Source organism: Carassius auratus, chromosome 10, assembly GCF_003368295.1.
Source record: "Carassius auratus strain Wakin chromosome 10, ASM336829v1, whole genome shotgun sequence".
Lineage (NCBI taxonomy): Eukaryota > Metazoa > Chordata > Actinopteri > Cypriniformes > Cyprinidae > Carassius > Carassius auratus.
This window is the reverse complement of record NC_039252.1, coordinates 6,300,295-6,361,242: the sequence shown is the minus strand read 5'-3', so window position 1 is coordinate 6,361,242 and position 60,948 is coordinate 6,300,295. Positions and strand designations below refer to the sequence as shown.

The 60,948-nt window shown below is 36.9% G+C and overlaps 6 protein-coding genes across 10 annotated transcripts in view; 3 read left to right on the top strand and 3 right to left on the bottom strand.

Annotated features, from left to right (window-relative positions):
• Positions 1 to 946: 946 nt before the first annotated feature.
• On the top strand, positions 947 to 9,550 carry LOC113109685 (ras-GEF domain-containing family member 1B-B-like). Of its 2 annotated transcripts, none has more exons than XM_026273412.1 (14): positions 947 to 1,224; positions 3,691 to 3,880; positions 3,972 to 4,094; positions 4,948 to 5,085; positions 5,454 to 5,678; positions 6,331 to 6,405; positions 6,526 to 6,618; positions 6,885 to 6,987; positions 7,106 to 7,185; positions 8,063 to 8,158; positions 8,250 to 8,345; positions 8,427 to 8,550; positions 8,930 to 9,002; positions 9,116 to 9,550. In XM_026273412.1, the coding sequence occupies exons 2-14, from the start codon at positions 3,698 to 3,700 to the stop codon at positions 9,135 to 9,137; spliced, it is 1,431 nt and encodes a 476-aa protein (XP_026129197.1). In that variant the 5' UTR covers positions 947 to 1,224; positions 3,691 to 3,697; the 3' UTR covers positions 9,138 to 9,550. The 2 variants fall into 2 exon arrangements, with proteins under 2 accessions (XP_026129197.1, XP_026129196.1); XM_026273411.1 differs by having other exon boundaries at positions 948 to 1,205.
• A 2,246-nt stretch (positions 9,551 to 11,796) lies between these two features.
• Positions 11,797 to 13,157, bottom strand: prdm8a (PR/SET domain 8a). The gene is made up of 3 exons (XM_026273013.1): positions 12,750 to 13,157; positions 12,502 to 12,669; positions 11,797 to 12,036 (listed from the first exon to the last, which is right to left on the bottom strand). The coding sequence occupies exons 1-3, from the start codon at positions 12,765 to 12,767 to the stop codon at positions 11,797 to 11,799; spliced, it is 426 nt and encodes a 141-aa protein (XP_026128798.1). The 5' UTR covers positions 12,768 to 13,157.
• Positions 13,158 to 14,002: 845 nt separating this feature from the next.
• LOC113109683 (anthrax toxin receptor 2-like) lies at positions 14,003 to 23,428 on the top strand. 2 transcript variants are annotated; one of them, XR_003293005.1, is made up of 18 exons: positions 14,003 to 14,425; positions 14,628 to 14,699; positions 15,018 to 15,089; positions 15,173 to 15,254; positions 15,344 to 15,448; positions 15,664 to 15,732; positions 16,303 to 16,383; positions 16,469 to 16,529; positions 17,233 to 17,331; positions 17,640 to 17,709; positions 18,134 to 18,212; positions 19,831 to 19,926; positions 20,026 to 20,076; positions 20,156 to 20,251; positions 20,333 to 20,506; positions 20,600 to 20,680; positions 21,008 to 23,022; positions 23,105 to 23,428. XR_003293005.1 is itself a non-coding variant. In XM_026273408.1 (18 exons), exons 1-17 carry the CDS (start codon positions 14,280 to 14,282, stop codon positions 22,992 to 22,994), a joined length of 1,473 nt encoding a protein of 490 aa, XP_026129193.1. In that variant the 5' UTR covers positions 14,004 to 14,279; the 3' UTR covers positions 22,995 to 23,022; positions 23,105 to 23,428. The 2 variants fall into 2 exon arrangements, 1 of the variants encoding a protein (XP_026129193.1); XM_026273408.1 differs by having other exon boundaries at positions 14,004 to 14,425; positions 22,956 to 23,022.
• A 940-nt stretch (positions 23,429 to 24,368) lies between these two features.
• On the top strand, positions 24,369 to 28,571 carry paqr3b (progestin and adipoQ receptor family member IIIb). Of its 2 annotated transcripts, none has more exons than XM_026273409.1 (7): positions 24,369 to 24,530; positions 24,997 to 25,195; positions 25,268 to 25,430; positions 25,572 to 25,727; positions 26,574 to 26,771; positions 26,872 to 26,962; positions 27,725 to 28,571. In XM_026273409.1, exons 2-7 carry the CDS (start codon positions 25,011 to 25,013, stop codon positions 27,865 to 27,867), a joined length of 936 nt encoding a protein of 311 aa, XP_026129194.1. In that variant the 5' UTR covers positions 24,369 to 24,530; positions 24,997 to 25,010; the 3' UTR covers positions 27,868 to 28,571. The 2 variants fall into 2 exon arrangements, with proteins under 2 accessions (XP_026129194.1, XP_026129195.1); XM_026273410.1 differs by having other exon boundaries at positions 24,935 to 25,195.
• A 3,075-nt stretch (positions 28,572 to 31,646) lies between these two features.
• Positions 31,647 to 36,361, bottom strand: anxa3b (annexin A3b). The gene is made up of 14 exons (XM_026273407.1): positions 36,238 to 36,361; positions 35,749 to 35,793; positions 35,579 to 35,626; positions 35,402 to 35,489; positions 35,159 to 35,253; positions 34,959 to 35,072; positions 34,780 to 34,870; positions 34,589 to 34,668; positions 34,427 to 34,483; positions 33,818 to 33,911; positions 33,577 to 33,672; positions 33,352 to 33,410; positions 33,100 to 33,222; positions 31,647 to 32,004 (listed from the first exon to the last, which is right to left on the bottom strand). The coding sequence occupies exons 2-14, from the start codon at positions 35,761 to 35,763 to the stop codon at positions 31,942 to 31,944; spliced, it is 1,023 nt and encodes a 340-aa protein (XP_026129192.1). The 5' UTR covers positions 35,764 to 35,793; positions 36,238 to 36,361; the 3' UTR covers positions 31,647 to 31,941.
• Positions 36,362 to 46,953: 10,592 nt separating this feature from the next.
• LOC113109680 (ribosome-recycling factor, mitochondrial-like) overlaps positions 46,954 to 60,948 on the bottom strand; it is a 17,435-nt gene continuing 3,440 nt past the window's right edge. For both annotated transcript variants that reach the window (XM_026273403.1, XM_026273404.1), the window contains exons 2-7: positions 59,884 to 60,054; positions 59,429 to 59,581; positions 55,678 to 55,796; positions 52,032 to 52,123; positions 49,005 to 49,164; positions 46,954 to 47,535 (exon numbers count right to left, since the gene is read on the bottom strand). In XM_026273403.1, coding sequence (XP_026129188.1) covers positions 47,458 to 47,535; positions 49,005 to 49,164; positions 52,032 to 52,123; positions 55,678 to 55,796; positions 59,429 to 59,581; positions 59,884 to 60,054 — 773 coding nt within the window. In that variant the 3' untranslated portion in view covers positions 46,954 to 47,457. The remainder of the gene's footprint in view (positions 47,536 to 49,004; positions 49,165 to 52,031; positions 52,124 to 55,677; positions 55,797 to 59,428; positions 59,582 to 59,883; positions 60,055 to 60,948) is intronic.

Sequence of the window (60,948 nt, the reverse complement as noted above, 5' to 3'; positions counted from 1 at the left end):
ATAAAATCTTATTTATAGCCCACATTTAGCTTTTATTAGACATCATAATTCATTAAGTTGTGTTAATTTGTGAAGATTATCATTATGAACAAAACATGCAAGAATTGTAAACTTTTGTTGGTAACAAAGCCTATTTTCTGGAATAATTCAATCCTATTTTTTTTTCTCAAAAGTGATGCTAACGTACAGGTTGGCCAACGAAAATCTAATCACTGCAAAACGCTATTTTTATTCTCATAATTTCATGATATGCTGAATTCAAATAAGGAGATAATTTCTTGAGCTCCGATTATAAACATTATGTTATAAACATATGTGTTTTATATGTTTTATATATATGTGTGATTTATAAAAATTGTGTTGCATTCTCAGACATATTACATTCACTGTGTTGCCCAACACCTGCCCTCAGGTGTTAATTTAATTTACTTTATTGGAAGCTATGACACTTACCTTGTGCTATTTTTGAATTTCTAGTGACTCTTCAGGCTTTATGAGATGGCAAAGCTTGATTTTTGCACACTTCAAAATCTCAGGGAATGCAGTAGGCCTCCTTGATACTGTTTGGATACTGCGTACACAGTGACACAAGTGGCGCAGACATTTCTTCCCCCTTAAAACTAAATATCGCTTGCCTTAGTTTATATGCTATAAATTACATAATACAACTGCCTGTGTATAGATTATAGCGATTCGCAGAGTCGAATGAACGAATGAACGAATACTGATGAATCCTGGAAAATAAAAACAAGTGAAGGGTGTGTACAGACTTGAACCTTCAAAACAAGCGGCTGTTTTTGTTTTGTCAGTGGTTTGTGCGCGTCTCGGGAATTGATGGACATCGCGTTGGCCAATAAGATCATTGGGAAATTTCAATTTGTTGCATCCTGCCTCTGATTGGTCAGTCTTCCCTTGTGGGCGAGACCGCATTTTCCGGTTTTCCTTCTTAATGCTGTCGGTGTTACAGGAATTCGATATCAGTTTCGCATGCTCACGATCTGGATTATTGGTAAAATAATGGAGACCATCACACAGTATCCGTTTGCGCCTCGTTAACAGTGAATTGATCATTAGTATCGCGCGCGAAAGAAAGATAAGAATATCAGTGAGCTTGCATTGTAAGAAAACAACTTGATCTGGGGTGTGCACGCGTTTTGGAGTCTTTTTGTTGGACCTCTTTGGATATCCATATCGCCAACTTTCTCGTAAGTTTACCTTTTTTTGGTAAGTTTACAGGGATTTGTAAATCACTGTCTTTCAAAAAAAAAAAAAACTTTTAAAATGACTGTGTCATACTGCCCTTAATACTTAATAATAATTATTTTGTATACTTACTGAATGTGTAATTTTGCAATCAAACAATACACGTATTAAATTTTACGTATTTCAGTTCGCTTCAAAAATGCATTTAGTTTACTGCATGTTTAGTTATTCAAATTTAGTTGAACTTTTTTTCAGATGTGAGTTTTTTTTTTTAATCCGTGTGTTTGAACTTGTTTTCGTTTCGTTTGTGCTGCTCATACATGTGTAAAGAGTGATTGCTCATCATCCATCTGTGATTTTCAGTCTGGTCTGACGAGTCAGAGCTAGTTATTGAAGGACACTCGTGTAATTACATAGACTGTTAACCATCGCTTCCTTTTCATGAATTATGTGCATTTTGTTTATTTTTGTGGTAAACTGTCACAGTGAATATGACCTGTTCCAATGAAAATGTTTACTTCCTCAGAGAAGCGACACATTTACAGGAGACTTCCATCCAAAAATATTTTATAGTCAGTAAGCCTACTTCCTGTTGCTCCTAACGTATATGATTTTCTTAATACAAAAACAATGTTACATGAAGACAGCCACAATTTGCATAAACCTTAATGTATTCTTTTTCCACTGACTGTCATTCTGCTTAACATCTCCTTTACTGTTCCACACAAGAAAGAAAAGTCATACAGGTAAGGAACAACACGAAGATGAGCAAATGATGATGACGGTTATAATTTGTGTGTCAAATATCCCTTTAATGATTGATGAATAAGAGACAAGGAGAATCACGAGACTCGTTCGAAAGGGAAGATTCGCACGTGACGTGATTGGTCAGTGAGTCACTGTTGTCATAGAAACATCGTTGCCAGTCAAATTAGTTGTTTTGGGGTTCGTTCAGAATTTGGAACGTTTGCTTTTAACCACAAGCGCGCGCCTTTTATCTCTCAAATGACTTGTGTTTTCAACATGAAATGGAGCAGGACAGCAGGGATGACCAGGAAAAGAGTCCTGCCATTAAAACTGCTTGACCACAAGACTCTTCCTTAATCCAATAAGTGTTAAGAGTACACCGAGTTTACAGGAGCTTTAGAGATTGCAGAGCAGGAGGGAAATTAACTCTTCTGACCTCCATCCAATGTGATTTGTAAATGCATTTTTGCATTTTTGTTAGTTTGTTTTCTCCCGATTTGAATAGCTTTCAAAATATCAGAAATGAACTTATTTGGCATTGCACAAATAATTATTATTATTCAGTGGTCAGTTCGTCCTGGGAAGTTCACATTTGTGATTTGGGAAGTTGTAATCATGACGTCAGGTGCGTTCAAGTCACTCGTTCAAGGCAAGATGCCTTTTCTGCATTATTATTTTTTTATAACTATGTCCATGAAATCATGAATAAAGGATGTGGATTGGGTGTGCTTTTGTTTTGTTTTTATTCAGTTGACACACAAATGCTGTAAATTGAATGATTATATTCTATTATAATTGTACACTTTGGTATTTTGTTCATGCAACCTAATTTTATTGTAATTTATATATTAGTACATTTACCATGTATGCAGATATTGCATCCATTGTGTTTTCTTACTGACACTTTTACACTTTTGCATTGTAAATCTGAGGCACTTTTGTAACTTGTTGTCAAAAGTGTCACTTGCCCTGTTGGTGCTGTTTTGCACTAGCTAGCTTATGTTGATGAAGTATGTGCGACTTTACAACTAACTAAACTTAATCACTTAACTGTCCAACTGTTTCAGCATAAACCTGATAATAACATTTCCAACTGAAATCTGGAAATCTTGAATGGTTTGAAGTTTGGTCTCTTTTTAAAGAAAGCACTTTGCACATTATTGAATCCAAACAAGCTATAAATAGGAAACGGAGAAAGAAAAATCGACAAATATAAACTGAGCTTTCCAATGATACACAATTTGTTTAGGTTTGTAATGGGTTAATTGGGCCCATGGTTTGGCCAGTGACAGCGAATATTAAACATGGTTTTCTATGATGAGGCTTTACTAATATTGAAGTTGATAGTCATATGCATAAGTTACAATGGACTGGAAAAGGAAAAAGAAATGTGTGTTTAAGTTTATCCCTATCATGGTGTCTTATTTACTTATTTTAAACTGACAGCTAATGGTTTAATAAAATCACTCTGGCACATTAAAATACAATTTGATCTATGAATCATTCGATGGAAATATTGGCAGGGCAAGGAAAAAAGTTTCTTCAAGCACGTTGTTGTTTCTGAACACAACTTCTTGTCCAATCGCATCAATCGAGGCAGTTTGACTGGTAGATAAGCAGAATACAGACTGCTTGCGTGTATCTGTGTTCATCTGGTGGTGGGTGTTCATTTCACACCTTGTTTCAGAGGGATGCTGCTATGCTACTTTCTTACTGGCTGACTAATATTTTCATCCACAGGTCCAAAATGCCACAGACAACTCCATATTCAAGCAAATTCAACCCTAGCACTTACAGCAGCAGCCATAGTCACCGCCAACCTGTGGAGGAAAACTATGGAGGCCTGCACTACCGTGATAATAAGCTTGTGTCTGGCTCTCTGGAAGCCTTGATACAGCTCTTAGTCCCCACTGTGGACTATTATCCTGACGTAAGTATACAGCCTTCGCTGTGATAATTATTAGTTGCGTGGTAAATGTCAACGTTTGACTGACGCTTTAGTTTTTCCTGTCATTTTTCAGAGATCATACATTTTCACTTTCCTGCTAAGCTCCCGTCTCTTCCTTCATCCGTTTGAGCTCATGTCTCGCGTCTGTTACCTCTGCGTGGACCACCACCGGGTTGGCGACCCACAGACAGATAAGGTAATCTTATATCACCGAATGAGTCATTTTACATCACAACAAAGTTTTCTTCTCTGGAAATATAACTCTGATGTGTTGCATAACCATGTGGTAATGTCTGTTTTTGGATAATCCGGTGAATTAATCAGACTTGGCCAGTGAAAGGTACTTGATGGATGCGAACCAAAAGATAAGATTATTCATAACAAATGACTGAAGAAGTCTGGCATCGGTGCAAAAAACACATTCACATTATGTAACACTTGAACAAATGATTCAAAGAGAGTCATACATAATAAAATGATTGTAGCCACGTTTGAATCATTTTTTTTAAACAGCCGATGCACATTCACCTGTGTGACAACTCATGAATCAATTCTATTTTAATATGCCAAATTGTCCGCAAGCGCCATGTGACATGACGCATCAAAAATAAATCACTCCTATTCATTTTAAACTTTGGGTTCATAGAAAATAGATTAAAGAGATAGTTCACCCTCTGTATGAGTTTCTGTCTTCTGCTGAACACAAAGGAAGATACTTTAAAGAATTTTGGTACCCAAATTATTACGGTTACCATTAACTTCAGTTATATATATACATTTTTTCATACTATGGACGTCTATGGGTACTAGTAACTGTTTGGTTACCAACATACTTTAAAATATCTTCCTTTTTTATTTATTTAGTGGTTTTTTTTCTTTGTGCATTAAAAGATTTATTAATTGCAAGTTTAAACAATTCATTTTACTAAATAAACTCTAAAATTTACTAGTATCTGAAAATGTCAGATCTAATAGTTGTATCCAATAGCTACTCTCTTATAGCAAACTGTAGATGATTCAGTGCTAAACTGTCTTCCTTTATTCAACAGAAAAGAATACGGGAAATAGCACCGAAAATCGTGCAGCTGCTCACAGAATGGACCGAGACCTTCCCGTACGACTTCAGGGATGAGCGCATGATGCGCAGCCTCAAAGAGATGACCCATCGTCTTGCTTTCGGAGATGAGGTCAGCAGAGATGATGCCTTCCTGATGATCTAGCACAAACACCGTGACTGCATCATGTTATTGTTTGTTTCTGAACCAAGTTAAATCTTAAATAAATAAATATTGACGTATTGCCAAATTCAAAACGGCTTATGGATATATCGCTATATTGGACAACAACATGACATGGATTTGAAGCCAAATGCAAATGTGTTGGATTTGCATGTACGTGTTTGGCTTCAAACCCTCTGACGTATTTCCTTTTTGCTCAAGCTGTGATATCAACACAACAGCTCACAGTTACCAAATGTTATTTCTGGCTACAGAGTACAGACGTGAATGGATATTATAATGCTGACATAGGAAATGGTTGTGTTGTTTTTGACTAGCTGTCACGGAGGGCCATGCAGAGACTCATTCAGCGCCTCTTACGCAAACTGACCACCCTCGGACAGTACGAAGAGTCTCTGGCGACATCCAGCGCCGCTGCCGCCGCCATGGACAGACCGCTCGCCCTCAAGTCCAAACAGCAGTTAGTACGCAGAGAAGAGTGCGTTTTGAACCTGTGTGATGACCCTTTCGTCTTCGCCCAACAGCTGACGCACATTGAGATGGTGAGTGACAGCAAGGTTCAATCTGATTGGCTGTCAGTATTGATGTTCTGCACTTTTTAAATAGTTCACCAAAACATTACTATTTGCTAACAATTACTCCCCTTCAGGCCATCCAACATGTAGATGAGTTTGTTTCTTCATGGGAACATATTTGGAGAAATGTAGCATTACATGACGTGCCTACTGCAGTGAATGGGTGCCGTCAGAAGGAGTCCAAACAGCTGATAAAACATCACAAGTAATCCACACCACTCCAGTCCATCAGTTAATGTCTTGTGAAAGTGAAAAGCTGCATGTTTGTTATTAAGGTGTTGTAACTGCATATTTCTCTCCTGATTCAGATGCAATATTATGGATGTAGTACTTGTATTTTAGAAGCAATGATTTAAATTTAAAAACATCCTAATGATGGGTTTTATTTCCTTCAAACACATAATTTTTCACTGCACAAGATGTTAAATGATGGACTGGATTTGTGTGGATTATTGTGCTGTTTTGTGTTGGCACCCATTCACTGCAGAGGATCCATCGGTGGGCAAGTTATGTAGCGTAATGCTCCATTTCTCCAAATATGTACTGGAAAAGAAATAAGATCGTCTATATTTTATTACCAGATAAACGACTACTTTAAGCCTGCTCTCTTGTTTTCTAGGAGAGACTCAGTTATATTGGCCCTGAAGAATTCGTACGAGCGTTTGCTCAGAAAAGACCCTCGGACAACCATAAGGTAAGCCGGTCACACAGCTGTAGTCAAAGATTACCTAAAACACTGTGAATGGAAACAGAATGGCCACAGATATAGAAGCAGCTTGACTATTTCAGTGACACTTGAACATTTGTCCCTCAGAGTTTCTTCAGCAAAAGAAAAGCGAGTAACCTGGAGGCTTACGTTGAATGGTTCAACAGACTAAGCTACCTGATAGCCACAGAAATTTGCATGGTGAGCACACCTTTCATCTATTTTGGAAATAAAGCAAAGCAGTGCTAGCAGGCAAAAATCTGTCTGTTGTTGTTGACGTCAAAGGTTGTGTAACCGCTCTGGCATTTGTATAATTCTGAGCCTGTGTGGTTCGTTTTGTTACTTTTAAAAGATGCAAAGGTGGTGGTTTGCTCCTTTAAAATCTGCTTCCTGAAGCAAAGCCTATTGAGAACACGGTATGATTTGCAATGACTGACACATGCTGCCCTCTGCTGGTTTGTGTTCAGCCAGTGAAGAAGAAACACAGAGCAAGAGTGCTGGAGTTCTTCACAGACGTGGCACAGGAATGCTTCAACATCGGCAACTTCAACTCATTAATGGCCATTATTAGTAAGTACATACTGAATTATATTGTGGTTAACTCTGAATTTTAAAATGCAAGGTTTAAAATACAGGTTCTTTAACATAGTCTTGATTTCACATTATTAAAATCTGTTTTCCTGTGTAGCTGGGATGAACATGAACCCTGTATCCAGACTGAAGAAAACCTGGAATAAAGTCAACACAGACAAGTTTGACATCCTGGTGGTAAGGAAGAGAGAAAGATCTGCAGTGGGGTCCAACAGTTTAATGGTGTCTGCACACCTAACACGTCACTGTAGTTTAATTAGGGCTGCACGATTATGACGAAAATCATAATTTATTATTCCCTTGAAACTGTAATTGCAAATTTATTAATAATGCTTGTCGCAATTAATAGATTTTTATGCTATTGTTTGATGCAACTGCATGCCGTATTTTTATATGAAAATAAACAATAACATAAGTGGGCTTTGAATGATTAATTGCCGCTTTGAGCGATTACGTAATTGTGGCATCCATAATTGTAATCGTGATTAGAAATTTGATTAATTGTGCAACCCTGAGTTTAATCGAACAATGTTTTTTGCATCACTTGCGAAAACATTTTTTTCCAATACAACGGGATGTCTCAATAAGTTCTTTGCTGATTGGTTTGCGCGACACATTGTTATGCAAATTTTCCGCTGAAGCTTGCATGGAAGATAACCAATTCATGTCATTTTTGTCGCCCCGCGCAAATTCACATCTTTTCATTGACTTCGTTTGTAATCCACTCACGCAAGAAATTAGATTCGTGAAACCACAGCAAAATTTAAACGTGGAAGTACAACAATTTCTTTTATTTATTTTTTTACAGAAACTTTGAAAGAAAATGATCCGCCCCATTTCTCTGTGATCACACAAATAAGCTAATTTGTCACAGTGACATTGTGATTTGCAAAAATGTTTATTAGAAATGGAATTACATTAGGAAAAATAAAAAAACTGAAGTCTTCTTACTAGTAGTCTCAGACTTTTAGACTGACATTATATATGGCAGTTTTAAACTATTTATGATTTTCTATGCACACTGTTCATTTTGCTGTTTGTTTTGGTATTTTAGCACCAAATGGACCCATCTAGCAATTTCTACAACTACCGCACAGCATTACGGGGAGCAACTCAGAGGTCTAGTACAGCACACACAAGCCAAGAAATGGTAATTTAATTACAATAATTACAAAAGTTTCATTGTAACACATAAGAATTGCATGTGAATTTATTATGAATTCACCGTTCTTGTCTTTCAGATTGTTATCCCGTTCTTCAGCTTGTTCATAAAGGATATCTACTTCCTGAATGAAGGCTGTGTCAACAGATTGCCTAACGGCCACATCAATTTTGAGGTGAATTGAGATTTAATACTCCACAATAATATAACTTGGTTATCTATTGGCTTTAAAAGCTTTTCTTTCCTCCTCTTACAGAAATTCTGGGAGTTGGCCAAGCAAGTGAGTGAGTTTCTGTCCTGGAGGCAGGTGATCTGTCCTTTTGAGAGAGACAGGAAAACCCTTCAGTATCTCATCAGCGCACCAGTGTTCAGTGAAGATGGTGAGCCACCGCTGCTTTCTACTTACACTTAGAAAAATAGATGGTGAAATAAATGGCTGTAGAGGTTTTGCAAAAAAGAAAGGAATGATCACAAATCAGTATTCAAATATTACAGTGATGTCACCTAATAAATACCTTAGTTGATTTGTTAAATATTTCAAATTTATTTTAAGGAAACATCACTGAAGTGTGATTACAAATAAGTATTGCGTAATAATAATTATCTACATGTACTTACTACAGGGTTTGGTTTATGGTTAGTTGCTTATAATTTCCTGTTATTACTATAGTAAGTACATGTAACTGTCCCGTTAAAATAAACTGTTGCCGTTATTTCTAGTGGTTTTGGGTGAATGAATGTGTATTTGTTGTGTTTCAGAGCTCCAGCTCGCTTCATATGAGAGTGAAGGTCCTGAAAACAATCTGGAGAGAGACACGCGCCGTTCACTCAGGTCTGAAAAACCCTTGTTTAAGATATTAAGTTGTACTTTTTAAACGACAATCACTAGCCACTACTGTAAATGCACACTTGATTTCACACGCCGATTGTTTCTCATTGCTGCAGGTCGTCTCTCAGTAGAATGTGAACGGTGAATTTAGGATCGTGTCCTAACACAAGGACTGATGGCACTGAAGACTTTGAAGGACTTTTCTAATCATTCCACTTTTTCTGTTGTGAAGTTGAGGCTGGATTCTCATTGTGACAGTAACACTATGCTAAAGGAAACATACTCGTGTCATTTACCTCAAGTACCTTAATGAAATGTGTTATAAATATGCTATAGATCTCCTGGAGGAATTAAGAGCGTGTCGCTGGCTGACCTGTTCTACTGTTACATTGTTTTGTTTTTTGCTTTTGGTAAGTGGTATTAATAGTTTGTGTACTGAACATATTTGTTACAATATTAAAAAAGATGTTTTTATGTATTTTTTTGTGTATTATAGTTTCATGTGATCAAGTGTATATGTTTCCCTATAAAGGATCTCTGAATTAAGCAGATTCTTTTGTTGTCATATTATTTTTTTCACTTTTTTAGATATTTATTTCTCTGTTCTGTTAATAGTGTGTGATATGCACAGACGGACAGCAAATAAACAAGTACTCTTGCGCCACCTAGTGTACAAATTAGCATTGATCCCATGACCAATTTAGATAAAATCCTGAAAAGCCAAACAGATTACTAGATTAATTTAAATTGTTTAATATTTTTTCACACACACACAAAAAAACATAAAAATAAAATAGAAATGTACTAATGTACATTTTAATGCTTTTTTACAGTTAAAAAGCTTTTGGTCACATCATTCAATTATTTACAAAAATGTTTAAAAATAGATATGCACATTTATACCTATGTAGTAAAGGGACAGTAAAATTGTTTTAAACAATAAAACCGTGATGACATCAAATAGTTTTCTGACAGCACAAATAATAGATGTTTTCAAAAAGGCATTTATTTATTTTTTTTATTTTTTAATTCGTGCATTACAAAGTGGCACCACATGTAAAATACAGTGTGTAATATAAAACAGAAAAACTGGATTTAAAAATCACAAATAATTTGGCATAATTTTGTCAGACTGTCCTGATATATAAAATAAATACTTAATAAATCTAAATCTTAAAAACTAACTTTTATGCTTACAAAGTGATGCATCCACATTCCCTGAAGACGACATTTGCATCGATATAACAATGTTTATGAGAATTACAGTTAAATTTGACAATGACAATATACATTAGTATTTTTTTTTTATTTTATTTTAAAATGCTTATTGAGATAGTTCTAGGAAATGTTGGAGAAATATTTAATGAAACGATATCTTTTTTATAAACTAGCAGCTTATGTATGAGAGGTCATGTGACGTGACAGGTGATGACGCTCTCTGAACGTTTCGTTACATACGGGACACTTCAGCCTCTCGTCCCTGTGCCTCGACTCTCTCTCATCTGACAGCGCCCGCTTGTGGTGGGACCTCATGTGTTGCACCAGGTCCGACGTCAAATGGAAAGAAATGTTACATTTAGCGCACCAATTCTGGAAAGGTAGCCCAAGAGAAGACAGAGAGGTGGTCAGTAGCGACTGGAGTCGATTAGTGTGTGGATGCAGTAGATGGGAGGTCTTGGGCCAAAGGTTTGCATCTTTGGAAAGATGAGCCAAATGTTTTGGAAGATCCGTGTTTAGTAAAGTAGAGCTGTGGAAGTTGAGTGTGAGAATGCTGGGGAGGACAGATGTCCGGTTAGTGATGAGGTTGTTGGTAAGACTGGTTGACATCAGCGGGATATGAGGAGCAGGTTGCGTGAACGCGCTCTTCTTGTTCTTGCCACCTTGAACATTGCTTGACACTCTAGTGGTGAATGCAGACTTTGTCACTATTGTACTAGATTTCAAATCCTGGTTGTCTGGGTCTGTCCTGCAGTTGTCATGGCATTGTGGAACGCTGCATGGAGAATTCTGGCCCTTGCTGAAAGACTTGGAGGACGACCAGGAACATCTATTCACTCCATTAACACAAAACCTTTTCACTAATACCTTTTCGTCTCCATCGGTGTCCAAAGATGACGCTTCGCCATCACTCTCGTCTGTGTCTGATTCAAGAGAACGTCTTCTTTTAGGGCTTTTTGCATCTGTGGGACGATTTTTCCTGCAGTTCTCCAGCTCTCGTGCTAAATTGTGGAAGTTTGTGGCAGGTTTGCGACTAAGAAATTCTGGCATGGTGATTTTCTTCGAGAAGCTTGTAGGTTTCTTTGTGCAGAAAAACCTCTTGTGTGCCAACAGAGGGAATTCAAAGAGAAAACTCTGTTTGCATTCAGAGCAAATTAAACCTAAAAGAGAAATCAAATAAAAAGTTATTTACCATTGCAGTTAAACATTAATGTAAAGGCAGTAACTGAATCATTTATTTAAAAGTTTTGTTCCAAAACACTGATTCGTTCATTTGTGAGTGACTTTATTTTGTTATTACAGTTTCCTAAAATCAGTCTAACACTTGTTTTATCATTTCAGAAAAAAATAACAACAACAGCTTTTAATGTAATTGATAAAGGTCTTCTATTTGAAATATATTTCAAAAACACTGATTCGTTTGGTAATGATACATGCATGGGTGATTCACTGAATCATTCACTTATCCAATTTGTTCAAAAACATTGATGCATTCATGAACAAAACAAGTGGCTATTTTAGTGAATCATTGAATTATGCACTCAACTGATATATTCATTCCTAAACACTGCTTTTAATATCATGTGTCATAAATATGTAATGCATTCAAACCTTTTGTGTTCTTTTGCTCTGTGCCGAGGCCAAGCAGTTTGGCAAGATCTCTCCCATACCAAACTAAAAGCTCTGTGTTTTCAGGAATATCCTTTATGGCTCTGAAAACCAGATGTCCGTTCTTCATATACGCCTCTAGATTTTGCTCCTCTGTATTTCTGGCTGACTGAATCATCTGCAGATATTTGCTTGACGCTGATGGGTCCATCTGAACAACGCAAAATAACTTAATATCTGAAAATGAATACATTAACTATTTGTAATACAAAATATTTGTAACGTTAAACATGCTTTTACACAAATTCGGATTTTCTCTAGCAGTGGAAATATCTTATATTAAGAGCTGAATTTCGTATTTTATTTTTGCAATAGCAAAATGGCATTTAAATTAGCGCTACTTATAAAATACAAGAATATTTTATTTGCATAATAAGTTGTCATATGACTTAATATGTTTTTGTTTATTTTATATATAACTCCAATTGCCAAAAATACTTGTTTTTACTTGTTCATTCTTTTCATATAGGCAATAATGGTGAAAATCTCAATAGATTCTTTATAGCATAGAACTTAAAGTAGCCTATAATATAAACACATAAATTAAGTTTCATTTTAATAAATATTCTCTGAGTAAAAGCCCGGTCTATACGTCATGTATTGCTTGTTTAATGACCTGCAGCACACGGGCGGTCTCTCGTCTGTCCGAGCTCTTGCAGGCGATGAAGGCGATGCTGTCGCAGAGGGAGGTGTGTGTCAGAGCACATGGTCCGAGCACAGCTCCTGCAGGCACGGCTCGAGAGATGCTGATGCTGCTCTGGAAACACGCGCTTTCCTCTGGACCCTGACACAACAATGTAAAACTCAAATTCACTTCCTGGATTTTGAAACAGAGTTTTAAATATCACCATAAATGCATCTTACCATTTTCATCTCAAGCATATAAAATCCTCTCAGCTGAGTCGGTGTCTTGGGTCCTGATTTGGATGCTGTGATGATTCTTAAATGATGAACGCAGTCATTTATCTGCGGGAAACAGTGACGAGACTCCGCCCCCGATCCTTCTGACCTGTCCTGTCCTGTCCTGTCCTGTCTCTAATATGAGCTCTTATCTCTAATATGTCGTTCTGGGTCAGTGTCGCTAATCGTGGATATGTGTGGCTGATTCCTGAGCACTGATCTTCGGCTCAAACATCGCTGAGATGAGCTCATTACTGTCATGTTAGCTAACAGCAGTGAGTTCAGGCGTGAAACATCACTGACTAGTGTTATGACTGCAGGCTATATGAGCCTTCACACACAGGCTCTATCTATCCATCTATCTATCTATAAATGAAAAGGGTGTTTTCTGCCATGCACAGTTTTTTTTTATTTTTAAAAAGCTATGGCATTTATAATTTTTACATTTCAACTGAATATTCTAGTATGTGAGCTTTCTAAAAAGAAAATTAGACCCATTTCCTAGACGTCCAAAACGATTTAGATTTACTGCAATGTTCACCTGCATGCAGACAAATACATTAAATAACGTTTTCTAAAGATTATTACATAATTACATTATTTAAAAGCATTTTTGTGGTCCATTTTTCAAATGAACTTCTAGTTTTTGACTTGGATGTGCCATTTAAAAATATATTTCGAGCTTTCTAAAGTTTTTAATACTGTTTCACAATTGTGATTTATTTTTAATATTCGTTTTTAATATAATATATAATTAAATTAAATTTAAATATAATTTTAAATTATATTGAAATCAGCATATTCTGAAACTGATAATATGATAACAATTATTTTATTCAAGCAGCTATTCATTATTAATTAAGTATACTTGCAATAGTTCCACTTTAGCGCTTTTTTTCAGTATATCTTTTGGACTTAGTAATTCCACACAATTAAAATTAATTAAGTACAAAATACGCTTTTTTGGTTACGCTTTTATTACAGGTGCGTAACAGGATGAATATTTTGCGTCTATTTGTTTAGGCTCTAAGTATTTTTACCTGTTACTTCTTTGAAAACGTTTCAAATGTTTTTAAAGCTCAAAAGTTGACCTAGATGGCCAGTACCCTTCTGCTGTTGCTGCCGAAGACCTTTAATTTCTCGTTTTATAGTGCTCTCTTTTGTCCCACAAAACCATCCCTGCTCTTTTAAGATCACACGCTGTTGTGTGAAAGGAGCGCAACTCCACATATCTGCGCACGCGCACTGAATCAAGCGTTCATGTGCAGCGCAGTCCGGACGCGCTTTGAAAAAAACAACAAAACTTCACGGAATGAAATGAATCTGGAGTGGAGGACATGGATATTTGAAAGCGACAGGAAACGAGAAACAGTTCCTGAAGATCGCGGCCGGAGTGGCGTTTAAATGCATTATTGTCCGATAGTGAAATAACTGCGCGCGCCAGCTGCATTTCTATCACTGGATTTGACGTGTTCCCACAACAACGCGCAGCACATGACAGGAATGAGGAGAGACAGCGATCGAGCCAGTAAAGCCACCTGGGTCCTCCACCTATTCTGCATCTCTCTCCTGACTTCATTCGTGAAAGCAGAAGATGGGTCCTGTCACGGAGCCTTTGATTTATACTTTGTTTTGGATCGGTGAGTTTGCTGTACATGTTTTATAGAGTGTATGTTCATGAAAACACGCGCACACCTCTCTCTCTCTTTCTCAAATGAGCTCATTAATAGCCCTGGTATTTTGAGATAGCCTACAGTTGTTGTTTTTTCTACATAGCTCCCAGGAGCCCTTATATGGCCCTGTTTATCTAGTGATGCACCAAATGTTCACCATCATTTATAGGTCAGGCAGTGTTTCTGACAACTGGATGGAGATCTTTGGATTTGTGGAACAACTGACGAATCGTTTCGTAAGGTATGAAACTAAAGTTAAAAGTTGCTTTTTTATAACCAGCTAACAATTACCAAAGAGTTTCATAGTCCTGTCTGGTACAAACCATTCGTCCGACTCTCAAGCTCTTGCACATGTGTGGAACTAAATATAAACTTAGTTTTAGACTACTATATTTAACTTTGTGTAAAATGTATGTTTGGATTAGTGTGTGGAATGGTGACCCAGTTATACAGCTATTTACTGCTATAAAAGTTATATGAAAACATATTATTTTTCTTACCCACCCAGAGAGTAAATTTGATTTTATACTTCCTAATTGATTGTTTCTACTTCCTTCAGCCCGAAAATGAGAGTATCCTTTATAGTCTTTTCTTCTAGTGCAGAAGTAGTCTTGCCTCTCACTGGAGACCGGTGGGTTTTCCTTCATACTTAAATATTGTTAGTATAAATCCAGATAAAAAGCGTAAAGCTGATGTATTTGCATGGGTGTTTAGGGCAGCTATTGATAATGGTCTGCAAAGTTTGAGCGAGATCAGACCTGCTGGTGAAACCTACATGCACGAGGGGTTAAGAAAGGTGAGTAGATGATATATCATCACCAAAAGCATTGCATCTTTTTTCTCCTATATGTATGTCAGAGGTCATAACAAATAAATATATTTTAGGTAATAGAACAAATGACTACCCATGGCACAAAAGCATCCAGCATCATTATTGCACTGACTGATGGGAAGCTGGAGGTCTATCCCCATGATCTTGCTGTGATCGAGGTAAAGCAGCATGCCACATATATGAAATATTAATATTGCATAAGCATTTATTAAATGGAAACTATTGCATGTTTGAGCTGATGTAAAATGTTGAGGTATTTAATATCTTCCACCTTGTTTTGCAATAAAGGTTTGACATGTTCTGGATTTATATTAGTATCGTGCATATTAATATTGAATAAACTATTGAATGTATTCCCTATTCTCTTTCTAAGGCTGATCAGGCGAGAAAATATGGTGCTCGGGTTTACTGTGTTGGCGTGAAGGACTTTGATGCAAACCAGGTAAGAAGGATGCATCTTGTTGTAGCCTACATTAAAGATGCACAATTTTCATCTACTGAATAACAAACAGAAAATTCCATTGACTTACATGGTATATTATATCTAGAGACCACAATATCATATAAACTTGCAAGCAATCAGCTAGAAACCGTAGCATGATTGGTGGATCTCACAATGGCAAGCGAAAAATATTTCTTCCGAAAATGTAAAGCATCTATTTTATAACATTCTGTTTTGTCTGAATCTTTTATAGTTCATCAGTTGTTGGTGCATCACTGTCACGGGAATGTTGTGGTCATGACGATATTGTTTTTTTCATGTGCATTAGTAACTGCATTAGTGTAACAGAGGGATCCTTTATATTGACGTTGGTGGATGAGCTTGTCCGATGCTGAGTGTAATTGCATTCAGTAGAGCCCATATCCGGCCCGTTTTACATTAGCAAGAGATGGCTTTCTGGCTTGGGAAATGGTAGCAGGATAGCTTCAAGAATTGGCTGCTACAGTGGTGAGAGATTCTGAAAAGAGAAGTAATTTCTGACATGATATGCCAGTTTTAATGTTTTCATAGCTTGCAGATATTGCAGACAGCAAAGATCAAGTGTTTCCTGTTGTGGATGGATTTCAGGCCCTCAAAAACATTGTCAATTCGGTGAGGTTTAGCACAAACAAAAAAGTGCTTTTCTCACATCTGGTTTCCACATTGGCTTCTAATTGACTTGTATTTGTGTTTACAGATTTTAAAGAAATCCTGTGTAGAGATTTTTAACCTTGAGCCCTCCAGCATTTGCGTGAATGGTACGTCTAACACCGCGTTTACATTGCATGACCCAATTCAGATTTTTTCCTCTCATGTAGCACAGATGACCCACGGATATGTAAGCAGGAAAAAAGCACATGTTTTCTGATATTCGTTGAAAATAAATCATGCATTTGTGTCTACAATGTAAGTGGACAGATTGGATATTCCTGGTTTGCCAGGTCAAAACCCAACTGCTATTGAAAAATAGCCCAAAACTAGGCCAGTCATGTTCTTTCTCTGTTGAAATAGTTTGAAAGAGCAACATTGTAAAAGTAGCCCAATTCACACGGCGATACTGGGATATTCCCCAGTCAATGTGAGTTGTGTGTCACTGAAAAAGAGACAGTGGCAACTGACGTCAACTAGACGGACACTTTTTTTGGTAATGTTGACAAGTCTGCAGTTTTCTTCTTTCTACTATTGATTTCGAGGGACCCCCAATGAAGGAGAAAACCACAGAAAAATCATGACTGAGTTTGTTTTGTTTTAGCAATTGGATTGGTTTTGTTATGAAGACCTGGCAACCCTGTTTCCAGTTCAATATCTAAAGTTTTAAAAGTCAAAAACTTTTAGATAGAGTCAACAATTCAGAATTGGGCATCAAGACCCTGCAGTGTAAATGCAGCTTAAAACCTGATTTTTTAAAATCTTTTTGAACTCATGATCATGTCTAATTTCAGTGTAAACACTGTGTTTTAGAGACTTTCAACATTGTTTTGCGAGGGAGGGGATTCACGCAGGGAAGAACTTCAGAAGGTGTGGTCTGCACATTATCTGTCAATCAACAGGATCCTTACAGTAAGCCACTGAATGCATTCCACCTATTATAAAACATAACAATTAGCCCTGTCCACAAAGATACGCCTTAAAAAATAAGCATTCTAATTCACCTCCCCATTCAGCAAATGAATAAATAGCACATTAAACCACAATGTTATTATTATTTGCTAGGAAGAGACGTCCTAAGCTCTTCATGGGCTCCAGAGGCTCATTTTTTTTAGCCGATGGGGAAGTTTCATGCAGCCACATCCTTAAATAATGCCTCTGTGTTTCAGCCGGCGTTTGGCATTTTATGGCAGTCTCATGCTGCTCTCTCTTCCTTCTAGATGAGAAGCCGAGTGCAGTGAAGGATAATTACGTTCTGTGTCCAGCTCCAGTGTTGACCGAGGTTGGACAGTAAGTGGCATTGGACCAGCTTCAGTTGGAGAACAGTGGCTCTCCATTCAGAGCCACAGCTGTTACAAGCCTACATGCAAAGGGAACGAGTTCATCATCTTTTCCCGGGGGGGGTTTATCTCGGTTTCTGTTTATGGAATAGCTAACAGACAACTGATAAGGACAAGCTCAGTGCAGGGCTGAAACAAAGCAGTGTGTGTGACAGGAGCATATTTTTGTTTGCTGTAGAGCACTGCCTTAAAGAGATGTGCGAAATAAGCCACCGTTTTGCTTTGAACAGATGAAAGAGTCTTTTTAAGAGACATTCATCTTGTTGTTTTAAAAATAATACTTTAGTACAGCGCTGTTGGTCTTTTTATATGTTGAACTATGCTCCGCCTCTGGAATTTAATCCAGTAATAACGGACTCTCCCTCTCTCGACAGCTCCCTCGATGTGCTCATTAGTCTGAATAACGGCCAGTCTTTCATTTCAAGTCCAATCACAATATATGCCACAACATGTGTAAGTACACAATACAGTTTTTAACAAAACAAATGTAATAATACATACATTTGCCAAAAAGGTCAGTAAATTAAAAAAAAAAAACTGTCTGGTTATAGGAACATAATTAAACCAAAGTACAAACCCGATTGCAAAAAAGTTGGGACATTGTTCAAATTGTGAGTAAAAAAGGAATGGAATAATTTACAAATCGCATAAACTTATATTTTGTTCACAATTGAATATACTGTAGATAACATATCAGATGTTGAAAGTGAGACATTTTGAAATGTCATGCCAAATATTGGCTCATTTTGGATTTCATGAGAGCTACACATTCCAAAAAAATTGGAACAGGTAAAAATAAGAGGGCGGAAAAGTTAAATGTACATATAAGGAACAGCTGGAGGACCAATAAGCAACTTATTAGGTCAATTGGCAACAGGATTGTGTATAAAAAGAGCCTCTCAGAGTGGCAGTTTCTCTCAGAAGTCAAGATGGGCAGAGGATCACCAATTCCTCCAATGCTGCGGTGAAAAATACCGGAGCAATGAGAATTGAAAAATTGCAAAGAGTTTGAAGTTTTCATCATCTACAGTGCACAATATCATTCAGAGAATCTGGAACAATCTCTGTGCGTAAGGGTCAAGACCGGAAAACCATACTGGATGCCCGTGATCTTCGGGCCCTTAGACGACACTGCATCACATAAAGCTACTGTAATGGAAATCACAACATGGTCTCATTTTAAACATTTGATATGTTATCTGTGTTGTATTCTGAATAAAATATTTAAATTTGAAACTTCCACATCATTGCATTCTGTTTTTATTCAGAATTTGTACAATGTCCCAACTTTTTTGGAATCAGGTTTGTAGCTGGTTATTGCATGTTCTCTTGAAACAATGGATTCTAATACAGTGTCACTGTTGTTTTAGTTTATATATAAATACACAGACACATTGTATTATTGTATTTTTGTAATATTTGATTAAACATGTTTTTTTATTTATAATTTTAAGTTTTAGTTATTGTTATCCATTTGTTATTAGTTTTTAATTTTCAGTTTAAGTCATTTTAAATTAAATAAATTAAATAAATTTTAGCATTTAAAGTTATTTTATTAAGGTTTTTTAATTTCAATTTTTTGTTTAGCTTTTTCCCATGTGATATGTATATTAAATATATTTCAGATACATTTAAATTATATATAATAATGCTTGGGAAAGAAAGCTTTCCTGGTCACCAAAGGATTTATTTAATCCAAAATACAGCAAAAACAGTAATTATGTGACATAATAAAAGAGTTGGTTTCTTTTTTGAATATACTGTCAAATGTAATTTATTCCTGTGATGCAAAGCTACATTTTCAGTATCATTACTTCAGTCTTCAGTGTCACATGATCTTTCAGAAATCATTCTAATATGCTGATTTGATGTTTAAGAAATGTTTCAATATTGAAAACAGTTGATTTTTTTTTCAAGATTCTTTGATTAATAAAAAGTTCAAAAGAACAGCATTTTAAATATCTTCATTGTCACTGTTGATCAATTTAATGCATCCTTGCTGAATAAAGGTAATTGTACACAACATTTGTACATGATTCTAAATCAAACGCATTTTTTTAATTTCTTATAGTCTGATGGGATAGTGATAGTGATTGTCATCCTGGTGCTGCTGGTGTTGTTGGGTTTAATTGTGCTCTGGTGGTTCTGGCCGCTCTGCTGCATGGTGGTGAGCACTACAGATACACATCTTGTGTTATTGTCTACAAACCTGTATATTAATAAGATATTACTATTTATACAGACTGTTTTTCTACTCTTGTGATAGGTTATCAGAGATCCACCCCCATCTCGCCCTCCGCCTCCATGCCCAATACCTGTAGGTACAGCACATACCTTGACATTTATATTTGCCAAACTGACGATTTCTTGAAATGCTTGTTGTATATATCTTACAGGAACCTGAGGAGGACCTTCTGCCGAAGAAGAAGTGGCCTACAGTGGATGCGTCTTATTATGGTGGCAGAGGGCCTGGTGGCATCACACGGATGGAGGTGACTTAACAATCCAACGCAGTCCAAAAAAAACAGAACAAAAGTTCTATGGATATACGCTGAAGCTTACAACATCCACAGGTTCGCTGGGGTGAGAAGGGCTCTACAGAGGAAGGGACGCGGTTAGCGAAAGCCAAAAATGCTGTGGTCAAAATGCCAGAGGAGGAGTTTGAAGAGCCTGTAAAAAGACCCCCACCCAGACCACCACCAGTATGTCAGGCCCCAGTCCCAGACAAATGGTACACACCCATTAAAGTAAGTTGCCTGTCAATGCACTGGCTTTTCATTGTTGGATGATTGTGGTAATATATGTATTCTTACAAATGCCATTGTGCTTCTGTGTGTTAGGGGCGTTTTGATGCTGTGTTAGCGTTGCTGCGAAGACAATACGACAGAGTTGCTATCATGAGACCCACAGCAAATGACAAGGTACGGTGGCCTTGGTTTACGCAAACATGTATATTATAAACTGCAGGAAAATGGCTTTTTGTAAACTAAAATGTTTGGTTATCAATAAATAAATCAGTTTTTTTTTTTATCTCATAGAGTAAATTGCTGTAAATTCAAAACAGTAATTTGATATTCTTTGATATTTAATAGTTTGTAGTTGTGAGGACAAAAGGAGGTACAGTATTTTAGACTATGTGTACATTAATATGGATCCAGAAGATGTTATCAGAATATCAAAAAGCTAGCTGCTGTGTTGAACATGCCACCTGATGACTAATTTACCATTTTTTCTTTTTTCTAATTTAGCGGTTTCCCTCTTGTATCATCCTCCAGGTTTCCCTTATGGTGTGTGCATACCGAAAGTGAATCTAATTATTTGCGCTAGTAGATTGTGTGCACGGTCAATGCAAAGACGCAAATAGATGCGAATTCGCGCCGGCGAAGCAAATGACAAAAATTGGGTGACTTCAGTTGGCCTCAATCGCGTTTTCCACCCAGGTTGAAAAATGTCAACTCGAGCGGAAACTTCGCATGACATGTTGTCTAGAGTGACAATGTGAATCTATAGCGACATCGTGATACTTCCTTAAATATATAGATATATAGATTATCTATTTATAGATATAAAGAAATGTATATATTTCGATAAAATGGAAGACATAGATTGTACTGCATGTTAGCTTTCTTATCTTGCCCAAAAGCATCATTTATTTAACTCCAATTGTCTTGCTAACAAGAAACCATGCTTCTAACCACAAGTCAGAGGCTGTAGATTGTTTAGAATGTTTGTTTAGAATGTTCATTTAAACTATGGTTTCAGGAAACACCAACAGAACGGAAATTGCTACCATAGTTGGCTAATGCTTTTAGGAAGTGGAGCCCTAGGCAGGAGCCTATGATGCCTTAAAACGCTGCTTATGTAAAATCTCTCTAGGCTGTAGAACAGAGGCATTGTGTTCCTCATTCAACCGCTTAGTTCAGTCCCTCATTTGGTCCGCTGACAAGGCTCATTAGCACTAATAAGCTGCACAAACGAGGCTGACAGTCCTGTCACAGACAGACCAGATCACACTCTTGCTACGGTAGTACGTCTGTACGACCTGACCCTCAAACACACACTCATCAGAGAGCAGTCGTCACTATTATACTCATTAGATTGACCTGACTGTCAGAGTTCAAGTTGTCAGGATGTGACACTCAGTGTCTGACACTTCACTGCCGAGAGTGACCTCTGACCTCACGCTGATTGCACTGTCACACTTAGTTTGAGTTTAACTGAACGTCCTTCTAGGGCACAACGAGAATATTGTTGAAGTGTTTGTCTATGGGCAGCAGTCAATCATTGCACAAATAGTTCATTAATTCTTTAACTAAATTGTTCATACCAAGTTTGACTACTAAAATGCCTGCATTTGTTGTTTTTCTTAAAATAGATAAGAAAAAGATAAAAGTAAAAAGTAAAATCCTTTTTCTTATATTATTCAGTTTACTTGTCTTTAGAAGTTCTATGTGTTTAAAGCCTTTTCATACCAAGTATGATGTGTATGCATGATGCAATTTAATGTTTAATTTAAATGTGCCCTCAGATCAATAAACATCCACCAGGCAACCAACTCCAAAGCAATGCCATTGCAATGTTCTAGCAGGATTTTCAAAGACAGACACTCCTCATTTTCTTGTTATACAAGGTTTTTTTTTCACACCAGAGATTCAGACCTGCTGTAAAATAGAGCTTAATTATTAACACTGGTACCTGTTCTCCATTCATGTTACCAGATCTGTCCAAACAGGGTTTGTCATGCATTAGTGTTGCTTGATCAGCCTGCCTGACCTCCATCATTCCTGCTTCCTTACCGCCAATTAAAATCAAACCTCCTCTCAATTGAACTCAATTACTCCAAATTATCGTACATGTCAGCTTGACAAAAAATATTGTCAAAATAATTATTTTTTACCATATGAGATGCATTAAAAAAATCCAATGTGGATGATTCAGCTCGAGTACTGAGTTAATGTGATGTGGACTAGTCAGTGAATGGTGGGTAAAAGACCTTTCACCAGTCTCAAAATGAGGGCATAGCCAGTAACATGAGGCAGAGATGTTAGGGGATTCCACTTGTCATATTTCACATTTATAAGAGATAATGGGGTAAAGAGATGAGTGTGGTTGTAAGAGGGGGTGGTGGGACAGTCGGTCCTCCATTATGGATCTGTAATGTAGAGTAGCATTCTGCTTTTGTTTTTTGTCTTTCAGGGACGCTGCATCAAATTCAACCGAGTTCAGCATCACTGACCGAATTCAATGTGTCTTTTACTTTAAAGTAAGTTCTAATCAATTTTAAGATACTATTTGGAAAGCCTAGAAATCCTGATGTAGGATTCACAATAAATGTCACTTTTCAGGTACGTTCAGACAAAAAGGACTGGAGGATCCACTGCTGTACGGACACGGTGTGAAAAGCTGCACTTCTGAATTAAAACCTTTGCATTTTAATGTGTAAATCTATCCTGCTGATTTTGTTTCTGCATGTCTTTGAATATGGTTGAATTCACTGCTTTTATAACAATCAGTCTGTTTAAGGTTTTCTAGTTACAAACCAACACAGTGCCTTCTTGTGAGTGTATTATGAATGGATTTGTCAAGGAAAGAAAATGTAAATTATTATTTTTATTTACATAGTTATTTCTTTCATTATTATTAGTAAAGATGAGTATCCAGTAAATTCATGGAGATGTGTATTTGTATTATTTGTTCTTATATTTATGTATAACAATTTGATTTAATCAATAGATTACACGTGTGACACTGTTTGTTAATGAGGTAAATGGCATATAAATACAATAAAATATAGGAGTTAACTTACATTTTTTGTGGAAACTATGACACATTACAGTTCAAAAGGTAACAGTAATAACAGCAAAAAAAAAACACTTTAATATTAAATATTCTGCATTAAATTGGTCAGAAGTGACAGTAAAGACTAATGTTGCAACAGATTACTGTTGTATAATCAAGTCATTTTGAATTTTCTCTTCATCAAAGAATACTGAAAGAAATGTCATGATTTCCACAAAAATATTAAGCAACAGAAATACTTAAAATACTAAAATAAGAACAGTTAAGTTTGAATAATAATTGAGAAGCAAATCAGCATATTAGAATAATTTCTGAAAGATCATGTGACTTTTTTCAGGTAAATTAAATTCATCAGTTAAATTGTGACATTGTTAATTAGGTAAAGGGCATATCTGTTAGTTCACTTATGAGCATATGATTTATTTTTAAAGTTTTTACAATTATCAATGAATTATTGCCGTAGTCCGCAAAATAGTCTGATAGAAAATGAAAAGCCTAGTAGAATGATAAAATATAATTTGGTAGGGATTAGTCTGAAACACAATCAACAGACTGTATAATGTCTTAATGTCTGGATTTTCCAAATTATAATCTTAATCTCTCAGGATTTTATGAAAGATTATTTTGCTGAAAGGTAAAAGGGGGCTGAAAATCAGACATCTTATTTAAATATATAAAAAATTCTATACGAAACGGTTCTTTTTTTTGGTAAAATGTATTTAAATCATTATGTTTTTAATTGTTTAATTTTTTCCACATATATGTGCTTTTTCCATTAAAAACGCAATTCGTGAAGCGAGAGTTGAATAATGTGTGTCTGTCGCAGGATATTAATGTCACACACTCGCCTCTTTAGCCTTTAGCCGCTCGGCTAACCACCGGTCCTCAACATGACGCTCATATTCTGTTATTAAACAGAAATTAAGAAACAAGTAGGGCTGAATGGGATATACGGCAGGTCTTTACCTGGAGGTGAGATGTTAGCTGTACTTAAAATGGATTTCAAAGCCTAATCTAATCTTCATTAGCAGTTGTTGTTAGCCTGCAGCAGAAGCGGCTCGAACTAAACATTTACCGTTATGTATGTTCAAATCTTATACGGAATTTTATTGCATGTTTGGTTGTGTTTATAATATATGTTCTCAGGAGAATATAGAGACTTTTATATATGAATGGACCGTACTAGCCACAGATTTCAATAAATGCAAAGTTATTAAAACCGACTCGAAACAACTGTCCTTGTTTAAATCTTGCTGATCTGCTTTTAGGGCTTTTTGTTGGAGCTGATTTTTGGGCTTTAATAAATACTGTTTTGTGTGTGTGTGTGTGTGTGTGTGTGTGTGTGTGTGTGTGTGTGTGTGTGTGTGTGTATGGAGCTCGCTGTTATGAGACACCGCCTCATTGAAACGAATAAGACACATTTGTCTTGTTCCTCCAGCCACATGAACCAAGATGCCTCAGAGCATCCTCAAGAGCACTCATTACATTGAGCTGAGCAGCTATCAGTACTGGCCTGTGCTCGTGCCCAGAGGGATCCGATTATACACCTTTGAACAGATCCCAGTGTTTCTGAAGGAGAATCCCTACATCACAGATGGATACAGAGCACACCTGCCATCCAAACTGTGCCTAAAAAGGTGCGTTTCTTACTCTTTTGAGAGTGTAGATGTGATCCCGTTCGTTTATACATAATTTCTCATATCCTACAGCATATTTATTCTGTCCAATGAGACGGTGAACATCTGGAGTCATCTGCTTGGGTTCCTGCTGTTCTTCTCACTGGGAGTGAATAACATGGCCACAGTCCTGCCGTCTGCAGGGGCGTCACGAGAGGACTACGTCATTTATTCAATAGGACTGTTTTGTTTTCAGGTAATATATGAAATGTGCGATAGGTAATATTTCTATTAGTGCGCTTTGAGAGAGCTTAGATAATCGTGTATCATACACAGGAACAAAGTAAAGAAGTGTCACATTAGTTAATGGGCTTTTCTTTTCTTGTTCTCTGGTCAGGTTTGCATGCTGTGCTCTGTGGGCTATCACTTGTTCTGTTGTCATCGCTCGGAGAAGACGTGTCGCCGCTGGCTTGCTCTGGACTATGCTGGAATATCCGTGGGGATTTTGGGATGTTATGTGCCTGGAGTCTTCTATGCCTTCTACTGCAACAGTGTATGACCGATGTGTTTCATAAGAGCCGACTTCTGATGGTTTCTTTTTACAGCTTTAATTTAATTTGTATTGTTTTTATGGCTTGTATTAAATTAAATTAATTATTTGAATCTATTCTGAATTAGTTAAATTTAATTATTGATTGTAATATTATTTTATCTGTTTATTTATTTATACATATTTATTATACACATTACCAAATAGTCAAAAGTTAGGAGTAATTACATTTTTTTATGTTTCTTGAAAGACACATCTTGAATTCACCAAGGCTTGCATTTATCAGATCAAAAATATAGTAAAAACAGTAGTATTTGGAAATATTATTACTATTTAAAATAGTTGTAAAATGTAAAATTTGACCCTGGACCAAAAAAAAAACAGTCATAAGTAGCAAGTGTATATTTGTAGCAATAGCCAACAATACATTGTATAGGTGAAAAATATTGATTTTTCTTCAATGCCAAAAACCTTTATGATATTAAGTAAAGATCATGTTCCATAAAGATATTTTGTTCATTTCCAACTGTAAGTACATCAAAACTTAATTTTTGATTAGTAATATGCATTGCTAAGAACTTAATTTGGACAACTTTAAAGGCGATTTTCTCAATATTTAGATTGTTTTGCATCCTCAGATTCCCGATTTTCAAATAGTTGTATCTTGGCCAAATATTGTCCTATCCTAACAAACCATACATCAATGGAAAACTTGTTTATTCAGCTCTCTGATGCATTCCCAATTGACCCTTATGGTTTTGTGGTCCAGGGTCACATATGATCCTGTGATTAAAGCTGAATTTTTAGCATCATTGCTCCAGTCTTAAGTGCACATGGTGTTTGTTTCAGTTTTGGAGGCAGGTGTACCTGCTGACGGTGCTGGCTCTCATCCTGGCTGTGTTTGCAGCTCAGATCCATCCGCTCTACCTCACACAGAAATGGAAGAAACTGCGCTCTGTTATGTTCTGCTCAGTGGCCGGATACGGCATCATCCCGGCCTGCCACTGGGTCTGGCTCAACGGAGGATTTGACTCTGAAATCGTAAAGGTGATCTATTTTCACTGTGAGGAGGGAAAGAAAGCAATACATCACTTCTACCAGAGAGGGTTGTTGTACTATTAATATTGATCACATCATATCTCTGCAGGTGTTTTTTCCTCGAGTCATGATCATGTATTTGATTGCCGCCTCAGCATTTCTTTTCTACGTCAGTAAAATCCCAGAACGGTACTTTCCAGGTGATGTTTTCTATACTATATTATTATTGTTTTTTATTGAAGGTATATTTCACCCCAAAATGAAAATTTGCTGAAAATGTCATGACATCCAAGATGTAGATGAGTTTGTTTGTTTTTGTGGAAAGATTTGGAAAAATGTAGTACTACACATACACGTTACACATAGTATTGGATCTTCTGCAGTGAATTGGTGCCGTCAGAATGAGAATCCTGACAGCTGATAAAAACATCACAGTAATTCACACACCGTTTTAATTAGTGTCTTATAACGTGAAAAGATGCATTTGTAAGAAATAAATCTATCAAAGCATTTTAGCTGCATATTTCTCTCCTGATTCAGATGCAATATTCTGGATAAGAGGACTTTTAGACAGAAGCAATGATTTGAAGTTCAAAACATCTTAATGATGGATTTGATTCTTACAAACATGCAGCATTTCACTACACGAGATGTTAATTGATGGACTGGATTGGTGTTGATCACTTGTGGATTATTTATATCAGCTGTTCGACGGCACCCATTCACTGCAGAGGATCGACTGGTGAGCAAGAGATGTAATGCTACATTTCTCCAAATCTCTTCTAATGAAGAAATAAACTTTAAATACTGTTGTCGGATGTTAAAAACCATCAAATCCAGATCACAAATCTAATTCTGGTTACATGTACAAATGAATCATGTTGAAATAATCTAATCAAATAAAATCAAATTGACCAAATTAGTCAAGAATCACATTGATCTCTATATGTGTGTCCTCACAGGCCAGCTGAACTATCTTGGAGCCAGTCACCAGCTCTGGCACGTGCTGGTCGTGGTCATGTTCTACTGGTGGCACCAGACCGCTGTCTACATCATGAAGTTCAGACACAATCAGCCCTGCACAGACTACAGCAGTCACGATTAAACACCGTTATACAATCACCTGAGCCATTTATGTTCAACAAATTCATTTGCCTTTGAACGCCGTACAATAGGGTTACGTTCAATGAAAATCACATTTTGTGCAATCAGTTAAGTTCCTCTGGCTGAACTAATGATCCATACATTGTCTGCTGGATATCAAGTGTCTTTGTCTGTTACTTCATGCGTTTTGTGTTTTATTGAGCCTTTTCCCCATGCTATCATTGGGGCTGTGAAACTATACATACTTGATAATACGTTGCCTAACTTTTCTGGAGTGTCCTTCATTTAAATGCTCTTAACTATCACTGTTCTGAGAACGATGAATTCTATGGTGTAATTCTGTCTTTTTTGTTTTATATACTTGTTTGGTAAAGCGAGTTGTTTTGATGTATTAAATGCATTCGAGTTTATGTATACAGCACTGGAAATTGGGCATTTAAATGATTAAGAAAGTATTACTTAAGTCCTTTTTGTGAGCAATAGGTCAAAATCACAATACTTGCACTGAACTGATTTTGAACCTATGTTATGAACATATATCAAGGTTGCCGCTAGCCTAAAAAACCTTTTGCATGACTTTCTCCATTTCATCCTTTATAAACGTTTGTTGGCTGTTTAATTTTGTTTAATTGATATCATGTAAACTTCCTGTCTGAATGAATATATATCTGAATTGTGGAACTGAATAAAAAAATATTGTTTGTACTTCGTGTAGCCCAGGCCCGGCTGCAGGATGAAATGACTGAGGGGGCATGTGAAATTGTTAAGGGGGCTTAACTTTATTACACCATCAAAATGCTTTGATGGCTGTCATGTTCATCAGCTGTACTCTCAATCACACTTTCAGTGTTCTTTTTGTGGTCTGAAATACGCTGCATATACTTTCTTATGTCCATTTTTAATGATATTATTGATAATTCACATTTTAGCTGAAACTGAATTGCTGATAATATCACATGTTCAGATATTTGCTCGATGGACACCGAATGGCGCGGGGTTGGATAAAACCACGCCCCTTGCTTTAAATTTAAACAACTGTATTTTCCATGTGATTTAAAGCTGCGGTAGGGAACTTTGGACGCTCTAGCGGTTAATAAACAGAACTGCTTGCGTCTTGCGGAGGAACATCGTAGCCGGAACTACTTCTCTCTGTTTATGTCTATGAAGAATCACAAAGGTACTGGGTTACTCCGCCGCGGTATCCCCGAAGCAATCTAAAATAGTCCGAATATAAACACTTATTATAGGTGCACCCTAGTGAGTCAGGATAAGCCAAAAACACGGTTTGGAAAATGGATTCATGGTGTACTCGCTTATTATAAACATTTTTCTACATTTTGAACACAAAGTTACGGACCGCAGCTCTGATTGGTTATTTTTTACCGGGGAGCGATGGAGTTTCTGCAAATGGCAATAGGACACTGGGAGGATCCAGAGGAGCTTGATTTTTTTTCAGATTATCTGTCTCATATTCTACTGTCAGGACATAATGACAGGTTTAATAAATATGTAAAAAATTGTTTTACAAAAGTTCCCTACAGCACCTTTAATACCCACATCAGGAAATCACACAGCCAAGCCAGCGTCATTTATTATGAATAATTAACCCTTTCACACTAAAGTTTAAAATATTCTAACTGACTCCCGAAAGTAAGATTTTTCAAGGCTACAGTTATTTTAGAACGTTCCACCTTAATGTTTCCATGGCAACGCGTCATATTTGTCACGTGAAACACAGCAGCCACAATAACTGTATAACAGATGTAGGCTATCCTTCATTTCGTTTTTCCTTTTTTATTCGAAATATTCACTTACTTACCATGTCATCAACTATCCTATATGCCGATTCTCAAATATGTGTAAGTGAGTGTGTTTGGTCGTTTTAAAATCTTTATAACAATAGAGTAAACTTTATAGATAGCCTACTTCCACTGTGTTTATCTGATTTTAAAAACACACGTCGGCAAATTACATTTGAATAGATTGTTTTTGCTGCTTTCACAGACTCCAAATGTAGCCTATTGTTTTACCAGTGCTTACGTGTAGCCTATTTAAATGTATGAAATCTAAAATAAACATTATGAGGTTGAAAACACTGCATAGTTGTGATATGACAGCGCTGAGCTCGTCCGTCTCTGGCTCAGCGCCAACCAACGCGAAAGACGTTTGAATCTGGCAGTAATGTCACGAGTCACACTGAACATTCTAAATCCCATGGGGATAAGGTTAAATTATTATTTAACTCAAAAGGTTTACCATTTATTTTTAACCACGAATACAAAAATGAAACAGAGGGGGCACAAGTCAGATCTGAGGGGGCATTGCCCCCTTTTGCCCCCTCGTGGCGCCGGGCCTGGTGTAGCCTATAATTGTGTAGCTTTACTAAACAGATTGTTTAGCTGCTTGATGTCGCAAACTGAGTGTGTCTTGCCATGTTATTTAATTTAAATGTATTATCTTCATTATGAACAATAAGAATCGCGTTGAAAAATAAGATTCATAAAAATAATATTTAACACAATTAGGTCTTTAAACATATTTTCAGTACGCATAATTTGTAACATTTCAGAATTATAGTAAAAAGTATTAAAAACGTTTAAAAAAATCGCTTGATCGAGTTGAACGATTCAGTGTAACTCGCGAAGAATCGGTTCTATAAACAATAGAATGAATCCGACGTCGTTACGTAGAACTGAATATCAACTGTATTCAGTATAGCCTACTGTATTTAACAACTCTTGTTTGTGAGTTATTATTTCGTTATCGATATTCTTCAGGACAATGACTGTTGTATGTATGCCATGTGAAAGTTGACCTTGTGTCTTTAATCCCTTACTTGTCACCCCCCATTTTCTGCATGGAGACACAAATTACATTCCCAAAATTAAAAGGTTGCTGCTTATGAGTCTTTCTTACTAGATACATAATATACATAATGATACCATCTTACATGGAGTTTTGGCATAATAAAAGAGCTGAATTGTCTTAATCATGTTGAAATCTGTCTTAATCCGAGTGTTTTGTTCTACTCTAGTGGCATTAAGGATTTTCCAGTGCATTGTTCTTTTCCAGTCTGAAGACTAATTGAAAAGAGAGAATGTGGTTTAGAGGTCAGCTTTTCTCTTACTTAACAGCTTATATATTATGAACAGTATGAACAATATGTGAATCACACGTGCTGGCCTTATTTTGTGTATATGATGTCTGATGAATTTCAATAAAACCCAAATTACTGTGTGTAAAATCAATTTTCATTGCATAAACGCTCATAATAGTGTCTTGCTTTATCTCCAAGTATTAGCACTGATGCAAGCCATATCTCATGAGAATGAAATCATACTTCTGGGCCTCAAATATTTCCACAATCTGTCGGTGACCTCACAAATGCTCCAGAGCAAATTAAAACCCGTTTCAAGTCTCATCAGTGGTTTCTTTACTGGTGAAAGGAGTTAAGAATCTTCTGTTGGCTTTAGCAGCATCTGCAAACATCACTTTCTCATGACAATCTGCATTGTCTTGGGGGATTAGATATTAATAATCTCCAAATGAGATTGAAAGTCTAATTTCAGCATCTGAATTATGACCAGTTGTCATCCTAATTCTGTTTTAATATATGTGCTTATGTGTGTGAAGGCAAAATGAGCAGTCTCTTAAATGCTTGTCCCACTGAAATCCCAAAAGATTTTAATCGTTGACCCCTTTTGGTACCAAATACATGTCCTTCACTGCTTCCTGCTGGATCAGGGACAGAACACCACATTGAAGACTATCACAACTCGCTAAATTTCATAGGAAAAAAAAGTTTATTCTTCATTATGTATACACAGTGTGTAAAAAAAAGTCAATTTAAAATGCAGTTTCTGATACTAAAAATATTTAGTTTTATTAGGGTTACTATTAAACCAAGCATACATGGTATCTGTGATTACAAACAATAAAGTTAGTTCAAGAATACATTTCATAAAGCTCTTCTGATTTACTGATAGTATTTTAATTGTAATAAAGTTATATTTGGACACTCTTTCACATTATAGCACTTCAGCAGTGATGTATTCGTCTTTGGCAGTGGGTACATTCATTTGCCATCTTCACCACAGATCTTCAGCAGGGTTTGACGAAAATCCCCCGATGTTTCAGACTACAATAAAGACATAAAAAAGACATTATGAATGTGACTACTGACATTAAACCTTATACTGCACTTGCTAAATGTTTACAACCTTTATTTATTCATTATTTAGATATATATTTATAATTTCTGTTAAAAGCACTGGTTTTAGAGTGGCAAAAATGAAGGGACTGGAGGGCAATAACAACTTCATAGTAATACTAGTAAAGTAATAACGGTAAAATATGGAAACATGACAATACTTTAAAGCAGCAGATTTGTGATTACAATGGGGACGTCAGGTCACAGTCCAAAGCGTGTCAAAAGAATGCTGTAGTACAATGTTAAACATGTTTTTGTATTTGGTTTTACACTGAACCTCAGAGAAATCTATATGACTTTGGGTGTTGTCATGCAGTAAATTGAATTAACAAATTCAATTTATGAACCCCTTCAAGATGCATCAGCCAAATGCTGCCTTGAAGCCTACTCTACGTTTTCAAAAGTCATAATCTTCACTACAAGCGATTTGGGTCAGAAAATAATAACAAGACTCTGTGCCATTTTCGTATGTACACCTTCAGTAATATCTGAACGGCTCTAGTCTCGGTTCTAGCCACTTTTGTGTCCCGTATGCATCAGATGTTTAGCATGGGCGTGACATCTGAGGCTAGTCTAGAACGGATCTGGTTAAAGTGTGAGGTAGGCGGTAACTTTGACCAGTGTATAATAAGGATTTGCAGATAAAATGATTGACATCCTCAGTGGGCGGGACTGGTGATTAGCCCCACCCTGTAGTAGATCCTTGTGTGTGTTCTCTTGGCTATAGCCGCCTTTAAGTCATGTGTTTTCAAATGGAGTGCACATGAATGCCACCATAATGTTGTAATTACCATAGGGGGGTTAGTGTTTTTTTTTTTTTTTTTTTTTTTAAGTTTAAGGAGAATGTTTTTACAAGAAAATACTATTTTAATTTTTCTACTTCAAAATTTCACAAGTAATGTTAAATGTGTTACATGTGATTATTTGTGAAGTTTACTTGCAGTGGCAATGGTGAAGGTTTTTTTACAGTATATTTTTTCAGTGTAATGTACAGTGTACAAATTCTCATTTAATGCTTCTTACCGCAATGTCAGAGTATAAAGAAGTGCCAAAGAGCTTCTTATATTCCGCCTTGATGTCCTGCAGGTCGACCTCTGAACGGCTCACTATGATTCTAGTTAAGGTAGATTCAGTGGTCCCAGCACCCTGAAAGCACAGGTGTTTCTTGATCAGAAATAGTCTGCTTATAGAGGCATTGCAGAATCTTGTTTCACTGTACATCATTTATATAATGTGACAAAATAAGGGAACTGGATACAGAAAGACAGTTCTAACCTTCATGCTTTTATACAGACGCTCCGCAAGGTATGCTGGGACGCTCTTCACACATTTCACTAAAGCAGAGACATTTTCAATTCGATTACAAAATTAAGGATGAAACAATAAAATATAAAATAAAACAAAAGATAAAAAAAAAGCTAAACAAAACTGAAACCACTTATGCATTTTATGAGGAATAGGTGCCTTAACAAATACCACTTAAAAAACCTTTATAATCACCTATAGCCACCAGAATATCCTCCAGTCTTCCAGTCATCTCTCGTTCAATGCTTTCCTGAAGGGTCTTTCCACTCAGACTCTTATACTCAACCAGAGCTGCAAGATAAAGATCGAGACGTGATTTACACAACTCAAAGTAAACTGGAACACTGATCCTCACTTACTGGTTTCAGAGCTCTTTCAGAATGATTTCAAAACAGTTTATAAAATGAGAGATCTGAAACTAAGCCAGCAGGTGTACTTTGTCTGAGCTGAGGAACGCTCCTGTGGCAGAGGATGTCGATAAACTTGCTCTCGTCTGTTCCCCACTTTTTCTCTCCTGCCTCATACAAGATCTGCACCGTGGGGAAAATAGAAGAAAAATGCTGGTAACCAAACAGTTTTGGTTCCCACTGACTTCAACTGTATGAAAACAAAAATATAATGGAAGTCAGTGGGATCTTCTTTCAAGTTCTTTCAGATAAAATACAAAGTTCTGTCATGAAACTAAAGATGGCGCTTGCCACTAAATCTAATATAATCACATCATTATTCACACGGCACAACTGAATGGTTTCTTTTTGCATCAGCAGCCAATGAGCTGCTGCTTAATATTCAAATACTTGGCTAGCGCTTGCTGTAGCAGTCCCAGTGTGCTTCAAAAACCCTCCCCCTTCCCCAGTTCCACCTGTGTAGATCTGCCACGGGTTAATTTCATGTTATGCATTAGTAGTAGCAAGACTCTGTACTTACTCTGCCGCATGTGGGTATATATTGGAAATTTAGTTTTTTTATTTGATTCTTTTTACCGAGTTTGATTGTACTTATGTATACACCTGATAAAACATCAGCGATAGTGTTTTCACTTCACCTTGGCATCCTCTTTAGCTTTTGCCACGTCCACGTTTGTACTTTCAACCCTCTTACCCTTTTAGTTAGAAAGAAAAATGGTAAGTGAAACAGCAGCATCACTCATTTGAATGAATTTAAATATGATGCAGGACCAAAAGCAAAAACACTGATTTGACTGAACCTCAGCGAGGATCAACAAGGTCTTTTCAAAGTCCCCTGACACCTCAGATTTCAGGTCGTGAATCAGAGCTCTTCCGGTTTCTGGAAAATAGACAACACTTAAATGGCATCCAAGAGTCAAAGTACAGTAAGAAGGAAAGAAAAGTATATTAAAAGGAAAATATATAATAAGTAACATTAAAAAATACATACCAGCCAAATATGCATCACACATAGCTTTGATTTGATGGTTGGAGCGTGATGCAAAAAGTTCTATCAAAACGCTTTCATCTGTACCAGCACCCTGCGATCAAACTCAATCTGTTAACAACTTCATTGATGTAATCTTGGTTGAATTCTAAATAAAGGCAGAAAGAAAATGCATTGTGTACTTTTATAGCCCGTGTGAACTCTTGGCAGTCAAACTTAGCAGGAGGAGTGATCAGGGCCACCAAAATATCCTCAAAATGTCCATGTGTATCACCTTCCAAGTCATCACAGAGAGTCTAAGATGAAAAACATACCCGTTATTATATATCAGACAACATTCATCACTTAGTTCAACGTGTGTACAGGTAATTTGGGGTTTTACCTTCCCAGTGGCGTCCTGATACGCTTTACAGATGAGTTGGCGCTGGGCATTGCTTCTTTGAGTTAGAATGTCAATAAGAGTCTTTTCAGTAGTGCCTGAGGAATTACAAACGCAAACACACAGTTCCTTATTGTGCAGAAGGCAAACAGCCAGCAAACAGAAAGCAACAGGATTTCAACATCTGAGCTGGATGTGTACACTAGTGTAAGTTCACTAAAGTCCACACCCATGTCAGTGACTTACCAATGCCTTCAATTGCTTTCCTTAAAGCGGCAGCATCCTCGGCTGGATTAAAGCTCGGCTTCTCCTTAATGGTGCCACGTACCGTTGACTTAGAAAACATGGATCATGTTAATACAGAAGCATGTTTAACTTACTACATGAAATGTGTAACTGTATAAAATACAACCACAATCTTACATTTACAGTCAAGGAGGAGGGGGAGTCCAGGAGAAGATCCAAATCATCCTGAAAACAGAAAATAGAAAGTACCAAAGTATTATCATCAGTAAATATCACTGAAATGTAAATGTAGAGTCACTCTATCCTGAAATGGTTACAGTAAAAATGTAATAAACAGCCGCACTGACCCATACAGAAGACATCCCTGCTGTTATTGTGGGTGGGGTTCAGTTCTGTAAACAGATGTTATCTAGTTATGGTAAACATAAATATAAAAGATTCTTAACTTACATAATTTTAGTCACTAAGGAAAGTTGGGATGTTTTCAAAAGCATTTAGCAGCGTTAATTCTCCTAACGCAAGCCATTTTAACGCATTAATGAAATACGTGTTAAAAATGAAAGATTAAATCCCGATTATATAGCCTAGGTCTCATTGCAAAGTGTATTCTCTATGCAATTTCATATGGTATTCAGAAGAGCATGACCAAATCCGCTAACATCACTATGTGCTCGCTGAGATCAAACCCAACAGAACGTGGAAATATGGCGTCTTTCACAGATGAAAACTTGGCAACACCGTAATAAACAAAACATCAAACTCGACAATGTCGGTAAGCGCGCGATTGGATTTAACGCTATTTTATATGGACAAAGGAAGAAAACTGTAAACTTTACCTCTGTTAAAGCGTCCGTCCACTGTAAGCCACACCTTTCACGGGTCTCTCTGGGACTACACCCAAACACAGAGGATATGAGATCAAAATGAGATCACCAACTCGTGTACCACGCCAGTTTTACATACGTGGCCACAACTGAGAGCCACAAATCACAAAGATAAGTGATAAATGTGGTGATAAACCAGTCAAAATTTACAATGTGCTAGTTTTATTTGCCTTTAGCAGATATTTATTTTCTTATAGCTTATTCTGTCTTCGGAAATAAAATCTCATGTTCCCAAAAACAAACTCTTTTGTGGAGTTGAGATCATTAGGCCTGGTCTTAATGGACTAGTTTGTGACAAACGAAGGCCATATTTTACACACACACACCAGTTTAATAAGTCGTGGGAGCTGTATATTGATGCCAAAATGAGCAAGAAACCTCATATCCGGAAAATGACCCCAACTAAAATTAAACACCACTTCAAAATATCCTGCAAACTATAGGAAGTTGATTGATTGTGTTATTAACTTTGGGTCTTCTGCCAGAACCAGCAGCTGTTAGCACAGTCATAAAACTAAAACATGAAACGTCACATATAAATATGTTTATGAGCTTACTGAATGTTCCTGCTTGAGGAGCACATTATACTGTTTAATGGACAATTAACAAGTCTTAGATCTTGGTGGGAAGAAAACATTTATGTGGAGTATCATTTCCTGAAAAGTAATAACAGTACGTCTTCCTTTTACATATGTTTAACTACAAAACAAATACAAAGAATGCATTTAACTAGTCCTTTCCTGTTCAGTTAAGTTGTGGAAGTCATTCTAAACCAGAAAAAAAGCACAATGAGTAGTTAACTGGGATTTTTACAAGCCCAACAACAATCCTCACCAGAGAAAGATGTAAGCCAATTACAAGCTCATTATACGATGTCTCCAAAGTGGTTGTTCTCCACGTGATTCTGCTCTTTATGAATCTTACAGTGTGAAGTGCAGAGCAGGTAGACACAGATGAGAAGATAGATGGAAACCACCGACCATATGACCGTCCCGTACAGAACAAACAACCACAGGTTACCGACAGGTTACCGACAGGTTCCCTCTGCATCCTTACTTCGGGACAAACAGCAGACAGGAGAGAGAGGTAGGCCTATCTGATAGCGGGGTTACAAAAATCACTCTGACGTCATGGAAAAATATGAGGGAGCAATAAAAATGAGTGCTTAACTAATACAGACCATTATATTATTACTGCGGAGCACAACTCACATAAATAAGGAATATACACAGGGAATGACACACTTGCATAACAGTAGGCCTACTGCTGGAACATAACAGTGTCAGAACAATGTATTTCTGCAGTCTCAGCTCCAAAAAGCTATTGAATATTTACAATTATTGATTAGGAAAAAGAATTTAGTTCAGTAAACGTGTTAACTTGGCACACTGTATGGGGTAAGTTGTCACAATGGAAAGCTGCAGCTTATTGACACTCATTTGAGAACATTTACATTACATTTTGCGAAATATTAAAGTTAATAATCTTGCACAGCATACCAAAAAATAATTACATTCAAACTATGCAATGTAAAAGAAAATACTGTTCGATTTTGATTTGTAAAAATTTCTTTCAATTCAGAGTCTTGCCTTTTTTTTTTTTTCTTTTTTTTTTATGAAAGTTTACTAGCAATTTCTGAGTAAAAAAAAAGTTTCAGAGTAAATAATTTTTTTTTGGTGTAGGCGATTTAATGGTTTTCAGAAAAATAAAAAAATAATAATAAAAAAATATAAACAGTACAATTAACAAAAAAAAAAAAAAACCTTCTTAAAAAAAGAATTCATGAAATTGCAATAATGGAAATAGTTGGTGGCTGGGCTGTTATTGTAATAAATGTATTATTTGTAAATGTCTTTTTTAAATTACTTATTAATAATAATAATAGAATTTTTTTTTTAAATCACAAGAAATTATTTAACTCATAAATATGATGCCTACCTTGAATGCATTTAAATTTACTGAGGATAAAAACATCCAAATGGATAAATTTAAATATTTAAAACAACTGATATTAGTTTCCCTCAAACCTGACATTTACAAAAATCTTGTCTGAAGAAAAAAGTTGAACCTAGTTAAAAGAAAACATTCCTAAATTTTTTTATAGTTCACTCGTGTAGTTTTATTTTGTTCAGATGTTTACTATTACAAAAATATAAAAATATATTGTCATTTTAGTTCCCGAAAATTATACAGATTCAAGAGGGATCAAATGAACTAGACGTTTGACGCTAATAAACAAAAACCACTGCTAATAATTAAAGATATTGGCTTTTTAGTCTAAGGTTTTACTATGACTAAGATTCGAGGCTTGTGACAACTTGCCCCGGTGTCCCAGTAACAGATTCTTACGGGTTACACTGTCTGCTGTCTCCCTCTGCTGGTCATTACTGTCAAATATACACACAATTAGCTTTATTTTTCGAAAGCCCTGACCTCGTGGACATTTCTCAGAAACGAGAAACGGATATAGTGTGAAAAGTAAAGAGCCTGATGAAAGTCTGATTCAGCTCTCATTTGTCAAGAGCTGTTGAGGTTTGCAGCTTCTCTAAATCACATGTTCTCCACACCACTGCTGTAGATACATTCATATTTCAATTTCACGAGAGGCCAGCTGAGTGTATGTAAAACACCAGTCTACTGTTATCTATAGTCTCGTCTCCAGTGCAGCACCCTTGAGGAAATTGTGGGCTGAAGGAAGCAGCGGACGATCCAAGCCGAAGCCGGAATAACGTCTCGAGTGCAGATTGATCCAGAACAGTGTGGGATTATCAAGAGAGCCAGAAGAGCTTGGTGCTCACACTATATCTGAGGCACAGCCAGAACCCAGAGTCAATTACTTCCATTTATCAAATATGATATCTACAATTTTATTATGGATAAAGTGAGCACATTTGAGATAAAAAAACTTTGATTCAGTTAGATATAAATAGACTCAACAATACCAAGAAAAAAAGATTTGTGCGTTTAGATAATATAAAAATATATTTTTAAATGTATTTGTATTCATATTGTATTGCTTGGCCTAAACTAAAAAGGTAAGCTGCTGGCAAAACCAATTACTCTTAAACCAGCTTTTAATTTCCTCTTATATAATATTTTCCTCTGCTAACTGTTGTCCTCTGATATTAACATTTTATTTATTTATTTTTTGTTTTTAAATATGTTCATTAAATTGTATTTCATCTGCTAAATGAATGCCTGAAACGCATATGAAATTAACTTTTAAAATCACATTTTTTCAGCATTTCTGCACGTAACACTTCTATCGAACATTAGCCAAACATTTACTATACTTTCCATATTAATGTTTACTATATAATAATAATTATTATTATTATTATTAATTTAAATTATTATTTTATAATTTGTGTAAATATGTGCAAAATGTATTCCAAAAATTGTATTTACGACCCCCCTCCCCCCATAAAAATGAATAAAAACAAATATTCCTATTTGAAAACTCAGATTTTTGCTAAAGCTGGATTATAGTGAAAACAATAAAATACATTCAGACAATCGACAACTATAATTAGTACAGATCTTAAGTGAAGGTTGACTTGTAGACTTTCTGAGGACTTTCTTTTTTCTTTTCTTTTTTTTTAGGAGCGAGTTGACATTTTAAATGTTATACATTTACTGGAGTAAAAGTAAAATAATTGTAAAATGTAATAATACAATTACCATGTTTCTAAATGTGTTAATTACAATATCTTATGCCTAAACTGTTTTTCTTTTCTTTTTTCCTTTTGCTTAAATCTATCTATGATATGCCGTTTATAAGCAGGATCCTTTTATGACAATACTGTAACGTGTTTTAAATGAACTGTGTTGTTTTTTTCTTTCTTAACCTACTGTATATCCTCAAAAAATATTCAACTAAGTACAAAGTGTCATAACTAGCCTGACCTACTCTTAGTCGTGCCATTAAAGTTTATGAACTCTAATCTAAGCAAAAATAAAAATAAAAAATAAATAAATACAGATCCCATCCCCAAACATTATTTATTCGCATCAGAACAAAATACAAAAAATTGCTCAAATCCTATAAAGAAGGACAATAGTAGTCGGGAGGCTGTCCTTCTGTCTGCAGCCACATGGTGGAGTCTTGTCTAAATCAGGAGAAATGACTAAATAAGAGGCTTTAATTGTATATACATGCTCCTTCCTAACAAACACATTAAAATGAAGCCTTTGCTGCTTTTAAAACTAACCACAGCGAGACTAAAAAGACGAAAGATTGATATGCGTCGTCAAGGATCCAAGGACCACAGGAGACAGACAAACAAACTCTTCCCGCTTTTTTTTTTTTTTTTTTTTGTTAGTTTGGCGTCCTGTTTGAGAGAAAACAAGTATTTTTTTCCCGTGCCAGTAGAAAACATATGCAGTGCAGCTCTGGGTTGTTCTTTTCTTTTCTTCATTTCCACCGACCGTAAGAAAAATCAGATGCTGAAAGACTCTATTAATTTGGGAAACTCTGCCAAAACCTCAATCCACATGAAATTCTTTACCCTTTGGAGAGAAAGATCTCCTCTTGAGCTACAAACCAAATGTCCGATCTCCTCCCTAAATGACAGTTAAACCCCTCAAACAGTGCACCGTCGCTGCACTGGGCCTCACTTCCCCTCACAGCGCTCACCCGAAGACCCCAAAAAGGCTCGGATCGTCTCGTAATTAATATTCCTCGAGAAAGAACCCATGAGGAACCTATTATTCAATAAGCCCCCCAGCCCCCATTGTTTAATGTGTCGTACAGGACGCTTCCAGCCGGTGGATCCAGAGGTCCAGCACTGCGCCATGGGCCGGGCTCGAGCCTCGACCGATGCACGGCGGTAATTGAGATCAGATGCGAGCGCGACCTGCTCGGAGGGTAACCTGGAAGCATTTATTTTATGGAAAAGATGTTTAGTTAAGTGCAGCGCTGTGGTCTAATGAGGCTGGACTGGGTTCTGTGATGAATATGATTGGTGAAAGCTCTGAAGGCTGGTTCCTGAGTCCTTCCTTCCTCGCGCACGCATCAGGTTACAGATTAGTAGACTTCCTGTCCACTCCGAGCATTTACCCTCGAAAAGACGATTCTTTAATGACGCTTTTCATGTATTGGACTCAGATGCATTAATCCTTCTTCTTTGTGACTTAGTGTTTGATAAGAGGGGCTCTGTGAGGCATCATGAGCCCGCTCTCTGATGACATTGAACTCTGGGGGGCATTAGCCTGTGACTAATTTCGCATTATAACTAATTAACATATGGATTTTTTTCTTGTCCTATTTATTAATTTATCTAAAAGTAGGCTACATTAAAAAAAAAAATACAAAGACTTGTATTTGTCGAAAATATATATCCGTGATACAACCATCCTGATATCACAATGAAGAAAAACTAAAAAAAAATAATTCTTGAAGTATTTTAATAAAATTCAAAAACAAGAAATCGGTCACGTGGTCCAGCAACACCAGCACAATCATAACAACAGGAAATGATCACGGAGAGGACCACAGACGCTTATTATGTCTGTCAAGATCAATAAATCAGCTAAAATATCACATAATTAGATTTTTTTAATGCATAGACAAAGACATTTCCATTTTTAAAATGTCATGATGTGATTCCTTAACATGTAATATTAATAAATAATAATTCATGATATTAAAAACCTTGAAAAACCTACAAAATCCTTTTTTTTTTTAAATAATGACTAAGATGTGTACACTCACCGTTTAAGGAAATTATGATATTACTTTCTACTTAATGGTTGCACCACATTATATTTTTAGTCATTTAATTGAATCCAGTCAATAAGTGATCAATAATTTTGGATTTATTTAAAACCGTATGAAGCAAACATGATAGAGGCTAGATTTACTACGAACTTAGCACATGTTATACATTTGATAGATGTAAAATCTTTCCTGATTTGCGCCGATTTCTTATAAGAATGACCAACTTTTTTTTCCTATGCTGGCGTTATTTGAGATGAACCTCCTCTAAAGGACACATAAAAACAATACAATGTGGTCGGTTGATTTACATGTCCTTCTTGTGGAAGTTAATGTGCTACAAAGTTGACCAGACTTTATGCCACTAAAAATATATATATATGTTATTTATTGGCTTTAATGATTCAGTGAAGCACCTTTAACATCCATGCCTTCCCAATGGATAAAAGTATCTTTAGATTACTGAAATGTTCTTCACACTAAGACAAAAAAGTTATTTTAAGAGCAGGGGCCAGTTGCATAAACTTAGCCACCATGTTTTAAGAACTACAGTAGTTTGACCAGCTAGCACTTGTCAAGGGGAAATCAGTCTCACTTTTCCAACACAAATAAAACCATTCTGCCTTTTTCATGACCAAATTAGAAAATGCATGACCAGTCTTGAGGATTAGATGCAGCCGGCCACGATTCACTGAAAGGTTCTTTTCAGAACAAAAATAGTTTGAAAGTCCCTTTTCGGAAGCTTTATTTTAAGTCAGTGTGTGAGACTCCAACCACCTCAGATTCCTGAAGTAAACTGTATACTATTTTTAGATGCTACTTGCTGAGAAATCTTGGTGGCCTTAGACAGCAGTCACTCACACCACTACCCAATCTGTTCCTGACACAAAACTACAGTCCACTGACACTAGTGATCGCGGACTCAGTGAGAGGCCTTTAACTAGCTTGCATGGCAGGTGCTGCCTCCTCCTCGTTTGTGCAGTAAAGACTTCAGCTCTGTGCATACATGCATGTAGGCCTATGCCGTGCCCCCACTCGCCTCATCTTGCATCCCTCCGTGCTTTGAGCCGTTGATTACGGTCCTCCCGGGGGGATATGGAGACTCCGTGGAGATGGGGGCATCTAGAGCTCCAGTCACTTAGGATCAAGACAGGGGCAGGAAATCGCCACGGACTTAAAGCTAAATATATAATTCCTCCCGTGCTGGTAATCACAAGGTCCAGACGATTTGAAATGACAGTTTAACCACTTCAAACTCAAAGACGTTTCTGTTCAATAGGATCCATCTAATGAGCGCACCCTGGGCAGGGATCTAATTGCACGTATAGCACAGGTTTAGGTCGTTCAGGTTGGATGGAGGGCAACCGGAAGGAAACTATTTCCACAGACTAAAATCCCAACTAGAATAGACTGTGGTCAGATTTGCGCCATATTTCATTTATGACAGGAATGGAAATGAGGCTGAAGTAAGTGCATTCAATGGATTGTGCTGTTGTTCAACAACTTACTGTTTGCCTGATGAATCATCTTTCTGAAAGTAAAAAAATGAGACTTGTGTGTTCTGAAAATTCTTCTTGAGCTAGGATCTTTATTCAGTTTGTGTCATGCAGTGTTGGGGGTAACACTTTACAAGTAAACGAGTTACATAATCAGATTACTTTAATAAAGAATAGGCACAAGAGTAATGTAATGCATACTTTTCATTAAAAGTAACTAACGTGATCAGTTATGTTTTTATGGAGTAACACAATATTGCAGTGTGTTACATTTAAAAGTAACTTCCCACAACACTGATTTAAAGACTGTAAGTGTCTCCCTAGCAGCCCAATTTTCATCCATGTAAAATTCAATAATGTGTCTAACCTGTAAGGTCTAAAGTTTACATTTTGTATAAAAGTCAGATCTGCATTTGTAGTGCTTGGAAAACAATAAAAGGTTTAAGGTTAGCTAAGCTTATGGTGTAAAATTAAGCAATTTACACTTAAATAAAAAAACTATATAAAGCTTTATATTATTTACTATAAAATAAATTAAAAACTACAAATTTCCACTTCATGGAAAACAGATTGATCTCTCATTTTGTCTAATCAAATGGCTCTGAAATGAACAGGTCTCTTATACCACCCGAACGAGTAATAGCATAAATCATAGTTCATAGCTGCGGCTACTGTCTATTTTGTATTATTATAGAGAATTTTTTATTATAAAAGGGATAAGTTCATCAGTCTGTCCTGTTTCAACTTCCAAATTTCATTAGGAAATATGTAAACACAAGGAAAGAAAACAGTAAAATATATTTTTTTTGGCCTTCGAAGAACCTGATTTCACAAAATAACCTTTCAGTGAACAGTTCTTAAAATGAAAAATAAAAAATCTTATTGTACATAACATTTTTATAATCTAAAGAACCTATTTTTCCATTACAAAGAAACCTGAAAGGTCCCTCAATGTGCAGAAAACCGTAGAAAAAAAAGGTTTGCTATAAAAAAGATGGATTTCGATTCTGCGTTTCCTCACAGGCAGCATAATAAATGATCAGGGAGGAAAAGTTTGTTAGGCTGATATCGAATAACAGCGGCGAGCTCGAAGTCCAATTCAAGTGTGAAGTGACACGAGCACGCGGCGGTTAAATCTAACCGCGCGTTCGCGCAGGCTGTCATCATGCCGGCATTACAATGCAGTTCACTAGCAGCCACATATTAAGTTGTGTAATTCTTGAAACAGCGCTCAGATTGACCTGAGATCAAGAATGAATAATGCATTTGCCAGAAAAGGCTTCGATTTGAACTCCTTACTCGCTCCCCTGATATATGCATGACTATCAGAGGAAGAGAATCCGCGCTAATTTCCCTTCCACTTTGCATATGCAGTGATCATGCCCTTATGGCACCGACACCCCGACGGAAAATCTCTTTTCATCTCCAGCGAAGTGCATCTCGCGCTTAAACTGATTGGATTCTTGATGAGGCGGTCGGGGTGGCTCGCGCACTTCAGGCGAGGACGCGTCGAGCGCGCGGGAGCCAAATCGGTGCCACTGAAGTGATTAAACGCGCTCTCGAAGCATCTCCGCGTACGGATGCGTGCGTGGACCGTAATCAGTGCACGCGGATAGGGAAAGTATAGCACAGCTCTGCTCCTTCGCTGAAGACCCCGTTGTCTGTAAAGTGCTCATATTCCCACCCTAACCAACAGATCAGTGTTCTAGCATTGTCACGAGACTGAGAGGATGAATAATGCAGTGCAGTCCTAACTCATTTGCATGCAAACAAGGGAGGAAATATGGAAGATTTCCATGTGTTTTTGCACGGCAAACAGAAAATGCCGATGGACACTTGCCTCAGTTAATAGATTGTTTTGTTTTTGCATGCACACTGACCCCGTTCCGACACGGGTCAAGAGGTGACGGTCCAAGTTACGCAGAGTGTGTATATTCTGCGATGCGAGTTTACTGTCAATTCAAGAGTTTACAGAGCCAATTTACATGTATATATTTCCAGCGACACAGAAGGAAAAACATTTGGTCTCCCCGCTGCTATCACAATCCTCTCCATCATGGTAGTGGTAAACAGAGAAACACACAGTAATCCACTTGATAAATGTCAAGTGAAATGAAGCTATCAGCTGAAAGCAATTTTCGGGGCCGCGCGCGGAGCCAGCGACTCGGGCTTTTCACCCCTCCATCGATCACGAGCCTCTCTCTCAGGCCAAGGTATACAATGCCCCCAAATTACTGACATATGGACCGCGGGAAACCTGCCCATTTCCTCTGTCTGCGAGCTAGCGCCTCTAAACTTTTGTTTATTTAGTGACCCCACGTTTTCATCCATTAGAGACAATGCTTACGGTTATTGCCGAGAAATACTGTTGGACATGCAAGGGAAAACTGAAGACGGAATGTTGTATAAAATAAATAAATAAATACAAATTCGCAACCAGGAGGTGATAATGCAACCACAACGCCGTTAACCCATAAGTGTTCTCATAAAAAATAATAATAAATGCAATAGCTCAATACCACATAATTTTTTTTTTACATATATATTTTTTGTTTTTTTTACATTTTGTGGCTCTTGCAACTGATTAGAAACAGTCAAGTTCCTGTTGACTAGTCACGTTATTGCCATTTATGGCTGAGCATGCACCCCATTCAAATTTCGTCCAGCTGTCGAAATTGTAAGAAGTTAATTAAGGAAAAAAAAAAGGAAATTATTTTAGATTTGAATGGTTTTAAACTGTAAGTAGTCATATGAAGCCTGAATGAAAATAGTTTTTTATTGGCACCTATACAGTTCCATAAAGAACCTAATCTTAAAAATACGTAAAGGCTCATAATAAGGCTTTGCGCAGTAGAACTATTTTTGAATCACCAAAGAAACTTTCAGTAAACTGTTCCTAAAAGAGAGCACTGTTATTTTTTTTATTTTTAAGTGTAAAGATTATTTAAATAATCTAAAGAATCGTTTTCCACAATAAAATGCACTGGAAAATTTCCATGGATGTTAAAGGTTCTAAATGGAACCATTGATGGCAATAAAAAACATTATTTCTAAAAGTGTAATAGTGAGAGAAGGTTCTTTAGATGATTAAAATGTTCTTTACACTCCGGAAAAATGGTTGTTTTGGTTACAATTTGAGTTAAAAATGGTTACAGTTCACAGAAAAGTTGATATTTTATAGCACTTTCTGTAAAAAAAACCCTTTTCTTTTAAAGAAAGTAGCCCAAAAAAACCTTGGAACATTCATCAACCAATAAGAATCAGTATTCAGCACTGAGAATTCAGAAATGTTGTGGCAGAAGAAGATATATTTCACATTGCCATTGTAGAATAATCTTGGGCATCAAGTTTCAACAGTAATAAACAAAGAACAATAGATGTGGAAATATGATTCAAAAAGACGAAGCACACAAACACACACACACACACACACACACACACAGACTACAGCACAAGGGCAGTAACTAAACCATTTTATTAATTTTACATGGCTAGGTCTGATCATACAGATGAAAATATGACTATTTTAGGCCGTTTTTGTGAATGCGAAACAAATGTTGGCAGCATGTTGCCTTGTGCTCTCATCCTCCATCCTGTGTGACTGTCAGCCTCCTGTAAAGACCACAGCGTTTACATTCAGTGCGGTGCCTTTCACATAAACACCACGTTTGTGGCATCGCTTTGATTAGGAGGAGTACCCCAAATCACATTAAAACTTCATTTGTCCTGCGTTTGTTTGTTTGGAGATGTGAACACAAGCAGCGTCATAAGCCACTGGCGTGCCATGCCTACATTTGTTTATGCATGAGAAAAACACCCAAACACCATCCAAAACACCACCTTCCATCGCCACGATCATTAACTGTTTTCTGTTTGGGGGATTTTTGTTCCAGTCACAAGAACAGCTGACTGTTTGTGACCTGATGATAGAGAGACAAACGGACCGGGGCGTTATGAAAGTCATCCGAGTAACTCCTTGGTTTTAGTGGCCAGCTGTTTGTCAATGTCTGCCACGTAACCGTCTGCCATTTGTTGAATCTAGTGATGTTGGACAAAACAAGACAGAACAAATGTAAATGATTATTATTTATACATAAATACCATACAATATTTACACAATCACATATTTGTGTGACTGCAAAAAAATACCTTGTAGGTATTTATATGTTGGTTTATTTAGATTATTAATATATATCCCTTTTTATTATTACTACTACTAGTACTAATGCTAAATTAATTTTTTTAGTAATAATAAAACAATTTATTAGCATCAGTACTAGTACTAATACTAGCTGCTAATTATTGGCTATTTATTAATAGAACAATAATTATTAAAAACATTTAAATTATTTTTATTAACATTTATTTTTATTCATATTCACTGCAACTACTAAACGTACCAGTAATAATCTATATTTAATAATAATAATAAGACTAGTATTAATATTTATAATTATAAGTAATATTATTATATTAATATTTTGAATACTACTATTGCTAAAACATTCTAATTAAAAGGAATAAAACAGCAATTAAAATATTTATAATTATTTACTATTACTAAGGGCTGGGTATTGATTCAGATGTCCCGATTCAAATCGATTCCATTCGGAAAAAAATAACTTTATTCAACAGCACATAATCTCCAAAAATTGCACTACGGTGATGTGGAGAGAAATAGAGGAGAGGAATTGTTGAATAAAGACCTTGACTTGGCAGTCTATGGGACAGCCTCAAGCCTCCCGGTTTTCATTCAAAATATCTTAAATTGTATTCTGAAGACGAACAAAGCTTTTACAGGTTTGGGACGACATAGAGGTAAGTGATTAATGACAACATTATCTTTTGAGAATAAATATTGAATCACTGTCATTAAAAAAAAACAAAAAAGATTAATGGAAAAATCTTTTTTTTTTGCCAAGCTCTACTATTACTATACATTCATATAATATTAATAAAACATGAAATAAGTTATTATTATTATTATTATTATTATTAATTACTACCACAACTACTACTACTCTGAAAATAATATTATTACTAAAACAATAATTAAAAATATACATAATAATAATTATTAAAATTACAACTGCTGCTGCTACTGCTACTTATGATAATAATAAACATGAATTATTAATAAAATAAGTATTAATACTGTATTATTATTATTATTGTTATTTTAATAAATGTAAATGAATATTTATGCATTTATTAATAATAAAACAACAATAATTAAAACATTTAATAATTTATTATTATTAATACTACTACCACTTCTAATAATAATAATGCACATGAATTTATTATTAATTAACAACTATTAATAATTATTATTATTATTGTTACTATTACTACAATTACTACTACTTTCAATACCTTCAAGTTAATAATTTATTTAAAATAAAAATAAAAAATTACTACTATTATTACTACTGATATTAATAAAAAATATATATAATTAATATTTATTTTTATTTTATTTCTTGGTTAATCCTCATTTGTGTCACCTGTTTTTCTACCAAGTGAATGGTATCTTCAGAGACGCTCTCTTTGGACTTCTTCACTCGCGTCACGGCATTGGTCCGTACTTTCCTCAGCGAATCCTTGGCCTTGTTACTGAACTGCTTCGCCACTTTCACCAGATTCTCCCTGTGTTCACGCGTCACCCTGGAAGTCAAACACACGGTTAAACCAACTCATTTAAGATCATAATAATCTCTGAAATGTCTCCAGATCAGTTGTGCTAATTTATCATTTTAGACCAAATGACATTTAGAGAAAGAGTCACGTCATTCAAACAGCTATAAGCACAGTCTTTGAAAATAAACCAAAAAGTCTAACGATAAAAAAACTGTTGTTCTCGCCCAAATTCTGCTGTAGGTGTAGAAGTTTCCCCATCTTATAATTGGCATTTTGCTGCCAGCCATTTGCAAACAGTCCAAGAGTAGTGTCTGTTTACTCTAAACAATGTTCATAATTACTGATTCGGAGCCAATCAAGCCTCCCGCTCTCTTTAGAAATGCAAATGCATGCGAGGAGGCTGTGCTGATTACGGGCGAGACGTTCGGCCCCTCCGAACACGCTGCCAGACGAGCACCTGCTGCTGGAGCTGGAGCTAGAGCGCGCTCTCGTAATCAAACAGTTTTGTGCTTTGTAGAATGAAGGCCGTGCGGCGAGACTCTTTGGCTTGGCAGGGAAGAGCAGTTCAAGACCTCTGCGTTTGCTTCTTTGTGTCACATATAAAAGAGAATATACAGCGAACAGAAGGGAACGTGAAAAATGACAACACAACGCCATCTTAAACACTAACAGAACAGGCGAGTTTTATATATCAGCTGAAAAAGAACAGGATATGACTGGATTGAGATAAAAAGAAACATTATGAAAAGCATGCAGTTGGTGTGTTATGCTATGTGTTTGGAGTGTGTTTTCCAAGGTGTTCCTATGGTGTTGATGATAAAGTGTTCTAGGTGGTTCCTAGGGAGTCACTATACACTTACTAGGGTGTTCTGAATGGCTGCTTTGGAGTGGTTATGCGGTTGATAAGGTGCAGCTACAGTTTGTAGCTGGCACAGTTGATACTAAGGCCCTTTTTACACTAGTGCGTTTTCGTTTTAAAACAGTATTTTAAAATGAATACGATTCTTGTCTACATTGACGTTTTCACTGCATTTTGGAAACGCTTTACACTACACAACCAAAAACGCATGTCACATGACCATTCAGGCAGGTACAACCATAGATATGTAAAGGTAGATTCCCTGTTATTCAGATGGCGGACACGTCTGCGTGCTTGGGGCGGTCGAATTGGGAAACTACCTTTACATATCTATGGGTACAGCTATGAGCATGATGTTATTGTTTACATGTTCGTCAAGGATACAAAGAGCTAATGTGGGCAGCCACACCATTTTCAAAAGTCTCCTTTAAGGTCCGTTTACACTAAAACGCTAGCCCACAGTTTTCAAACTGAAACAAGGGCTGCAACATTTTCAAAAGTCTCAGTTGTCGAGTGTAACCATAGTTAGTAGTGTAACCATGCGTTTTAAAATGAAAACTCACTAGTGTAAACGTAGCCTAAGATGATCTGGATTAGGGCTGTCATGATTATTTGATTCAATTCAAGTACTCTATTAACATACATACCTGAAAAAGGTGACATGGCTCCAAATATAATCCTTGAACTGGGGATTGGGGACTACCCCATCCCCGAATAACATTTTTGAGAATACTATGCCATAAGCTATTCTATTCTGTTTTGTAGTATAAATAATGCGAGAAAATTTTAAAAATAAAAAAAGCACTTAAATAACTGAAAAACTAAGTGTGGAATATTGAACACTTCATGCACTCGACTGTTGCAGATTTAATTGCTTCATAGAGGGGTAGGTGCAAAAAGACTCAATAACCTATTTATTATAATTCATACACTACATGGTTGAGTACACAGCGCATAAGTAAATGATGTGCAAGTACATAGCGTATAGTGTGTCATTTGGGATGCAGTCCTCATTTATTTTTAGATGATCGAATGAAGAGATGATCTGTCCATAGTAAATGCTGCTCCACACAAACAGTGATCATTTACATGTGGGGAGTGTCTCAAAGTCCATCTCAGCATACCGTTGTGAGTTTGGGATTATTATAATGTTCATCTGGGATCAGTGTGCACCATTCTATCATTCTATCAGATCTATAATGTAAATCATTTATAAACCTATGCCAACACAGGAGAATACATAATCTTTCTCAATATGCTAACTTTTCATCTGGCCATAACTTAACTGGCCATATGCACCATTTATATGGGACACTGCCTGGCCAGGATTTTTATATTGCCTAAAACATCCAAAGTAGTCTGACTAATATCGTGTGTATTGTACATCGAGCAAACATGCCGCGTGAGAAGGTGAGTTGTCTGTTATTTCGACTTGAAGTCACTGCGCGCCGATCATTGTGTGACACCAAAATACCGCAAGAGTGATTCGAATGCATAAGGAGCCATCTTCTGTGCTCTCTTTAGCTCTAGTGAATGTCATACAACAGTCGATCTGCAAAGTGAAAACATCAAAAACTTGGATATTTTAGGCAATAAAGGGATCCTGGCAAAGAGGGGTCCTGTAAAAATGGCCCATATGGTCACCCTACGATAACCAAAATAATCATTAGTGACAGCCCTGTTCTGCATTGTTCCTTAGCTGGTCTCCCAGCCCAGTCAAGCATGTTTTCAGCTGGTCTAGGTGGTCTCCAGTCTTAAGATTTAGAAAGTCTTAACTTTCTTAACTTCAGTCTTAACTTAAGAAAAGTGCCAAAAAATCCCTCTAAAACCAAAATGTCCTAAAGCAATGGTTATGCACGCCATAACAAGCTAAAAACACATTAAAGAGACATTAGCATTGCACAGACAACAGGATAAAAATGAGACAGAACGACAGGAAGTGGAGTGAAAGCAAACAAAGCTTGTAGAAAGTGTTGTTAAAAGGAAAGGTGAGAGTGGTCATGGGGATTCAGGCCCTGGGCGGTAAAACACTCACTTGGGAACAGGCACCCTGATGATAGTGCCCTCCACCTCCGGGTTGAGTCCCATGCTGCTGTCTTGTAAGGCACGGGTGACGGCTGCCGTGGCCTGAGGACACATCGCACACACACACACACACACACACACACATCAGAGCTAATGACAGCCAGCTGGGCTTGTGGTACCTGCTGCAAAACTTCACACACCCTTTGCATCTCTCCAGCCCTCATATCTCACAAGACCACCCCCTTCCAGATCAGTGGAGTATCCCAGCCCTGGGCCCTTTGATCCAGAAGGAGCTGGGCAGCATCTCCCCATTATGGAGCTCCAGAGAGCGAGGTAGAGGGGTGGAGCGTGTGGTGTAGCAAGCGCCGTAGGGCACTGTCAGCGCCTGATCCAGTGGGACGGCGCTGAGAGGTTGCAGTGCAGGGCCATGACCCACCGTGACCCTGTGTCGGGGGTTTTTGCCTGTTCACCTCATCTCCTGTGGCCAGACTAGCTTGAGATTACACTCTGAACTTACATGCATGCAGTCTAGTGTGTATACATCATAGTGGATTTAGTTTGTTTAGACTGGAATACTAGTGCATACTGCACAGTATTTACTGTATATGCCTAATATTACATAAAACAGCATGTGAAGTAGTATGCAACAACAAACGTTTAGCACAGTATTGTGCTATAAAGTTCTCCCATTACCACATTGCATGTTCAATTTTGTGTATTTTGCATACACACTGTATACACAAGTTTCAGGAGTGACAACTGGATTTAAATATGGGACTGAATCCCCTAAATTATCATTTTGTGTTTGTATGGAACAGAACTGGTACCATGCCAGGTGTCTCACATGTTTGGTATCCAAAGGCTATTTGCAGAGTACGCTCCACTTATTATAAGCGCATTGGGCCTGTTGTTTGGGCTCAGGTCATAACTTGATCAAGTTTATGGAGTTAATAATGTAGGCAAGCATGTCACAGTTTTTTGCCATGTGGATAATTTGATTTGATTTGAGGAATTATGGGTGTCTTCTTATTAGTTTTTTTTTTTTTCTAGGAAGATCTGGCAACATTTATGAGTCAAAACATACCCTGTTATTTTATTGCCCCACACGTATAGAAGACAGAACTCTGATACGTGTTTAAGTAAATCTGAATCAGACTCAGTAACCGTGAGTCATTTTTTACTTCTGTTTGAAGTTAACTTTGAAATTTTATATTGCAGTAATGAAAACAGTTTTAGTTTCATGCAATTTACATCAGTCTATTTACTGACTGGTTATTCATATGTCAGTGTGCAAATAAAGATACATATTCACCATAGAATTTTGTTGTACAAATTAATAATTGAACTATACAATTATGACTTATACAGTTAACTTTTTTCTTCTCCAAACAAAAAGAAACAAGCAAAAAAGTATACACGCAAGTGCTGCACACAAATTCCTCTGATGTTAGTATGCATTTCTTGTGAGGTCTGACTCACTTACAGGCATTGTGTGCATGTGCTTTCTCTCTGATCGTCATCAGCCATCATTACTTCCTGGTGGTTCATAACTTTACGGTAAAACCCGTATTGTTCTGTTTAGTATGTAAAAAAAACAACAATCTGTATCCCCATGTACTTGTGTTTAAACAGAGAATTGGGTTCAAAGTCAACTTGAAAAACCGTGGGCAAAAAAATCCTAATTTTCTTAATGATTCTGGATACCACACAGGCACACGGAGAGTGAAAGCTAATGACACACACAACAGCCACTGGGGTTTCTCAACAAGGCTGCACCTTCCCTGGCCCTTTAATGAATGACTGGAAAACAACTTCTCAGAGAGTGTGTAATGGATTAGAACAATCATAAAGCTGTTTGCTTTTGGCCCGGGCCACTCACCTCTGTGTTTTTTTTTGCAGGACTGTTAGGTAATGGCCAGTTTCTCCTGACACCGTAAATTGCCGCATATGGTATTAGGGTCATCTGAGCATAAAATCTGACCCCTTAATACTGTGCAGGATCTTTTTTTAGTATTATGTTAACATAGAGCTGATGAATAGAAAGGCAAACCCATTTGCAAATGGTTAATTGTAACATCAATAACAGCACCCCAGCTGTTGTTAACGAAAGGGAAAATTAAATTTAGTCATATTTCTGTATTCTTTACATGGCTCTCCGTAACGCTTTATTCTGATTGGACAGTTACAGCATTCAGATGTTTTTGTATAATGACTTCTTGGGCCCTATTTTAACGATCTAAGCACATGATCTAAACTAAAGCACTCAGGGCAGGTGCACTCAGGGCAGGTGCACTCAGGGCAGGTGCACTCAGGGCGTGTCCGAATCCACTTTTGCTAGTTTAACGGCGGGAAAACATTCGGCGCACCCAGGCGCAAGGTTTAAATGAGTTGTCCCCATTCTCTGGGTGTTTTTTGGGCGTAACGTACAATAAACCAATCAGAGTCTCATTTCCCATCCCCTTTAAATAATTAAATAACTTAAATAAAAATAGTTATAGTACACATAAAATACAATGCTAAAACTTAAATTTACATTATTTGTTTATTTATAATTTCATATAATTTTTTGCATTTTCAAATCTAAAATCAGCAGGTTGCTGGCAATTATATATATGCGCTGCTGACTGAAACGCGAAAGTGAATGAAATTTCATAGTTTTGCTGTGAAACTGGCAGTGCATAGTATAGATTTATGCTTCCGTCTGAATGTAAATCTTATACAGCTTTATAGTTGCTTGTTATAAAACGGTGATTATGCATAAATAGTGGTCAACCATGTCGGTATGCAAAGGAGTGGTCTAAATATATTTACGCAGCGCATTTTTTATTTTGGTCAGGCATGAACATCTGCACACCACTTAGGCGCATCCCTGAATGGAATAGAATACAATATAATATGTAATATAATAAATTAACGTTGTAATATTATTGAAGTGTTTTTGATCAACTGATGTATTGTAATGGACTACACAGGAGCTTCAAGCCAAAACCACCATGTATCACCTTTAGGGTGATGCAAAACCCCTGTGCCTTGGTTTTGATCATCCTATAAAGGTTAGTTTTGCAATAATGACTGGCTAACTATACATTATCCCTTACATACATGCAATCTTTGGCTTGAAGTCTCCCAGGATGGATGGCGATGGTAGATTGGTGGGTTTTAGAGCCACCAGGAAACTAGAGACTTTGGTATTGAGTGGACATAGGCCAAGAAGTGAGAGCATTAATCTCATTAGGGTTATCTGAACATCAGGCAGAGAGAACTCATATATATCAATGGAGAGAGTGTGGTGATGGGAGGAGGAGGAGGAGGAGGAGGAGAGGAAAAGCAGAAAGACACCGACCTCATAAGACACAGAAAAGAGAGGGAGATATCACACATTAACTCAGGTCTAAGTTCCAGAGGCCACTTTGCGGTCATTTCCTGGCCTGACAGCTAACCACAGAGTCTTGGCCTATGTTTCAATCGTTCTCCAAGAACAAAGGGCTTCCCCCAACCATCAATCAATTTCTCTGAAACCAGGCTGGAAAGAGTCCATCACACTCAGGTTTCAGTAGGAGAAAGAGTGTGTTTTTGGTGTGTGTGCTTGACATTGCATGCAAACAGTATGGAGTGAGAAGTTCTGCAAGGAAGCCCTCTGTAGTTTGGTTCTGTACCTCTGGGAAGCCAGTCATGTTGACCACAAGTAGCTGAGGAGACTTCATGGATATCTGGCCCAGCTGGTTGAGTGGAAATTTGCCATCCTTTGTGGTGACTGTAATGTGGTCCAGCGCACCTGAGAACACAAGAACACAATCCTTTGTTAACCAGTGTGTTTCTCCACAATTTTTGAGTGATTCAACCATTTGCCAATTAAAATAGAAAATAAAAAACTCGGTACAGTTTCATAACACCTCCTTATTATTAGACGTAATAGGAAAATTTGGTCATACTTTAGTTTGGGACCAATTCTCACCATTAACTAGTACTTTTTCCCTCAATAAACTCCTAATTTTCTGCTTAGTAACTCTTTCCCCACCACTGATGAGTTATCTCGTCATTTAGAAGACAACGCTTCCCTGCAATTGACAGTTTTTGACAAAAATGCGATTTTCTCAGCTTTTTGCTCCAAATCATCCATTTTTATGAAGTGTTGATAAAAAAAAGAATGCTTAAAGATAGAAAGCAATATTTTTTTGTTTAAACGTAGAGGCTCTTATCTTTATTTTGTCGATTGCATATTCAAATATTCATACAGCAAAATATACCGGAGTCCATCAAATTTGAGTCAAAAATCATCAAAATCGCTGGCGGTGGCTGGCAACATTTTTCAAAACTACTGGCAGGGAAAGAGTTAATAGGCAGACGTTAAGTTTAGGGATGAGGTAGGATTAGGATATCTAAAATACAGTCATGCAGAATAAGACATTAATATGTGCTTTATTAGTCCTAATAAACAGCAAATATTCTAGTAATAGGAATGCTAATAAGCAACTAGTTGATGGTGAGAATTTGTGAGAATTTGGCTGAAATCCAAAATGTTTCTCTTTACTGAAAGTGAAAAGCATCAAAAATCACAATTAATCAGAGTGTATGTGATTGTTTGATATACAGTTATTAGCCATGGCATACAGGACCAATGAAAGCGGTCCAATGAGTTAGCGACAAAAATGGAAAGTAAGCAACTGACAAGATGTTGTGCATTGTTGCTGAAACTCAAAGAGTAAAGGCAATAACAACACCGAGGTCATGGGATCCATTCTCAGGAAATTCATGAACCGAAAAAAAGAATGTTTCTGAACTCTAGAATGTTTCGACTGTTTTTGTTCATACAATGCCCAAAACAACGCTGTATGTACCATTGTATGTACAAAAAAACAGACATTTTTCAAAATGCCACAGAAGAAAGAATGTCAGGTTTGGAATGATGTGTAAGGCTGGGGGAACTATCCCTTCAAGAAAAACAAATGCAATAACTACCTCCACTATCTGTCAACTAGACACTTGCCTGCATTCTGGATCCATTCCCAACCAGCCTAAAAGGTTGCAAAAGAAAAGGCACTTTTCGATGTCTGTTGTGACGACACGTCTCGCTTTCCTTGAGGGATGAAAGCACCCATTCCTTTCTCTCCAGACAGAAAACCAGAGCATTTCGCCAGCATGTCTCCTTCCCTCATCTGCCTTACCTCACACAGCAGTGTTTCTGTCTCCCACCCTTTGTCCCCAGTCTAACCTTACTTTATCCCACACTTCTTAAAGACTTGAGAACAGCTGAGACGCACCTTTGATCTTTCAGAACCTGCATGTGCCTTTCTGACCAAAGAAAACACTTGAGAACTTCAAATTCTCTATCTATGCACCATTCTGCCATTCAGTTGAACAGTAACATCTAAGAAGAGCATACTTCAGCTTCTGTCCAATCTCTAAGGAACTGAACAGTGCATATGGTGCCCAACCCTCAATCTCAAATTGGGCCAGGATCCCACCTCAGTTTGTGTGTGTGTGCTACCTGGAAGCCTTCACATCTGCTAACGCTTCCATGAAACATATAGCTGTTTCCTCCACTAAAGATCCATGAAGTTTAACAGGGAAGCTATTAGCCAAATGTGCTCTTTATGGTCATGATACCACCTGCTGCCCTGGCAGTTTCAAAAACATAAAGTTTAGTCAATATTCAGAAGCAACACTGGCTTGGTTTTTGATTTGCGTTCTTGCAGATGAACCACAAACATGACGACTGTTTAAGCCTTTAGTTGGAAACACCGAACCGATGAGGTGTTTGGAAAAATACAAATGTCTCTGTGAAGCAATGTCCTCTGACGGCAGATTTATCTGGAACAAGAGATGGTATATTTGTGGAGATCCAAACGTAAGCGTTCAATCCTATAGATGACAGACCGACAGGCCGTAATCCTCATGTTGTGTGCCCAGACACAGGGTCACCACATTAATCCTGCACTGCGCAACCTCATTCCCCCAGCCAAGGTGATTCTCCTGTCCTTCACAATAAACTAGCTGCTTAACTAAATCCAGATGAGTCCGTCATTTGCTTAAAAGAACGTCATTTGATTCTTCTCACTGAGCTTCCATATTTGCTCCAAGGAACCAAGCTGGAGCAAGGAGGGAAGGACCGGCAAGTCAAGAGGTCAAAGGAAAGAGCATGGACTCCACAACCACAAGTCCCAAATGCCCAGCTGCTGCGTCTTTTGGGATTGAGCTAGAGTGAACGGGGTTGACCTGGATGTACTTTAGGAAGTAGGATCGCAAACAGGGTGACCCCACCTTTTTTCGGAACAATGGTCACGGCCAGAACGTGCAAAGGTGGATTGTTGTGCATTGATCCTCATGGGAGGACAAGGCAACACAATACTACTCTAGCCTTGTGTAACCTCAACATGACATTGATAATGCAGATCAGGGCTCTTAATGTCCTGTCCTGGAGGGCCAACAACCGGTTTAGTTTAGTTTTGACCCTAACACCCGAACAAGTTAATAAAGGTGTGGTGAATTGCTTGCAAATTATAGATAGGTGGGTTAAATTAGGCACTGGCCCTCCAGGAATTGAGCTTGCGAGCACTGATGTAGCAAGGTTGAAATCAGTGACACCAAACAGCACTGGATCTTGTGTCTTATAATTGAATCTGATGCACAATAGTTAAGTATATATGAGAATGTGATCCTATACGAGAGAAGCTTTTCAGTAAATAAAGCTTCTTATGGCTTCAGAAGTCACATTTATTTCTGTGATTCCTTAATTCTCTGATTCAATTGCTTGTTCACTTTATTACTCAAAAATCAAGAAAGGCTTAATGGAAATGCAGTATATTAAAACCTTTGATTAAAACTTAATTAAAATAATAAAATAATGTTGTTTTTGCAGCATTATTGTCTAGCTTTAAACATTACGAATTCTCATTAAATCAAATAAATAAATAAATATAGTAAGTCATCAAAAGGCAAACAATGTCTTCGATTTAGGATAAGATTTTGTGCATGCATTTAATTATATTATCCATATCTGAAATTAATTGAAATTTAAGAAAATGGAATTAAATTAAAAATTTCTACTACTATATATGTACTATAATACATTGTATAAATGATCAATAAATGTCATTTACATGATCATACATCAAACATGAGGTATAATATGATGGACATTAACTGCTTTGAAAGTACTGAACTTTTAAACTTGGATAAATCTATAGAGAAATAATTTTATTCTACACATCGCTGACTTAATTGGCATAATTTGTCCAAATTAAGTTTGTAATTCCTCTGTTGTGTGCCTGTGTGAATGGCTTCCAGTGGTCAAAAAGCAGCCAGATGGTGTAGTGACAACATTTACCAGTGGGGGCTAACTAGTGTAACCAGTTACAGGTTAAAAAGCACAGGATTGCCTGTGTGTCAGTGTCTGTGTGTCCTGACCTGGGGATGTGCGAATGCTGAGGCTGCGGCTGAAATCTTCTTTCAGAGTAGTCAGGACAGCAGCCATGTCTTCCTTCACCTCCTCCAGGCTGATGATATCCTCCACCAACGCCGCATTGATGTTCACTTTAGCTGTCTGCCCTTTTGCTTTTGCTAACATATAAAAAGCAACAAAGAAGAAAGAAACATTAATGTCTTCAAAAGAAGAGCAGGAGATAGATATGAAAGACTGTGACCAGCATGCTGGCTGATTGTCTTAGCAATTACAAATGAAAGCAGGATTTCAGACGGGAAAAGAGGGAATCTCTCCTCCCTTCATATGGGCTCTAAACCCACTTGAGTGAACCTAAACAAGCACGGCTATGGGAAACAAACACAATATCACTTCTACCCCTATGTTGGATGTTCTTTGTTGTGGCTCTGTGAGGGATGAGTAGCGGCTGTGCTCCACTCACCTTTACTCTTCTTGGTGGCATAATGCCGGACATGATTGGGCAGGACTGTGGGACAGCTCGCGTGAGGCAGAGAGGGGACTCTTGAACTGGTCACCAGCGGGGTCCTCGAAACGGAGGGCAGAAATCTGCACAGTACTGGTCGCAGGAGGTTAAGATGACTCAATGCCATGTCTGTGGTCACAATACCATGGAGAGAAAATGATTTATGCAAGGATGATAAACACATACAGCAACTTTACATTAAATATAGATAATGAGAAAAATAAAAAGAGTAAAACACATTAGCAACAACACAATGTTGCCACCAGGGGGCGTCTGTAAAATTAAAAAATAAAAAAAGACCTCTACAGAGATGGACAAGAAAACCATCAGTTTCATCAACAGAGTCAAACTGAACTCAAAAGCATAGCTGTACTTTCTGAAATAGCGTGATTGTCCTTTCAGCACAAATACAAGTGGATGACAAACAACAAATAAAGAGTGTTCGAGATAAAGAATAGAAATAATTCTTTAAAATGTATGTGCAAAGTTTACAGAAATTAATTTACTTTATGTTGGTTTTATATACAAACTATTATATACATTTTAAAGGCATTTAACTTTAATGGCTCTGATGTAATTCCACTGTGAACGTGTTTCACTGTCTAATTTTTAATTATTGCTCTTATTGTCATAAAAGCTCAAATTACTTCTATTTTAAAAGACGTATTGACCTTGACAGACAGTTGTGAGGGTCCGAGGGGGTTTGTGATATATAATTTAGTTGCACGACATCACTTTGATCAGGAGAAAAAAAAGCATATTTTTAATATATTATTAATATGTATATCCCCCCCAAAAAATAATTAAAAATTGTAATTATTCAAGTAATTGTATTTATGAATTGCGTTTTGATTATTTTTCTTTATTCAATTTAATTGTAATTGTGTTTTTTAGTTGCATTAGTTAATTGTTATAATAAAATATTAATTTTATAATTAAAATTTTGTCATTAATTTAATATAAAAAAAATATATGTAATATATATGTAATACATTTTTTATGACAATTTAGCAATCTAGTATG

Bases quoted from the DNA above. Each gene is read 5' to 3' on its own strand.
- prdm8a (XM_026273013.1), bottom strand. The intron at 12,037-12,501 runs GTCATTAAACAA...TGCGTTGTTCAG, and splicing joins AGACCGCCCGTGTGCTGCAG to ATGGACCCATCAGCGTCAAG.
- LOC113109685 (XM_026273412.1), top strand. From the start codon at position 3,698: ATGCCACAGACAACTCCATATTCAAGCAAATTCAACCCTAGCACTTAC. The intron at 5,679-6,330 runs GTGAGTGACAGC...CTTGTTTTCTAG, and splicing joins AGCTGACGCACATTGAGATG to GAGAGACTCAGTTATATTGG. The intron at 9,003-9,115 runs GTCTGAAAAACC...TCATTGCTGCAG, and splicing joins GACACGCGCCGTTCACTCAG to GTCGTCTCTCAGTAGAATGT.
- anxa3b (XM_026273407.1), bottom strand. The intron at 35,254-35,401 runs GTAAGTCACTGA...GTAATTCCTCAG, and splicing joins GAAAGCAATTGAAGGCATTG to GCACTACTGAAAAGACTCTT. The intron at 33,411-33,576 runs GTGATTATAAAG...TCTCTGCTTTAG, and splicing joins GGATATTCTGGTGGCTATAG to TGAAATGTGTGAAGAGCGTC.
- paqr3b (XM_026273409.1), top strand. From the start codon at position 25,011: ATGCCTCAGAGCATCCTCAAGAGCACTCATTACATTGAGCTGAGCAGC. The intron at 25,431-25,571 runs GTAATATATGAA...TTCTCTGGTCAG, and splicing joins TAGGACTGTTTTGTTTTCAG to GTTTGCATGCTGTGCTCTGT. The intron at 26,963-27,724 runs GTGATGTTTTCT...GTGTCCTCACAG, and splicing joins CCCAGAACGGTACTTTCCAG to GCCAGCTGAACTATCTTGGA.
- LOC113109683 (XM_026273408.1), top strand. From the start codon at position 14,280: ATGACAGGAATGAGGAGAGACAGCGATCGAGCCAGTAAAGCCACCTGG. The intron at 15,733-16,302 runs GTAAGAAGGATG...ATGTTTTCATAG, and splicing joins AGGACTTTGATGCAAACCAG to CTTGCAGATATTGCAGACAG. The intron at 18,213-19,830 runs GTAAGTACACAA...AATTTCTTATAG, and splicing joins CAATATATGCCACAACATGT to TCTGATGGGATAGTGATAGT.